The sequence below is a fragment of the Zea mays genome, chromosome 5 (assembly GCF_902167145.1).
Source record: "Zea mays cultivar B73 chromosome 5, Zm-B73-REFERENCE-NAM-5.0, whole genome shotgun sequence".
In the NCBI taxonomy this organism is placed as follows: domain Eukaryota; kingdom Viridiplantae; phylum Streptophyta; class Magnoliopsida; order Poales; family Poaceae; genus Zea; species Zea mays.
Genome location: NC_050100.1, coordinates 212019109 through 212086276, shown reverse-complemented (window position 1 = coordinate 212086276; position 67168 = coordinate 212019109). Strand labels below are relative to the sequence as shown.

The 67168-nt window shown below is 48.0% G+C and overlaps 1 protein-coding gene across 2 annotated transcripts; it reads right to left on the bottom strand.

Annotated features, from left to right (window-relative positions):
• Window positions 1–28614: 28614 nt before the first annotated feature.
• Window positions 28615–34634, bottom strand: LOC100285157 (transmembrane 9 superfamily protein member 4). 2 transcript variants are annotated; one of them, NM_001158051.3, is made up of 2 exons: window positions 34458–34610; window positions 28615–30996 (listed from the first exon to the last, which is right to left on the bottom strand). In NM_001158051.3, exon 2 carries the CDS (start codon window positions 30961–30963, stop codon window positions 29002–29004), a length of 1962 nt encoding a protein of 653 aa, NP_001151523.2. In that variant the 5' UTR covers window positions 30964–30996; window positions 34458–34610; the 3' UTR covers window positions 28615–29001. The 2 variants fall into 2 exon arrangements, with proteins under 2 accessions (NP_001151523.2, XP_020408987.1); XM_020553398.3 differs by having other exon boundaries at window positions 28659–30996; window positions 32045–34634.
• Window positions 34635–67168: the final 32534 nt, after the last annotated feature.

Genomic DNA, 67168 nt, shown 5'->3' with positions numbered 1-67168 from the left:
TGATTGGTGCCCGCCAATCTTCGGTCATGATGAGGTTGACTATGCGGTGGCCTTCGGTGTCATTGGTTATTTATAGGCCCTCTGGACTGCGGACGGCTGGCGGGCTGATGACATGGTAGAACACGTCGAAGGGCAAGACCTCACCCCTGGCGGCTGCTTTGGCCAATGCGTCGGCCTCCTCGTTCTTGGCTCGGTCCACGTGCTGCAGGGTAAAGCCCTTAAATTGTCTCTCAAGACTGCGGACAGCCGTGAGATACTGCATGAGTGCGGGGTCTTTTGCTGCATAATCTTTTTCGACCTGGCCGACAACCACTTTGGAGTCTGTTTTGATTATGCAGGTAGTGACACCAAGTGCCCGTAGCTTGCGAAGGCCGAGGATGACAGCTTCGTACTCTGCTACATTGTTGGTGCATCTGTCGGACTCCAAAGCAAAGCTGAGACGTGCTGCGTATCTGTGTTTGACCCCTGTGGGTGATGTGATGACTGCAGCTGCGCCTGCCCCCGCATGGCACCATGCGCCATCGCAGTGGATGGTCCACACCTTCTCTGCAGGCGCGTCCAGCTGCGTTATTGGCCGTGTCCAGTCAACGATGAAGTCTGCCATGACTTGTGACTTGATGGCTGTCCTGGGCTCGAAGGTGATATGGTAACCAGAGAGCTCGGCTGCCCATTTGGCGATCCGGACAGACGCCTCCGGATTTCTAAATAATTCGCTGAGTCCCCTGTCCGAGGTGACCCGCACCATGAACGCTTCAAAATAGTGGCGCAACTTGTGCGATGCCATAACGACTGCGTAGGCAATTTTTTCCAACTCTGTCATGTTGCATTTGGAGGTCGTGAGGACTTCGGAGACGTAATAAACTGGACACTGCCGAGTTGTGCCCTCTCTGTCCTGCTCTTGGACCAACGCTGCGCTGACTGCGTGTGGCGAAGCTGTGACGTAGAGCAATAGAGGTAGCGAGGGGTTGGGGCTTGTAAGGGTTGCCAACTCTGACAGGTGTTGCTTTAGTGATGCAAAGGCCGACGCTTGCTCTGGTCCCCATGCAAAGTCTTTTGCGTCGCGTAGCGTTTTGAGGAAAGGTAGGCTTCGCTATGCGGACTTGGAAATGAATCTGTTGAGGGCGACCAATCTTCTTGTTATACGTTGGACGTCTCTGGCTGACTGCGGAGGCGTCATGTTGATGATAGCCTGGATCTTGGTCGGGTTGGCTTCGATCCCGCGGTACGACACCAGGTAGCCCAGTATCTTCCCCTGGCAAATGCCGAAGACACACTTCTCGGGGTTTAGGCGAAGTCGTGCGTCCCGCATGTTCGCGAATGTTTCTGTGAGGTCGGCCAGATGGTCCTCTTTGTTTTTGCTGGCGATGACGATGTCGTCCACATACGTGAATATGTTTCGGCCGACTTGGCTCTCGAGCACTGTCTTGGTGAGGCGAGAGAAGGTGGATCCAGCGTTCTTTAGTCCCTCCGGCATTCTGATGAAGCAATATGTGTCGAGGGTGTGATGAAACTGGTACTGGCCTTGTCTTCCTCCTTCATATATATTTGGTGATAGCCAGAGAAGCAGTCAAGGAGTGACATGACTTCGCATCCGGCCGCACTATCGACGATCTTGTCGATCCGAGGTAGCGGGAAATTATCCTTGGGGCAGGCCTTGTTGAGACTGGTGAAATCAATGCACATCCGCCACTTGCCACTCTTCTTTTGCACCATGACTACGTTAGCGAGCCATGTAGGGTAGGCAACTGGTTCGATGAAATTGGCCTCAAGCAGGCGCTGTACCTCGGCTTTGGCGGCTTCTGTTTTTTCATCAGACATTTTGCGTAGTCTCTGCTTCTTCGGCCGCATCGAAGGGTCGATGCCCAGGCTGTGTTCGATGATAGTGCGACTGACTCCGACCAGGTCGAGGGCGGACCAGGCGAAGACGTCCTTATTTCTGGAAAGACAAGAGATGAGTCTCTCCTCGTCATGCGAAGTATGGTCTTCGCTTATGATGACCGTTTGCTTGGGCGTTGCCTGGTCAAGGGAAACTGTCTTCGTTCCATCGTTGCTCTGCAGCTATGCCTTTTCATGCTCGTTGGCGGTTGGGCGGGCAGCCTCGGGGACTTCGCGCTGCGTCGTAAGGCAGTGTATGTTCCTTTGCCCTGGAACGAAGTCTCTTTCAATGTTGCGTGCGGTCTGTTGGTTGCCATAGACTGTGATCACGCCTTGCGGACCCGAGATTTTCATGCACAGGTAAAGTCCATGAATGGCTGCTTCAAACTTGTTGATGGAGCCCCGACCCATTATGGCGTTGTACGGGTATACCATGTCGACGATGTCGAAGGTGACCTGCTCACTTCGTGCATTGGGTGCTACACCGAAGGATAGGGGTAGCTCTATCTTGCCCACAAGAAAGGTGCCCTTGCCGCCGAAGCCATATAGGGGATTGTCCGAAGGCTTAAGTAAGTTGTGGCTGATGCCCATGCGGTCAAAGGCATGGAGGAAGATGATGTCTGCCTGGCTGCCGTTGTCAACTAGGACTTTGTGTAGGTCCCAGCCTGCCACACTGCAGTTGATGACCATGGCGTCAACGTGGGGTGCGCTGCGCAGGTCGACATCTCTGGCGTCGAAGGTTAGCGGCACATGGGACCACTTCGTTTGCACGGTTGGGCCGGTGACGGCGACGTGGTTGATACTTCGGTAGTGGTCCCTCTTCTATCGCTTCGTGTCGAAGTCGACGCTGGACCTCCTAGTGATCATGTGAATGACTCCGCGATACGGCTGATCAACGAAGTCTTCTTGTTTGGGTGCTTGGGGTGATTTGGGTGGTGGATGTTTGGCTGATGCGGGTGCGGAGGCGGAAGTGGGGGTGGTACGACTTGTACCTCCTGGTGGTGCTGGTATGCGTGGTTAGGTGGATGTTGGGCGGGGCCGTGGTTGTATGGTTGTGGGAGGTGGTGTTGATATGTGTGGGCGACAACTCTTGGGTTGTCGGCGGGTTGTGCCTGGGACATCCTATCCCTGGTGGCCTTCATTTCTGGGCAGTCCCTCATCGGGTGCGCGCAGCTTCGCCGTGAAATAGGCAGTAAAACCTGCACGGTTGTTGTGCCCGTCCTCGACCCCAACCACGCGTGCCATTGCCGCGGCCTTGGGGGGATAATCTTGACGGCGAGGGGCCTCACCAGCGGGGTGCTGATTGGCAATGTTATGCACCTGCTGCTGACTGCGGCTGTCCCGACCGGAGTCTGACTACGAAGGTCTTGTCCATGTTCGGCTGGACTGCGGAGGGTCCTTGGTTTCCTCTGGGACTCGACCTTGCGTTGGTGGAGCTCTTCGGATCTGGCATATTTTTCAAACATCTGATAGAGCTCCTGGAGGTTCTTTGGTGGGTCCTTGATGCAGTGGTTGTAAAGGACGCCAGCCCGAAGGCCGCTGATGGCGTAGTGAATGGCAATTTGGTCGTCGACCGAAGGCAGTTGTGACTTGAGAGTCAGGAACTTGCGGTAGTACTCCCGCAGAGTTTCTTTCTCCAGTTGCTTGCAGAGTGACAGTTCGGCCAAGGCATCGGTGTGTGGGCGGTACCCTTGGAAGTTGAGCAGAAATTTGTCCCGGAGACTTCTCCAGGAGTCGATGGACAACGGGGGCAACCTGGTGTACCAGGTTAGGGTCGGACCTTCGAGGGCGATGATGAAGGACTTGGCCATCGTGGCGTCGTCCCCTCCAGACGATGCGACAGCGACTTGATAGCTCATGATGTACTGTGCTAGGTCGGTGCTGCCGTTGTACTTGGGGTAGGTCCCTGCCCTAAAGTTGTCGGGCCATGGTGACACTTGCAGTTGCGGCGCCAGGGGACTCCGCTCATCAAGGTAGTTGATGCCTTGGAATGCTGCGGCGTGTGGTATGACGGGTCCGCGCTGAGGAATGAATAGGTCTCCGATTGGCGCGCATTGTTGGAGGGGCGGACTGTGCTGTAGATCATGTTGGCCTTCGCGCTGCATGAGCGCAATCTCTTGCTCGAGTTCCTGAGCCCTCTGCTCCTCATCTCGTATCATCTGGCGCACCTTGGCCTGCGCAGAGACACGTTGGCGCTTGGCCTCGAGGATCTCTTTCTGCTTCTGGAGGTTACGGTTCTTGATGCGCAAGGCCCGCAACTGTAGTTGTTCCTCTGCTGAAACACCGATGACTTCGCCATCCTCTGTGGCGTCCTCGCCCTCTAGTGGAGCGAAGCCTGGGGGCGCTTGCTGTTGTCCTCTGGAGCTGCAGGTGCAGAGGGTGCCTTCGGGAGTTGGTTGATCATTGCGCTGTCTCTTGTTGAGTGCGTCGTCTTCACAGGCTTCTCGATGGGTGGTGTCTGCAAGGGCCTTGCCCTTTTTCCCGGCCAGGAGCGCTGCCTTCGCTGCTTCGTCAACGAATGGGGCTGCCTTCGAGCTAGCTCTCTTGGGTGCCATCGCGGGTGGTTTTTTCGTAGCACGAACGGTGGGCGCCAAATGTTGGAACTTGCTCTCCTGGGCAAGATGATCCAACGGGGGAGTGAAAGTAATGCGAACAAGGTTTTAACTCGGGATGGTGATTGCTCTATTAATCCAGCCTCTCAGGGGCACTGTACGACGGTATTTATAGGTGCCTGAGTGCCCAATGTCTCGATGTAAGGACACATGTACCCTCAGGCACCTGGACTATCCCCGGAATATTCCCATAAAGGAGGTTACATACTGTCATTACAGAAAAGCCATTACAAATCGGGTCTGTAACACACTTCTCCATGCGGGGCCTGTTACAATGGGCTGAATCCCACGTGGGCCTCCAGGTTGGGTGAGGACGTGGGACGGGGCGACGTCGTCGTAGGCCTTTGTCTTGTAGTGTCGAAGATGAAGGATGGACCTCGCCGGTCGTTTTGCCTCCATTGGTGCAGCGAGATTGACGAAGGCTGGAGCGAAGGGTAGCGTCTTCGCCTTTGCCCCAACAACACTGTGGAGGAGAGTCACTGGACTGTCCAGTGCAAGGCTGATAGCGCCAATGGTCACCTGGCAGATCCAACGGCTAGTGGCACACCAGACAGGGCACCAGACTGTCCGGTGCCTACCACCAAACTGGTCAGTGTGCCGCAGAGAGCAGCAACTTTTCTCCAATGGCTACATTTAAGTTGGAGCCTATATATACTTCACCCAACCGGCCATTTGAAGGTGTGTGAGCCCAAGCAACATACCAACACATGATATAGACATTTCCAAGTGCCCAAACACCCAAGTGCATAATAGAATCACTCAGTGATTAGTGTAGGTGATTTGCGAAGTGCTTAGGTTAGTTAGACCGCTTATGCGCTTGCTCTAGGTGAATCCTTGTTAGTTGAGTGAGTTTAGAAAAAACAACAAAACCCCTCGGCTGTTGTGCGAGCCGTTATAATATTGTATCGAGTGGGGCGAGAGTCTTGCGAGACTGTGGCAACCGAGTTTGTGTCACGGCTGCCACCGTGTACCGGAGGGAACGAGGCCCACGACTTTTTGGATGAAAGCTCGATAGTTGAAACGGCGGGAGCGTCTGAGAGGAGCCGGAAGCGAAGCACCACTTGCGCGTGAAAAAGACCCACGACTCTCTACGAAGTTACTAGACCGTGGTGCTTGACCCACGTGTGGGCTACCCTTTACATAGGGGCACCAACGAGAATTAGTCAGAACCTTGTGTGGTTTTGTATATCTCGTTAAAAATACCGGTGTCACCCACAAAAGTTTACATTTCTACGCTTGCTCTTTACCTTCCGTATTTATATTAATCATTTAAGTTTCAATCTATCCTTTCTAGTTAGATAATTTAGGATTGAAACTTAGACTTTACGGTAGAGATAGCAACACATAGACTAAACCTAGTTTGCATATTTTATATTGATTATTTGCGTATGGTTTTGTTCTAGAAATTTAATCGTGACCTAGTTTAGAAAGAAATTTTAGAAATCATAATTCACCCCTTTTAGTGTCAACGTTTCCTACACAACCGACCATTGTTGTACTCCAAGTTGGCCACCTCTTCACTAGGAAACCAAATTAAGAAATCCTCGGGCGAAGACGGTCTGATTTGTAAGTCCTCCCCAGCAATGTCAAAACCAGCTGCGACCTCCTCACGCACCAACTGCATCGACACCGCAGGCCTAGTGCCAACCACCGTGACAAACAAGGTCATTTTCAATAGGGGTGGAAACGAGCCGAGCGATTTGGCTCGCTGCAGCTCGCTCATGTAACGAGCCGATTTCAGCTCGGCTGGCGGCTTCTGTTTTTTCATCAGACATTTTGCGCAGTCTCTGCTTCTTCGGCCGCACCGAAGGGTCGATGCCTAGGCTGTGTTCGATGATAGTGCGACTGACTCCGACCAGGTCGAGGGCGGACCAGGCGAAGACGTCCTTATTTCTGGAAAGACAGGAGATGAGTCTCTCCTCGTCATGCGAAGTATGGTCTTCGCTTATGATGACCGTTTGCTTGGGCGTTGCGTGGTCAAGGGGAACTGTCTTCGTTCCATCGTTGCTCTGCAGCTGTGCCTTTTCATGCTCGTTGGCGGTTGGGCGGGCAGCCTCGGGGACTTCGCGCTGCGTCGTAAGGCAGTGTACGTTCCTTTGCCCTGGAACGAAGTATCTTTCAATGTTGCGCCCGGTCTGCTGGTTGCCATAGACTGTGATCACGCCTTGCAGACCCGAGATTTTCATGCACAGGTAAAGTCCGTGAATGGCTGCTTCAAACTTGTGGATGGAGCCCCGACCCATTATGGCGTTGTACGGGTATACCATGTCGACGATGTCGAAGGTGACCTGCTCACTTCGTGCATTGGGTGCTACACCGAAGGACAGGGGTAGCTCTATCTTGCCCACAGGAAAGGTGCCCTTGCCGCCGAAGCCATATAGGGAATTGTCCGAAGGCTTAAGTAAGTTGTGGCTGATGCCCATGCGGTCAAAGGCATGGAGGAAGATGATGTCCGCCTGGCTGTCGTTGTCAACTAAGACTTTGTGCAGGTCCCAGCCTGCCACACTGCAGTTGATGACCATGGCGTCAACGTGGGTTGCGCTGCGCAGGTCGACATCTCTGGCGTCGAAGGTCAGCGGCACATGGGACCACTTCGTTTGCACGACTGGGCCGGTGACGGCGACATGGTTGATACTTCGGTAGTGGTCCCTCTTCTGTCGCTTCGTGTCGAAGTCGACGCTGGACCCCCCAGTGATCATGTGAATGACTCCGCGATACGGCTGATCAACGAAGTCTTCTTGTTTTGGTGCTTGGGGGTGATTTGGGTGGTGGATGTTTGGCTGATGCGGGTGCGGAGGCGGAAGTGGGGGTGGTACGACTTGTACCTCCTGGTGGTGCTGGTATGCGTGGTTAGGTGGATGTTGGGCGGGGCCGTGGTTGTATGGTTGTGGGAGGTGGTGTTGATATGTGTGGGCGACAACTCTTGGGTTGTCGGCGGGTTGTGCCCGGGACATCCTGTCCCTGGTGGCCTTCGTTTCCGGGCAGTCACTCGTCGGGTGCGCAGTCTTCGCCGTGAAATAGGTAGTAAAACCTACGTGGTTGTTGTGCCAATCCTCGACCCCGACCACGCGTGCCATTGTCGCGGCCCTAGGGGGGATAATCTTGACGGCGAGGGGCCTCACCAGCGGGGTGCTGATTGGCAATGTTATGCACCTGCTGCTGACTACGGCTGTCCCGACCGGAGTCTGACTGCGAAGGTCTTGTCCACGTTCGGCTGGACTGCGGAGGGTCCTTGGTTTCCTCTGGGACTCGACCTTGCGTTGGTGGAGCTCTTCGGATCTGGCATATTTTTCAAACAGCTGATAGAGCTCCTGGAGGTTCTTTGGTGGGTCCCTGATGCAGTGGTTGTAAAGGACGTTAGCCCGAAGGCCGCTGATGGCGTAGTGAATGGCAATTTGGTCGTCGACCGAAGGCAGTTGTGACTTGAGAGTCAGGAACTTGCGGTAGTACTCCCGCAGAGTTTCTTTCTCCAGTTGCTTGCAGAGTGATAGTTCGGCCAAGGCATCGGTGTCTGGGCGGTACCCTTGGAAGTTGAGCAGAAATTTGTCCCGGAGACTTCTCCAGGAGTCGATGGACAACGGGGGCAACCTGGTGTAGCAGGTTAGGGCCAGACCTTCGAGGGCGATGATGAAGGACTTGGCCATCATGGCGTCGTCCCCTCCGGACGATGCGACAACGACTTGATAGCTCATGATGTATTGTGCTAGGTCGGTGCTGCCATTGTACTTGGGGTAGATCCCTGCCATGAAGTTGGTGGGCCATGGTGACACTTGCAGTTGCGGCGCTAGGGGACTCCGCTCATCAAGGTAGTTGATGCCTTGGAATGCTGTGGCGTGTGGGATGACGGGTCCGCGCTGAGGAATGAATAGGTCTCCGATTTGCGCGCGTTGTTGGAAGGGTGGACCGTGTTGCAGATCATGTTGGCCTTCGCGCTGCATGAGCGTAATCTCTTGCTCGAGTTCTTGAGCCCTCTGCTCCTCGTCTCGTATCATCTAGCGCACCTTGGCCTGCGCAGAGACACGTTGGCGCTTGGCCTCGAGGATCTCTTTCTGCTTCTGGAGGTTACGGTTCTTGATGCGCAAGGCCCGCAGCTGTAGTTGTTCCTCTGCTGAAACACCGATGACTTCGCCATCCTCTGTGGCGTCCTCGCCCTCTAGTGGAGCGAAGCCTGGGGGCGCTTGCTGTTGTCCTCTGGAGCTGCAGGTGCGGAGGGTGCCTTCGGGAGTTGGTTGATCATTGCGCTGTCTCTTGTTGAGTGCGTCGTCTTCACAGGCTTCTCGGTGGGTGGTGTCTGCAAGGGCCTTGCCCTTTTTCTCGGCCAGCAGCGCTGCCTTCGCTGCTTCGTCAACGAATGGGGCTGCCTTCGAGCTAGCTCTCTTGGGTGCCATCGCGGGTGGTTTTTTCGTAGCACGAACGGTGGGCGCCAAATGTTGGAACTTGCTCTCCTGGGCAAGATGATCCAACGGGGGAGTGAAAGTAATGCGAACAAGGTTTTAACTCGGGATGGCGATTGCTCTGTTAATCCAGCCTCTTAAGGGCACTGTACGAGGGTATTTATAGGTGCCTGAGTGCCCAACGTCTCGATGTAAGGACGCATGTACCCTCAGGCACCTGGACTATCCCTGGAATATTCTCATAAAGGAGGGTTATAAACTGTCATTACAGAAAAGCCATTACAAATCAGGCCCGTAACACACTTCTCCGTGCGGGGCCTGTTACAATGGGTCGAATCCCACGTGGGCCTCCAGGTCGGGTGAGGACGTGGGACGGGGCGACGTCGTCGTAGGCCTTCGTCTTGTAGTGTCGAAGACGAAGGGTGGACCTCGCCGGTCGTTTTGCCTCCATTGGTGTAGCGAGATTGACGAAGGCTGGAGCGAAGGGTAGCGTCTTCGCCTTTGCCCCAACAGCACTGTGGAGGAGAGTCACTGGACTGTCCAGTGCAAGGCTGACAGCGCCAATGGTCACCTGCCAGATCCAACGGCTAGTGGCACAGCGGACAGGGCACCAGACTGTCCGGTGCCTTCCACCAAACTGGCCAGTGTGCCGCAGAGAGCAGCAACTTTTCTCCAATGGCTACATTTGGGTTGGAGCCTATATATACTTCACCCAACCGGCCATTTGAAGGTGTGTGAGCCCAAGCAACATACCAACACATGATATAGACATTTCCAAGTGCCCAAACACCCAATTGCATAATAGAATCACTCAGTGATTAGCGTAGGTGATTTGCGAAGTGCTTAGGTTAGTTAGACCGCTTATGCGTTTGCTCTAGGTGAATCCTAGTTAGTTGAGCGAGTTTAGAAAAAACAACAAAACCCCTCGGCTGTTGTGTGAGCCGTTATAATATTGTATCGAGTGGGGCGAGAGTCTTGCGAGACTGTGACAACCGAGTTTGTGTCACGGCTGCCACCGTGTACCGGAGGGAACGAGGCCCACGACATTTTGGACGAAAGCTCGATAGTTGAAACGGCGGGAGCGTCTGAGAGGAGCCGGAAGCGAAGCACCACTTGCGCGTGAAAAAGACCCACGACTCTCTACGAAGTTACTAGACCGTGGTGCTTGACCCACGTGTGGGCTACCCTTTACGTAGGGGCACCAACGAGAATTAGTCAGAACCTTGTGTGGTTTTGTATATCTAGGTAAAAATACCGATGTCACCCACAAAAGTTTACATTTCTACGCTTGCTCTTTACCTTTCGTATTTATATTAATCATCTAAGTTTCAATCTATCCTTTCTAGTTAGATAATTTAGGATTGAAACTTAGACTTTGCGGTAGAGATAGCAACACATAGACTAAACCTAGTTTGCATATTTTAGATTGATTATTTGCGTATGGTTTTGTTCTAGAAATTTAATCGTGACCTAGTTTAGAAAGAAATTTTAGAAATCATAATTCACCCCTTTTAGTGTCAACGTTTCCTACACAACCGACCATTGTTGTACTCCAAGTTGGCCACCTCTTCACTAGGAAACCAAATTAAGAAATCCTCGGGCGAAGACGGTCTGATTTGTAAGTCCTCTCCAACAATGTCAAAACCAGCCGTGACCTCCTCACGCACCAACTGCATCGACACCGCAGGCCTAGTGCCAACCACCGTGACAAACAAGGTCATTTTCATTAAGAGTGGAAACGAGCCGAACGATTCGGCTCGCTGCAGCTCGCTCATGTAACGAGCCGATTTCAGCTCAGCTAGCGAGCTCGGAAAAACGGTTTAGCTCGGTTCGTTCCTGGCTCGCGAGCCGACTCGTCGAACCAACGAGCCTAACTATAAATTTAAATATGTTCTCTAAATTATAATATAAAATCTTAAAAATATTTTAAATAACATATTTTAAATTAGTTAAATAGATATATCACTAATATAATATAAAAATAGATTATTTTTTATAGTAATTTCAAATAACATAAATTATTTGTTTACTCGGTACTAATATTATATGTTAATTAAGATTTTATGTAATAAATGATTGTTGGGTTGAGCCACGAGCCAGCTCGCGAGCTGCACCGAGATGACTCGCTCTTTTCACGAGCCACAAAAATAGGCTCGGCTCGGCCTCGCTTTAAGCGTCAAACCGGTCCGAGCCGAGCTGCTGCTCGTCGAGCTCGAGCTTTTTTTTTCTAGCCCTAATTTTCAATACGAGCGATGGAAATTTTTCACTAGAAAGCCCTTCAGGATCAGCTCCAGTCACAGGCTCAAGCGAAGCATCAGATCCTACTGGATGTGATGGCGCTAGAGAGGTAGGAGCTGAGACCGGAGTTTGCCATCTCTTTCCACGACGACGAGGCCGCCTGCCCTGCACATCCTTGGCTCCTGGAACAACAGCGGGAGACACTTACCAGCATGGTTGGCCACATCAGTCGGCTGTGCCCCCTCTCATGGTGCATCGCAGCAGGCGAAATCCTATCCCAATTCCCACACAGACCGTCGATGAGCCGGGTGCTTCGCGTCAACAGTAGCCCCTGCTGGACGAGGGCCAAGACGATCCCAAACTCCACCACGTCTCAAAGTCAGGGCATTATTACCAACACCCTTGTTGGGACAGCCGACTATCCGATGGCCTAAAACTGTCGGCACTGAAAGCAGCGTGGCGGCCGACGGCAATCAGAAGTGGCAGGATGAAAATTCAGTCTGCTAGGCAACTTTGCCTGGGACACTAGTGAGTATAAAATGCCGTTGCTTGCTTCTAAATTTCAGCATCAACACATTGAAATTCTGCAAAAAGGAGATGCCCACTTTTCACAAATTAATTGCACTTCTCACTGAAAAAGTAGTAGCATAATAAACACATTAAAATATGAATGACCCAGGTGCAACTGTAACCAAGGTTTTTTTACTGTAAACATGGAGGCAACTAGATGATTGAAATAACAGATTCTAACAACGATTTACAATCATCACTAATAGTTTCTAACAAATTGATGGTTAGCTGGATACTTTTTTTCTTCTTTTTCTTCTGGTTGCATTGTCTTTTCAACTGGGTAACCGAACCAATCACTATATGGCAGCCTACCTAACTTGAGACTGCCCAACTATCAATTGACAGAATTTCAAGATGATGTATGATCATATTATTAGAGTATAAACATCAATCCTAAAATGTGATAGAATGAAATGGACGCCAGAAGAGAATCAATTGGATCTAATCAGATTTTTTTTTTTGCAAAATTATAGTAAAATTTCAGTTGGCACACGGGACATTCATTTCTGTGGTCTGTAATCACTAAAAGCACCTAAAGTTTGATATTTTCAAACAAGCATTTTTTTTTGTTCATGCACCTAGATAATATCGACAAAAAACAGCAGAATACTGGGTGTGTTGCTTCTGGCGTTTTGGTCCCTTGATTGGGCTCAGAGCAACTCGTGATACCTTTGTCCTGAGTAAAGTCACTGGGATTCGTCTGTCACTGACTAAGCAGTAAGACATGCCACATTGAGTCAGTCCTCACAACGATTTTTACTGTACCCTTCTCCATCCACCATTGACAAATGGAGGGGGGGGGGGAGCAAAAGTGTCCATGATTCATTTTACTTCATGCCCCTACCATATGCTTGTTCCTTGCGTTCCAAGATGTAAACACCAAGAAATCTTTTGAGAGCGTGAGAGAAGCAAAAACTAATATGAGATGGTTCTTTGCTTCCGCAAGTGCCATTTTGACAGTAGAACAGACTCAGCAAGCTCATGTTTGCCCTCCACATTTAGACCATGGACAACAGTCATAAAGTTTACTGTGCTGGGAATGAAACCACAATCTGACATATCGTGGATAAGATGCAACCCATCCTCTGATCTACCTGCTTTGCATAGGCATGACATGAACATGGAGTAGGTTTCAAAGTCTGGTGCAGGTCCTTTCAGCTTCATTTGTTGGAAAACATCCCAGGCCTCTGAAACCATATCCATGGCCATGTAGCCACGGATCAAAGCAGAGAACGTGACAACTGTAGGCTCACATCCATTCTCTTTCATCTCCCTGAGCACATCCAATGCCTTGACAACATCTCTCTTCTGAAAGTAATAAACAATAAAGGAGGTATAGATATGTGCGCTTTGAAGTATCCCTTCATTCTTCATTTCCATAAGCTTGGCAACAGCCTCTTCAAATTTGTCCCTCCTTAGCAAAACATGGATGAGACTCCCGTACATGTACTGGTCCCTGGAGCAACCATGTTTCTCAATACAATCAAACAAATGGAGAGCTTCCTCCATTCTATCAGCCCTGCACAATGATCTAAGGAATATGGAGTAGACAGCCTGCACAGAAAATCCTAGTTCACATAAGGATACTACTGAGCTTGTTGCATCTTCTATTTTCCTACACTCGCATAGAGCCAAAAGATACATGAAAAGAATCCTCTTATCAGGTATATGTCCTGCATGACACATTTCTTGGAAGATTGTGACTGCCACATCTATTTTCCGCCCTTTAATGTGTGTGAGGTACATTATCAGGTGATTGTAAGTAGTTTTATCAGGCAGAAACCCACACTTCTTCATGTCCCAGAATGTATTCAAGGCCTTTTCAGACAGACCAGCATTGCCATACTGACAGACCATGACATTCCATGTATCCACAGTTGGGGAGCATCCGGTCCTTAACATTTCTCTGTACAGATACCACATGTGCTTAAAATCTTTTGCAGAACCCGCAAGTTTCATAGCAGTATTGTATGTTTTCGTACTAGGCATGTAGTAAGGACGTCTACAAACCCAAGAGAAAAATTGCAAAGCAGCACAACTATTCCTTTTGCAACGTTTCAAAATGGCATCAACAAGACTAGGACTAAAATGGACTGATCTCGTCTCCAGTGCCTGTTGCGTTGAGCCCCAATCATCAGAAGAAGACAGAATCTGACATATTTCTTCGACATCTCCATCACTGTAGTCCTGCTCTTGTTCTTTCTGATGTGTGTCATCAGAAAGTGTGAAACTGGAGGTCTTACCATTTTGATCTGACGGGGAGCTGGTGAACTCCAATGCCAGTTCTTTTTCTTGAGGATTAGACTTGCGCATTTTTCGAAACTTATCAATATTGCCAATGCCATCTAACTGTTCGAATTGCAAACCATCTCTAGGGTTTCGCAAATTAAAAGATGCTCGCATTCTCTCAACATTACTTGCCTCTTCCAAATAGGATTTGTCACGTAAAGCAGAAATTAACCAGCAGAATGTTCTCTCAGAAGGCCTGAAATCGTATTCCAGCATTTCCTTCAAAAGTACTACGGCCTCAAGGGGCCTGGACACCTTGCACAGCTCTCGCATGAAGACTGTATATGCTTTCAATGTGGGTTTCTGAACATTCTTATTGATATTCCTGAAGACATCCCATGCTTTGGATATATGTCCGCTGCGAACATACCCGCCAATCAGTGCTGTGAACGTAACAATATCTGGTTCAACGCGGTTTTTTAGCATCTCTTCAAACAGTCCGCACGCTTCTTCACACTGATCGGTTGCAAATAGGTGTTGCATGACCTGGGTATAAGATGACGCCAGTGGGACACATCCATATTCTCTCATCTCCCGTAGCAAGTCAAGTGCATTGATATGCTCCCCTTTCCTAAGGTAGCCATTGATGAGGAACGAAAACATTGTACTGTTTAGACCTGATGTCCTCTTCATGTATTCCGTGACCTGCAAAGCTTCATCCATTCTCCCTGCTCTGCAGAGCCCTCTCAGGAGATTCTCAAGTGCAGATGAGTTAGCCAACAATTTGTTCTTCATCTTCTGAAAGACTTTCCATGCCTCACCAAACTTTCCTGCTATGCAAAAGCTTTGAAGAGCCTCGGTGTAGCAGTACTCCTCTGGATGTTTCATGCCCTCAATCATATCATCTCTGATAAGATAGACACCTTCGATAGTATTATCTGATGTTGCAAGACAACGCATTAGTAGTCGAAGAATATCAGTCCTGACCTCCATGTTGCTGGGCATATCCTTGTAGAACTCAAGGGCAAGCTCAGGCTTATCAGCATTGCACAAAGCGTGAAGAACTGTCCTATAGACTTTACTGTCTATCCAGATGGATTCCGATTTCCTCATCGCCTCAAAGGTTGACAGCATCTTGCCAATCTGTCTCGTCTTACCATAACTGGATAATAAAATCGTCCATGTCTTGATGTCCTTGGAGCACATCTCCCTATCCATCGCACCCACGAGCTCCTCCATGATACCAAAGCTCCTCGCTTCGCCCACAATGTACAGCATCGTGTTGTATGTCTCCGTCGTGTGGTGGAAATCCGGGAGTCGCTTTGCCCAGTGGAAGAACCAGAATCCCAGTTGCCTGACCTTGAAGCACCTCTTCAGCACCATGTTAACAAGGTTTGGAGTGTAATTAGCACCCAGGCTCTCAAGTTTCTGCTCCACTGGTGGCCCAGGTGCCTCAGACCGGAGGATTCCTGTAATCCTGTGCACCATTGCGCTGATATTATCAACATCAGAATCTACTGTCATGCCAGTGTCTCCAGCCTCCCGGCAGAATGCTGCAGTATTTGCGATAGTGCCACAAGATTGACGTCTCCCATCATCTGCACGGTCACCAAGAACGACCCGGTCCGCTATGCTGCCAGCACTGGAGGTAGAAGCCATCGCCGCTCTCCCTGAAGCAATACCTCGTGCACCTTCGGTGCACCCCATAGCAGCAGCTCCGACGTCATCAGAAGGCGCACTGCCATTCCTTCGGGGTCGTAACGCTTCGCCATTGGTCACTGAGGCGACGAGTTCGGAGATTTCCTGGAAAAGACAGGGGGGCGCCCCTGGCGGCGGCCCTGGGCGACCGCTGCCGGCGGTTGCAGGCGCCACCTTTCTACGATGCTGTGAGCGAGGCGGCTTGCGGGAGGTGGTCTTAGAACGGCAGGTAGGAAGGAGACGGAGGAGGGGAGGGTGGCTAAGGCACAAGTGGCAGTGGCTGGAGCCGAGGAGAGGGGAGAAAGCGAGTAGCCGGGCGGCGGCGCTTCGCGCCATAGACGGAGTGGGCCGACGTCCGGTGGCGCTATTAGAAATTTAGGGGTGTTTGATTTGAGCAGTCATTTTAACCCGTATGAGGTGGTGCGTCTTAAGTTAATTTCTTAGAACATATTCGATTGCAGGAGATTGAAAAGGATTAACGATGATTAAATTTATTTATATTTAATTTTGATTAGAAAGAGATTTAGGGTCTGTTTGTTTACCCCATGGATTATATAATCTGGATTATTTTTGGAGGATTATATAATCTGGATTATATAATCTGAGTAGTCCTTTTTGTTTACCAAGATTATTTAAGTTGTTAATAGGATTATTTTGTATGAGGAAGACAAGAATGCCTTCTATATATTTGTACTAGGTTGAAACTCATATATGAGATGAACAATGTAACAAACGTTTCTAATTATATAATCTGAGTAGTCCCTCTCCCCGAATTCTTCCAGGACCACGCTCGGACCAAGGAGTCGTATCTTCCAGGACCAAGGACCTCTGCACGGCGCGGCGCCTCCGGACCTCTGCACGGCGCGCAGGACGCGGCTGGGGTCTCCGGACCTCTGCACGACGCGCAAGACGCGGCGCCTCCAGACCTCTGCACGACGCGCAGGACGCGGCAACTGCTGCGCGCGGAACGCCGACGCGCGGGATGAGGCGGGGGCTAGGCGGCGGGATTCTGTTGGGCGGCGGCCTTCTCCGATGTGACAGGAAAAAAACGATTCGGTGAATTATAATGGCAATGGTGGGTAATTTCTAGGAAACTTGAAAGGGTAGTGGGGAAGTGCGAAAAAAATAATCTGAAATAAGCACCTCCTCACTTGCTTATGGATTATCATAATCCAAGGGGTTAGATTATATAATCAGGGTAAATAAGCTGGACTGTTTGTTTGCCTCTTAGGATTATTTAATCCAGATTATATAATCTGGGGGTAAACAAACAGGCCCTTAATACTCTCTAATTTTTCTAATCGAACAAGCCTTTAAAGGGTTTTTAAAGGGGTGTTTGGTTTGAGAAATCACTCCATCTAAGATAAGGTGCTGCATCATTGAAAGGGAAATGTGCCCTTGGGCATTTCTAAGTATTTTGGTGATTAAGTGTCAACACAAGTGCTTAAATGAGAATCAATGCCCATGGATGAACAAAGTGCAAATCTAGAGCAAAGGTATGTTTCTAAGTCTTAGTACATTGGTTTTGTGTACTAATATACTTGTCTAAGTATTAGAAACAGGAAGAAGAAGAGAAGAAGAAAGTTGGCTGTGTACAGCCAAGAGGCTGTTTCGGTCTGGGGCACCGGACTGTCCGGTGGTGCACCGGACAGTGTCCGGTGCGCCAGGCTGCCTCGGCCGAAGAGGCCGCTCTCGGGAATTTGCTGACGGCGTACGGCTAAAATTCACCGGACTGTCCGGTGTGCACCGGACTGTCCGGTGAGCCAACGGTCGGCCGGGCCAACGGTCGGTCGCGCGATCTGCGCGGGACACGTGGCCGAGCCAACGGTCGGAAGGGGGCACCGGACTGTCCGGTGTGCACCGGACATGTCCGGTGCGCCAACGGCTCCCTCATCTGCAACGGTCGACCGCGCTGTTTAAGGAAGGAAATCGGGCACCGGACATTGTCCGGTGTGCACCGGACTGTCCGGTGCGCCCGACGACAGAAGGCAAAGATGGCCTTCCAGATTTGTTCTCAACGGCTCCTAGCTGCCTTGGGGCTATAAAAAGGACCCCTAGGCGCATGGAGGGAAAAAACAAGCAACTCTTGAGCATTCTTGATCATCCACACTCAGTCTTTGCGCATCCGTTTGTTATTCTAAGTGATTCGAGCTCCGTTCTTGTGAGAACTTTGATATAGTCTTTGAGCTCGATTCTTGGCCGTGTGTGTGCGCATTTCGCTGTGGATTTGTGTGTGTTGCTCCCCTCCCTTACTCCGTGCTTCTTTGTGAATCTTAAGTGTAAGGGCGAGAGACTCCAATTTGTGGAGATTCCTCGCGAGTGGGATAAAGATAAGCAAGGCAAAACACCGTGGTATTCAAGTGGGTCTTTGGACCGCTTGAGAGGGGTTGATTGCAACCCTCGTCCGTTGGGACGCCACAACGTGGAGTAGGCAAGTGTTGTACTTGGCCGAACCACGGGATAAATCACTGTGTCTTCTCTGTGTTGAATTCTTTGTGATTGTCGTATTGTGCAAGATCTCCTCTTTAGCCACTTGGCAATTATTGTGCTAACCCTTAACAAGTTTTGTGGCTATAAGCTTAAAGTTTTACAGGATCACCTATTCACCCCCCCCCTCTAGGTGCTCTCAATTGGTATCAGAGCCGTTCTCTTCAAGAGAGGGACTAACCGCCCGAAGAGATGGATCCTAAGGGGAAGGGAATCGTGATCAACGACAAGGAAAAGGAGTTCTTCGTCAACGAGCCAAAAGATGACAAATCCAACGACTCTGGCTCAGGCCACAGACGTAAAGATGGGAAGAAGAAGACACGACGTATCAAGGAGATCGTCTACTACGACAGCGACGAGTCTACTTCTTCCCACAAGGACGACGACTACGACAAACAAAAGACGGTTAACTCAAACTTTTCTTTTGATTATTCGCGCATTCCGCACAGCTCAAATGCTCATTTGCTCCCCATTCCACTTGGCAAGCCCCCTCACTTTGATGGAGAGGACTACGGATTTTGGAGTCACAAAATGCGTACACACCTATTTTCTCTCCATCCAAGCATTTGGGAGATTGTGGAAAGTGGAATGAAATTTGATAGCTCGGATAGTCCTTCATTTATTAATGAACAGATCCATAAAAATGCACAAGCTACTACTGTGTTGCTAGCCTCCTTGTGCAGGGACGAGTATCACAAGGTGAGCGGCTTGGACAATGCCAAGCAGATTTGGGACACCCTCAAGATCTCTCATGAGGGGAATGATGTCACCTTACTCACCAAGATGGAGTTGGTGGAGGGCGAGCTCGGACGATTCGCGATGATAAGGGGCGAGGAGCCGACGCAAACATACAACCGGCTCAAGATCCTTATCAACAAAATAAGGAGCTATGGAAGCACGCGATGGACGGATCACGACGTCGTCCGCCTAATGCTAAGGTCATTTACCGTTCTTGATCCTCATCTCGTGAACAATATTCGTGAGAATCCCAGGTACACGAAGATGACGCCCGAGGAGGTACTCGGAAAATTCGTAAGCGGGCGGATGATGATCAAGGAGGCAAGATACGTCGACGATGCCTTGAATGGTCCGATCAACGAGCCTCAACCCATTGCTCTCAAGGCAACAAGGAGCAAGGAGGCGCTACCCAGCAAGGTGGCACAAATTGAGGTTGCCGGTCTTAATGATGAAGAGATGGCCCTCATCATTAAAAGATTCAAGACGACGCTAAAAGGTCGAAAGGGACAGCCAAGCAAGGCTAAGACCAAGGGAAAGCGATCATGCTTCAAATGCGGTAAGCTTGGTCATTTTATTGCTAACTGTCCCGACAATGATAGTGATCAGGATCAAGGGAACAAGAGGGAAAAGAAGAAGAACTATAAGAAGGCAAAGGGCGAGGCACATCTAGGCAAGGAGTGGGATTCGGACTGCTCCTCTTCCGACTCCGACAATGAAGGACTCGCCGCCACCGCCTTCAACAAGTCATCCCTCTTCCCCAACGAGCGTCACACTTGCCTCATGGCAAGAGAGAAGAAGGTAATCACTCGTAATGATGTCACTTATGATTCTTCTAGTGACGATGAGTCTAGTGATGATGAAATAGATTATTCTAGTTTGTTCAAGGGATTGGATAGAAATAAAATTGATAAAATCAATGAATTGATTGATGCCTTGAATGAAAAGGATAGGCTTTTAGAAAAACAAGAGGATTTGTTGTATGATGAACATGATAAGTTTGTAGAGGCACAAAAATCCTATGCTTTAGAAGTTAAAAGAAATAAAGTGCTTTCTAGTGAATTATCTTCTTGTCATGAAAACATTGCTACTTTAAAGAGTGTTAATGATGACTTAAATGCTAAACTAGAAGTAGCTAGTAAATCAACATCTTGTGTAGAAATTGTTGAAACATGCACTAGGTGTAAAGATCTTAATGCTTGTAGTGAACACCTAGCTTGCATTTCTAAATTAAATGAAGAGGTAGCTAGTCTCAATGCCCAACTTGAGACTAGCAAAAGTGATTTTGATAAGCTAAAATTTGCAAGGGATGCCTACACAATTGGTAGACACCCCTCAATTAAGGATGGACTTGGCTACAAAAGGGAAGCCAAGAACTTAACAAGCCATAAGGCTCCCATTTCTGCTAAGGAGAAAGGGAAGGCCCCTATGGCTACTAGTGCTAAAAAGAACCATGCCTTTTTATATCATGATAGAAAAAAATACTAGAAATGCTTTTAGAAGTTATGATGCTTTTTCACATGCTTATGATTCTTATGCTATGACTGCTTCTAGTTCTCATGTTATGCATGATAGAAATGTTGGTAGAAGAAATGTTATTCACAATATGCCTAGGAGAAATGTTGTTAATGCTCATAGGAAAGTTCATGGACCTTCTACAATTTATCATGCACTAAATGCTTCCTTTGCTATTTGTAGAAAAAATAGGAAAATAGTTGCTAGGAAGTTAGGGGCAAAATGCAAGGGAGACAAAACTTGCATTTGGGTTCCTAAGGAAATTTGCACTAACCTTGTAGGACCCAACAAGAGTTGGGTACCTAAGTCCCAAGCCTAAATTTGCCTTGCAGGTTTATGCATCCGGGGGTTCAAGCTGGATTATCGACAGCGGATGCACAAACCATATGACGGGGGAGAAGAAGATGTTCACTTCCTACGTCAAGAATAAGGATTCCCAAGATTCAATTATATTCGGTGATGGGAATCAAGGCAAGACCTTGTGCAGCTTGTCAAGCAGGTAAACAAGTGGGAGGAGCGCATCACAGCAAGAATGTGATGACCACTTCAAGACCCCTGGAGCTGCTGCATATGGACCTCTTCGGGCCCGTCGCCTATCTGAGCATAGGAGGGAGTAAGTATGGTTTAGTTATTGTTGATGACTTTTCCCGCTTCACTTGGGTATTCTTTTTGCAGGATAAGTCTGAAACCCAAGGGACCCTCAAGCGCTTCCTCAGGAGAGCTCAAAATGAGTTTGAGCTCAAAGTGAAGAAGATAAGAAGCGACAACGGGTCCGAGTTCAAGAACCTTCAAGTGGAGGATTTCCTTGAGGAGGAAGGGATCAAGCACGAGTTCTCCGCTCCCTACACACCACAGCAAAATGGTGTGGTAGAGAGGAAGAACAGGACGCTAATCGATATGGCGAGGACAATGCTTGGAGAATTCAAGACCCCCGAGTGTTTTTGGTCGGAAGCCGTGAACACGGCTTGCCACGCCATCAACAGGGTCTATCTTCATCGCCTCCTCAAGAAGACTTCGTATGAGCTACTAACCGGTAACAAACCCAATGTATCTTACTTTCGTGTATTTGGGAGCAAGTGCTACATTCTAGTGAAGAAGGGTAGAAATTCTAAGTTTGCTCCCAAAGCTGTAGAAGGGTTTTTGTTAGGTTATGACTCAAATACAAAGGCGTATAGAGTCTTCAACAAATCATCGGGTTTGGTTGAAGTCTCTAGCGACGTTGTATTTGATGAGACTAATGGCTCTCCAAGAGAGCAAGTTGTTGATTGTGATGATGTAGATGAAGAAGATGTTCCAACGGCCGCTATACGAACCATGGCGATTGGAGAAGTGCGGCCACAGGAACACGATGAACGAGATCAAACATCTTCCTCAACTATGGTGCTACCCCCAACTCAAGACGATGAACAGGTTCATCAACAGGAGGCGTGTGATCAAGGGGGAGCACAAGATGATCGTGTGATGGAGGAAGATGCGCAACCAGCACCTCCAACCCAAGTTCGAGCGATGATTCAAAGGGATCATCCCGTCGACCAAATTCTGGGTGACATTAGCAAGGGAGTAACTACTCGATCTCGATTAGTTAATTTTTGTGAGCATTACTCCTTTGTCTCTTCTATTGAGCCTTTCAGGGTAGAGGAGGCCTTGCTAGATCCGGACTGGGTGTTGGCCATGCAGGAGGAGCTCAACAACTTCAAGAGAAATGATGTTTGGACGCTGGTGCCTCGTCCGAAGCAAAATGTTGTGGGAACCAAGTGGGTGTTCCGCAACAAACAGGACGAACACAGGGTGGTGACGAGAAACAAGGCTCGACTTGTGGCAAAAGGTTATGCCCAAGTCGCAGGTTTGGATTTCGAGGAGACTTTTGCTCCTGTGGCTAGGCTAGAGTCTATTCGTATCCTGCTAGCATATGCCGCTCACCATTCTTTCAGGCTGTTCCAAATGGATGTGAAGAGCGCTTTCCTCAACGGGCCGATCAAGGAGGAGGTGTACGTGGAGCAACCCCCTGGCTTCGAGGATGAACGGTACCCCAACCACGTGTGTAAGCTCTCTAAGGCGCTCTATGGACTTAAGCAAGCCCCAAGAGCATGGTATGAATGCCTTAGAGACTTTTTACTTGCTAATGCTTTCAAGGTTGGAAAAGCCGATCCAACTCTGTTCACTAAGACATGTGATGGTGATTTGTTTGTGTGCCAAATTTATGTCGATGACATAATATTTGGTTCTACTAACCAAAAGTCTTGTGAAGAGTTTAGCAGGGTGATGACGCAGAAATTCGAGATGTCAATGATGGGCGAGTTGAACTACTTCCTTGGGTTCCAAGTGAAGCAACTCAAGGACGGCACCTTCATCTCCCAAACCAAGTACACGCAAGATCTGTTAAAGCGGTTTGGGATGAAGGACGCCAAGCCCGCAAAGACTCCGATGGGAACCGACGGACACACCGACCTCAACAAAGGAGGTAAGTCCGTTGATCAAAAAGCATACCGGTCAATGATAGGTTCTTTGCTTTACTTATGTGCTAGTAGACCGGATATTATGCTTAGCGTATGCATGTGTGCTAGATTTCAATCCGATCCTAAGGAGTGTCACTTAGTGGCGGTGAAGCGAATTCTTAGATATTTGGTTGCTACGCCTTGCTTCGGGCTCTGGTATCCAAAGGGGTCTACCTTTGACTTAGTTGGATACTCAGACTCCGACTATGCTGGATGTAAGGTCGATAGGAAGAGTACATCGGGGACGTGCCAATTCTTAGGAAGGTCCCTGGTGTCATGGAACTCTAAGAAACAAACCTCCGTTGCCCTATCCACCGCTGAGGCCGAGTACGTTGCCGCAGGTCAGTGTTGCGCGCAACTGCTTTGGATGAGGCAAACCCTCCGGGACTTTGGCTACAATCTGAGCAAAGTCCCACTCCTATGTGATAATGAGAGTGCTATCCGCATAGCGGAGAATCCTGTTGAGCACAGCCGCACAAAGCACATAGACATCCGGCATCACTTTTTGAGAGACCACCAGCAAAAGGGGGATATCGAAGTGTTTCATGTTAGCACCGAGAACCAGCTAGCCGATATCTTCACCAAGCCTTTAGATGAGAAGACCTTTTGCAGGTTGCGTAGTGAGCTAAATGTCTTAGATTCGCGGAACCTGGATTGAATTGTAGCATACATGTATTTATGCTTTTGATCATGTTCCTTTTTTGCATTTTGTTGCTTATTATGGTGCTCAAGTTGTAAAAACACTCCCTGGACCTCACAAGTCCGTTGCAAAATGATGCACATGTTTAGAGGGAGATGTGTTACAACTTGACCCTTTGAGACTAACCATGTGCTTGAGTTGATGATTTAGTCTCGAAGGAGGATTGAAAGGGAAAAGGTGGACTTGGACCATGAAAGACTTCCACTGCACTCCGATGAGAGGGTAACTTATTCCAAGTTCATCTTTAAACTCTTATTGCCTATTTGCTCTTAATTGAAGATTTTGGTGAGGCAATGGGGTTAAAAGGGCCAAGATTGATCCCGTTTTGGTGCTTGATGCCAAAGGGGGAGAAAATAAAGGCCAAAGCGATAAATGGATCAGCTACCACTTGAGAGATTTTGAAAATAGTAAGATAGAGTTTTTGTTTTGTTAAACTCCTTTATTGTCTCTCTTGTCAAAAGTTGGCTTCTAGTGGGGAGAAAAATGTTGATTATGGGAAATAGGGGGAGTTTTTGAAATCTTTGATCAATCTCTTTTGGAATGATTCTCTTTATGCCTCAATATGTGTGTTTGACATAGAGATAGAGATTTGAGTTTGATTTGCAAAAACAAACCAAGTGGTGGCAAAGGATGATCCATATATGCCAAAATTGAATCAAAATCAATTTGAGTTTTATTTGAAGTGATTTTGCACTTGTTCTAGTTGCTTTATGTTGTGTTGGCATAAATCACCAAAAAGGGGGAGATTGAAAGGGAAATGTGCCCTTGGGCCATTTCTAAGTATTTTGGTGATTAAGTGTCAACACAAGTGCTTAAATGAGAATCAATGCCCATGGATGAACAAAGTGCAAATCTAGAGCAAAGGTATGTTTCTAAGTCTTAGTACATTGGTTTTGTGTACTAATATACTTGTCTAAGTATTAGAAACAGGAAGAAGAAGAGAAGAAGAAAGTTGGCTGTGTACAGCCAAGAGGCTGTTTCGGTCTGGGGCACCGGACTGTCCGGTGGTGCACCGGACAGTGTCCGGTGCGCCAGGCTGCCTCGGCCGAAGAGGCCGCTCTCGGGAATTTGCTGACGGCGTACGGCTAAAATTCACCGGACTGTCCGGTGTGCACCGGACTGTCCGGTGAGCCAACGGTCGGCCGGACCAACGGTCGGCCGCGCGATCTGCGCGGGACACGTGGTCGAGCCAACGGTCGGAAGGGGGCACCGGACTGTCCGGTGTGCACCGGACATGTCCGGTGCGCCAACGGCTCCCTCATCTGCAACGGTCGACCGCGCTGTTTAAGGAAGGAAATCGGGCACCGGACATTGTCCGGTGTGCACCGGACTGTCCGGTGCGCCCGACGACAGAAGGCAAAGATGGCCTTCCAGATTTGTTCTCAACGGCTCCTAGCTGCCTTGGGGCTATAAAAAGGACCCCTAGGCGCATGGAGGGAAAAAACAAGCAACTCTTGAGCATTCTTGATCATCCACACTCAGTCTTTGCGCATCCGTTTGTTATTCTAAGTGATTCGAGCTCCGTTCTTGTGAGAACTTTGATATAGTCTTTGAGCTCGATTCTTGGCCGTGTGTGTGCGCATTTCGCTGTGGATTTGTGTGTGTTGCTCCCCTCCCTTACTCCGTGCTTCTTTGTGAATCTTAAGTGTAAGGGCGAGAGACTCCAATTTGTGGAGATTCCTCGCGAGTGGGATAAAGATAAGCAAGGCAAAACACCGTGGTATTCAAGTGGGTCTTTGGACCGCTTGAGAGGGGTTGATTGCAACCCTCGTCCGTTGGGACGCCACAACGTGGAGTAGGCAAGTGTTGTACTTGGCCGAACCACGGGATAAATCACTGTGTCTTCTCTGTGTTGAATTCTTTGTGATTGTCGTATTGTGCAAGATCTCCTCTTTAGCCACTTGGCAATTATTGTGCTAACCCTTAACAAGTTTTGTGGCTATAAGCTTAAAGTTTTACAGGATCACCTATTCACCCCCCCTCTAGGTGCTCTCAATCATAAACTTATTTCTCAAATTTGGTAGAACAATCCTATTTAACTAACTATGAGGAATGATGTGGTGATAGATCAACTCATTTAATTCCACAAACCAAACAAAAAATGATGAGTGGAAAAATAATAGACTAGCTTATTCCTCAAACCAAACACCCTATAAATTTGTGGGGTATTTGGTTTGAAGAATCACTTCGTCCAAGATGAAGTAATGCATCATAAGTTTATTTCTCAGATTTGGTGGGATGACCATATTTCTTATATTAGTACTAACTAACTATGAGGAATGAGGTGGTGATCGATCAACTTATTTTATTTTACAAACCAAATAAAAAATGATGAGTGAGAAGATAATGGACTAACTATGAGGAATGAGGCGGTGATGGATCAACATATTTCATTCTAGGACCCAAACAAAAAAATAAGAAGTGAGAAGATGATGGGTTATCTTATTTATCAAATCAAATACCATATAGAAGTTTGTTGCACCTATAAGAACATAGGTAGTCTTAGGGATGGCAATGGGTACCCGATATCTGATAGGTAAAAACCTATTAGGGTATGGGTACGACGAATTTTGATATCTATGGTTATTTTATTGGGTCATTCATTGGGTATGGTGGGCACATGTATGTTCTCTCTTGCCACATACCCGCTACCCTAAAAAATCCGCTAACATATGACATGTGGGTTCGAATTAAGGGACTTATTCTCTCTCATGTATGGGCTTGTATGGTGTTGCCATTTAATGCTGAATGTTGTTGACCTTGTTATAAAATTATGTTGGTTTCGTTAAATTTTTCATGCTAGCATAAAGATAATATGTTATGTTAGCATATTTCAATATTGATGAGGTATGAGATTTCAACATTTTGTATTCGATACTTGCTTTTTTTGATTTAAATGATCATGTCCACCATAATGTTAGTGGGTATAGGTACCCGCTACCCATGGTTGGTATGAATATAGCGTATGTACCCATAATGGATAATGGTATAGATATAGAGTATTTTTTCTCTAACAAGTATGGATATAGCTTTGTGTGACCCTTGATTACCATACCCACTGCCACGTTGGCGACGAATTGGGAGTTGCAACTTCCAAACTTCGACACCGATAAGTTAAAATATTTTCCTATAAATTTTTCAAGAAAAAATTGAATTTGGGAATTTTAAATTTCTTATTTATAAAAACCTTTTGATTATTTTTTAATACTCTCTCCATTTTAATTTATAAATTATTTGACTTTTTGTCACAAGTTTACTCGGTCAGTTTTCTTCAAATAAATTCATAATTACTATTATTTTTTTATTGTGATGCCACGAACTGGATCGCGAAAATTAGGTCAAGCAACTATTCTACCTTACTCTTTATTTTAAACTTTATTCTATAAAAAGTGTAATTTATAGTGTAAGACTGTATCAGTAGAGTGTGTAAAATAGTGAGTGAAATTGTAGATAACACTATTTGATACTGTTTGCAGAAATAAGTTTGAAATAGAGCGATAAGAGATAAGGGTTGGGAATACCTTTCACATGAACACCTAGGTCATTGGTCTGTTTGCACATCGAAAGCAAACATGTTGTTCTTTTCGGATTGAAGTCGGTTATTCAGACTGATGCAGTTGTAATTAGTTATGTTTAAACGGGGCACCGAGCCCCGTTAGAAAACCAGGTCGGGCATGACCGACCCAAGGGCTTGTTTCCCTGAACGGTCGGCACGCTACGGGCTTAAACGGGCCAGGCCAGCCTGTAAGCACGGAAAAAACGGGCCAAAAAACGAGTTTAACGGGCCAAAAGGCACGGTTTAGTAAAAAACAGGCCAAGCGCTAAAGGGTCGTGCCGGGCCATCATGTCATGCTTGATTCTCTATCTAGACCTTGCCTGTTTATTCTTATCTGGTCGGCCTAGGTCCGTTTTAAGCGAGTCAGGTTAGGCTAAAAAATGTGCTTCAGATCGGACTTTCGGGCTTGCTGGAAGATGTGGTTTTGAACGAAACACCATAGAAGCAGTACAATACTTTATAAATTAAAGCCAATCTAAAAGTCAAAAAGACGCAGGCACATGCTGACCGTAACCGCAGGAACCAGGCAGCATGCATTAGAAAATACCCCCAAAAGATCATAGAATGGCAGGTCACGGGGTAAAGAAGTAAACTCATCTGATGCATTCTAAAGCCTGTATTTCCATTCGAGTAGAAAAGGTAGACACTGTAGATTGCAGAAGATGGTGCAGAATCGTAGCGGCCACCATCAGCATTAGGTTTCTGGCGCATTATGTCTGTTTGGTCGTTACGAGTTGAGGCTGAGAAGAACATCGCAACGCCAAGGTTTGTATCATTTGAGCAATAAATCAAAATCAACAGCCAAGAACGGGACTTCCTTCCAGAAACAGATAAAAAAAAGGCATAGGGTTGGCATACACATCTCATCAGGCTAGCAACATAACCAATCACTGAATGAAGCTAACTCCCAAATGACATTTAGCCGACATTCAAGAAACTGGCCGCAAGTGCACGATAAGAGAAAGGGCTTAGTAAGTTGCCTAACATAAGATGAAATTGACAGGCAATCCATGAACATGGTGGCACCTAAACGTTTGAGCGCCTCAAACTGTAACATAAAACACAGGTCCTCCGAACAACATGGTGAGAGTTGAATTCCTCCAGTCTCATAACTAAAGCGGAAACAATAGCACTAATAAACGGCAATCTTGCTTTGAGTCTTTTAGAGTCACTTTCGAACAGCGAACAAAGATATATAAGAATATAGGACCCTAAAAGACTCCTTACGGTATTTGAAAACATACATTTAACTGAATGAGGTGCATTCCCAAAAATGTATTTGACTACGTTTTCCACAGATTTCAGAATCAACTTAACTAAGAAAAGGTACCCTGATAGAACAAAACCTAACGAAACCTGATATTGGGTGACTTGATACAAGTGTTACCCTGAAATATATTTCTAAAGATCACAAATCACTGTCATTGACAGTGGTATGAATAAAAAGACAAAAATGAACTATCAAGCTTAACTATCAAACATAAAACTAGCTGTAGTGTTCTATGGAATCCTGCATAAATACATAGCAACAAAATAAAAACACGAGAAGTTGCGCATGGGAAACATTTTGCACATGTATATTATACCATAAGAACGTATAGTTCTCCAGCTGCAAGCCAATCTTGCAGAAAGAAACAGACAACAAAATGGCACCATGGGATAATAAACGCAAGACTTTTCCTACAGTATTGGCAGGTCAACAAAATGCTGTAGCAAAGTGTGACAAACTTCAAAACACATCTGCTGAAATATACTATTCATTACAAGGTACAGTAGTCTCAGACTCTCGGTAATAAGCTACATTACAAACAGCACTGCTCTGTGAAAGGCCTTCAAGATGCAATGGTCATATCATTTGAGCTCACAGGTGATTTTGTGTAAAGACAACCCTGGATCTTCAATCAATCTTGACTGATGAGAAAAGGTAGTGGACAAAAGAGAACGACGTCAGGAAGCCAACGGTACCAGTCGCTAGCATAATGGCAAGGGAGACAACGAAAGAGTATCCAATGTAGAGAATAGCAGAAACTGGCCCACTCAAGCTTCTGAGATCAAACACCAAGTAGTTGATAGAGTAAAGGAACACATAAAGGGCCACTGTTCCAGAAGCAAAGAAAGCTTTCCACCACCACCTCCAGTCCTCCGCGCAGAGATGCATGTAGGTAAGAACAACTGATACCTCAGCACACACCACAATCAGCAAAAGAAGCACGACAAGGAGGAAGCCAAACACGTAATAGAACCTTCCAAGCCAAATACTAGAAAGAATGAAGAAGAGCTCGATGAAGAGTGTTCCAAAAGGTAGAGTTCCAGCACCAAGTATGAAGAGCAATGAGTACTTCTTCGTAGGGATTTCTCTTGGTATCTGATTGGTTCGAACAGGGAATTCTATTGGCTCAGCCCTTGTGCCAAAGAAACCACCTAAAAGGGTAAGTGGCACGGAGACACAGAACCACAAGGACAAAAGGCCAAAGAAAAGTGAGATGGGAAGGGCTCCAGTACTATTTCTTGTCCACAGCATGAAGTTTAACACAGTGAGGACAATGAAGACAATGCCAGGGAAGAAACAAGCAGTTGACCAGGAGACAGACCTCCATCCCTCGGACGTTCCTTTTAAAGTCCTCCAGAGCCTGACAGCAGCATACCCAGACACAATTCCAAGTAACATATAAAAGACTATCATCCCTGTCAACAACATTCCTCTCGATGCAGGAGACATGAAGCCAAATGCGGCAAAGAAAATGGTAACAATTGCCATACCCAAAATCTGAACCCCATCGCCAATCATGACACAGAGCAGCTTCGGTGAGGTTGGTTCTCTGAAGACATCTCCAACAACAAGCTTCCAACCAGAGAGCTCCTCATTCATCTGAGCTTGGGCCTCCTTATCCAACTCTTCATACCGAGTCAAGTCCCTCCTCACTGTACGCAAGAATATGACAAATACAATGCCAGCCAAAAATAGAATTACCATCAATGAGTTCATAATTGAAAACCAGTGAATCTTCGAACCCTCCATCTTCAGGTATGCATCCCACCGTGATGGCCACCTGATATCACTGTTTACAAATTCAACCTCATAAGTAAAAGTAATCTTCTCTTTCTCCCTAACCAATTGAGATTTTTCCAACTCCACAGGGCAGTTCACAGGATCGACTTTATCATACATATTAAGCTTCAATATGGATTCAGGATCACGCTTCACGCTGCATGGGACAACTTCAAATCCCACAATCTCATATCCAGAATTGGCATCTTTGTCAGTCTCTGAGATCACTTCCATTCCTTCCCCAGTCCCAACTACCTTTACTTCGCCTCCTTCATACTTATGGACCAAGACCTTAAATTTCAGGTGATTGATGATGTAGACATCAGAAGTGCCTTCTGGAATATAACCAACTGGATAGCCTGTCCACTGGATGGTTATTCCATTCTGCTCTGTGAACCTCCTCACAGGAAGATTGTCAAGAATCATGTTCACCTGGTATAGATCATGGCTACGCTGCTTGAGGAGCTTCACATTAGCCTCGTCAAGTGGGGTTGTAGTACACAGATACAGAGATTCGTTGACATTTACACGGAAACGGTACGGAGAATTATCTATTTGATCACCCATCAGAAGCTCGCCTAAGTTTTCAGCACTCTTCTTAACCCCATCTCTGGGACGACAGTATGGAAGGCTGTAGTAACTGAAGGGTAGTTCTGTCTCAATGGAAGTGAGAGAGTTCACCTTCGCCCTTATTACTTCACCTTGCTGATATGTGTGCATATAACTACCTGGCAAGTAGAATGACTCACAAGGTGTTGTGAACGCTAGAAACACCACTAACAAAGCAGAGAATACCCAGCCTTCCACCATGATGAACAGTTCAGGACAAACTTTGCCTATAACCTGAAAGAAAATGACAGTACCATCCACATTCAGTATCTCCAAATAGACACGTGTGCATAGAAACTGTATAACACTTAACACCAAGGTCATTTGTAGCCTTGTAGGAAACATAACACCAGGGTTAACAGAAGAACATAGAAAGTGTGGCATAAACATAACACCAGGGTTAACAGAAGAACATAGAAAGTGTGGCATCATGTATTTACAAACAGAGATAGATTTTATACTGTAAAACTGCAGTAAACTACAGCCTTATGGGCCGAATACAGTCCTCAGCCGAGTTTACAAGATTCATATTCACGGCTTAGTGGGCATGATATCAGAAACATATTCAATACTCCCTCCATTCCAAATTATAAGATGTTTTGGCTTTTCTAAATACTATGCACTTAGATATACACTATGTCTAGATGTATGGTAAAAATAATGTATCTAAAAAGGTCAAAACGTCTTATAATTTGGAATAGATGGAGTACATAGAATTTATAAAAATGTTAGCTAGCAGACAAAAAAACGTAATTGCATAAGATGTTTGCTCACCAAAACAATCCAGAGTCAAGATGATAAGTAGGTTGCAGGGTAAGACCTAGCATGGCGGTCAGTTCAACAGCAAAGGCTCATTGGCAACAATTAAAAAAAAACAATGTGTATTAAACCACTGGGGTTGTGCGAATCCACTCCCAGTCTCGCACCACCCAACCCACACTCATGTTGGGGGCTTGATTGCTTAATTAGTTTATCTTGTTTGGCAATTGTTTGGAGCAGGCTTGGCAATTGGTGCAACCGACTGATTCAGTTCAGTTTCATCGGTGGAGGAAAACTTTAGTGTTGGCGAAACTGAAAACCGTTCAGGGCAAGCGAACTAGAGAAACCAATGATTCAGTGTCGGCTTTTTGGTGTGGTGTTCGGTTTTTCACCAAAGTTCGGATTGCTTTCCCCAAATCAAATAAACTAAAGAATAAATGAAGCAAGTAGAAGAAATCCCAAATCAAGCAGAGTAAAGATTAAACAAGGAAGCAAATTGATGCAGTTGCCGCACGCAGCACACCTCGCATGGCTGCTGCCTCCCTGGCTCTCTGCATGCCCGCACCGCTGCTACTTGTACCTCGCCTCTCGCCCACGCTGCTCGTCCACATGGCCGGCACCTCTGCCCCTTGCTGCTCACCTGACACCCGCCATGCGCGGCCGCCGCTTACAGACCAAGTATGTCGTCGCTTGGAGAAACGAAACAGATGGAGAAGTCACAGGCTGAGGGAATAAGTGGCTCCTGGGCCCTAGGATAATGGGCTGAATCATTGATGGATTGACGCGGTGCAGGTCAAGTTCGGGGCGGGGGGAGGGGGGCTCGGTTTGTCGGTGTTCGTGGTATGAAAACCGAAGCCACACCCAAATACCGAAGTTCACAGGATCACCAATCGAACTGATCACCGGACACCAAGAAAATCGAGATTTTCAGTGATTCAATGTCGGTTCGGTTCAGTTCTTCACTGTTGATGTAAATCTGCCCAGCCCTAGCTTGGAGGGCCAGATTGACACAATTAGCCCAATACAACAACAAATGTATTCATGCACACCCTAGGTCATTGCTACAACCACAATATATGTGTATTATGTGTAGCAGAGTACAAAAAACATGGTTAATGACAAACTGTGACTAACAAACAGATTTAGTACATCATCCATGGAGCCTGCACATGACGTTCAGAGAGAGGGGGATGGGGAGGGAGGGAGATTAATAGCCAATAATTCTTCAGCTATTAGTCTGAGTCCAGCAATGGACTATAAAACGATCGTACTCTAAATATAGGGGATAGTCCCTCCCCTATGCCCTCCAGCAGCGTCCTCTAAATATAGAGGATGTTCTTCCGTCCTTAATATATAGAGATTATCTCTCATCTCCTCTATCCATTTTAATACTTTAAACAACAGATTTAGCAAAACTAAAATATGTACAAAAAAAATGAGAGTATGAAAAATACGTATGTACAAAAAATAAAAGAGAGGACGAGATATAGAGGACGCTGCTGGAGAGGAGGAAATCTTCCGGATGATAAAGTAAAGGACAAGTATAGAGGATGGATATAGAGGACGCTGCTGGAGACAACCTTAATCTGAAACAGGAAGGATGAGATTTTATGGCTGTAAACACAGAATTGGCAAACCCAAACACAAACTTTGAGAACCCTTATCCAAAAAATAAATGAGAACCATGCACTATGGATTCATGGAAAACAAGACATCTTTTACACATGATGCCTACTGTCATCATATAAAACTAATCATCGCTTTACTGAACTCCCTGAAACAATACAATCTGATTGTTCAGGTCCTATCAACCAAACATACAAGTGAAATTTAAAAAATCCTTAACTTGGCTTCAAAATTGTGCCTACATTCTGCTGCGTTTTCGAGAAAAAAAATTGTGCCTACACAATTGAACTGAGTTGTTTCCTCGGTTTCTTTTGTAGAACAAAAAATGTACGTGAAAAATCCTTTAACATTGGTAGAGACATATGTTTGTATTAAATTATTGATCATAAAAGTAATTAAAGTGCATGGCAAATGCTCAGTTGTCGCTCTTTCATCGACATTGTTCTGTGATTCTGTTACATATTACAAACTAAGTGCATTCATCAAAATAGCATTATCGACCAGATGTGTCCTGATCACTGCTCGTTGTTTGTAATCAATGGATTTTTACTGCTAGTGATACTACTCAAACACTCAGAGCAGGTGGATGCTACCAGGGGAGAGTCAGATGGGAGGGTAATCATATCGTGCTAACAAAATATTTTGGAAGGAAATAACCAAGATATATACTAGGATTGTCAACTTCAAGTGTTTACTTATTATTGTGGTCTGAATTAAAAAACTGAAAATAGAGAAGGAAAAGGTAGTGCTTAGTAAGTGGGAAATGGTCTCATTTCGAACTTGGGTATTCACTTCTTAGTTGCTGATTGGCCATGTTAGAAGTTGTACAGACAGAAACTCTATCATGCATCATAAAGATCTAACTTCAAGTAAGGTAAGAGTCATCTACCAATGCATACCATTCTTTCCTCGAGGAAATACTACCATGGCAAAATTAGCTAGGAGTCATCTGGCAATGTATATCATTCTTTCCTCAACGAAACACTACCATGGCAAAATTATACTTAGTAGACATACATCAGTTATTTATATCATGGCGGATTCAGATTCAGTTATTTGCTTCAGTGCTATAAAGGATTCAGAATTTCATATTTAGATTTGTATCAGGAACATTTTCTTAAGCTAATCTTTCAATGAACTAATGAACGAAATTATGAATCGAGATGCAGTTATGGGCGGATCCAGTAAAGGACACCAGGTTAGTAGGCATAATTAGATCAGATCAGATCAGATCCGAATACAAATAGTAAATTAGGGCTTGGATGCTCGGTTCCGCACAGCATGAAGAGAAGAGTAGAGGATGGGCGTACCAGGTCGTGGCCGTCGCCGGCGAAGGGACGAACAGGACTGGGCACGTAGGCAGCGACGGCCGCTCGGTCGTCGCCACGAGAGGAAGGAGACCACGCACGCTGGGGCCTGGGGGTAATGGAAGAACCGAAGAAAGAAAGGCAAGGTTTCAGGCTGCATGCCCAATTAGAGGCAAGGCAGTCATTAGATGCAAGCGTGCAATCAACTCTTTTATTCCGTTGGATCTAGATCCAATCATATATGTAATCATGGTTTGTTAGAAACTTCTTTATAAAATATACGAGGTGGTGGAAGAATTTAAAAGCTAAATATAGAATATGGTTATATCTAGATCTAACGGACCAAAAGAACTACTTACACACTTGCACATAATGGTTGTTTGTATATTAGTCGTTGCCATAATTAGATGGCGATATTGTACACATCAGCTAGCGGTGCACATGATGCACATATAAAATCCTGGCCTTCAATTGGTGATCCAACGGATGATTGCTCCACCAGAACGTTTTAGCAAACATATCCTCTTGCCTTCCCTTTTCATTCCCTGCGTGTTTTGCGATAACCCACGGCGTCCTTCGTGTTCATTGGGGCTACCACCGCCGCCAAAGCGTTGTCGCATACCTTTCGTGCTAGTTTGGAAGCCACAAAACAGGAAGAGATTGGAGGGGCTAGAATCTTTTTTTTATTTATTTTGGATGAGAAGATGATTCTAGCCCCTCCAATTCCCTCCGATTTTGTCGCTCCCAAACTCGCTCTTGTGTTTCTCGCTCTTCCCGATCGACGCCCAATCAACGAAGAAGAGCACATCCACCCCTTCGGTTTTCCCCGCCCCCACTGTGCCCTGGTCGCCCAAGCAGTCTCTAGCGTAGATGAACAGCACCAGAGCCATGATGGCGATTCTTAGGATCTTCGTGGAGGGCTGCTGGTCGCATGCTGTTGGACGCCATTGCAGCCGAAATTTTGTGTGGGTTGTTGCAAGAAAGGTTTGAGCATGCGACCAGGGTTCAGCAGTAAGGAGGGTTTGTTCTGAATTTTGTGAGAGAGTTGTTGCAGGCGGGTCTGTTTGCTAAATCATTATGGTGGAACAATCATCATATTGGATCAGCAATTAAAGGCCAAAATTATATATGTGCATCACGTGCACCGGTAGCTAATATACACAGGATACTTGGCCCAATTAGATTAGGGAGGCGTTTGGTTCCCTCTAAGGCTTTATTCGGTTGCGTCTAGATTGAAGGGAATTAGAGAGGATTAAATTCCCTTCTATTCATTTTTGACTAGGGAGGGATTTAATCCCCTCCAGTTCAGATGCAACCGAACAAGGCCTAATTGGTTCCCTCTAAAGTTTAGTCTATATTATAGCGAATGTTTGAATAATAATCACATATATTAAATGTAGTTTACCTGTATGAATAAGTCTATATAATCCTCTTTCGTTTGATTAGGTGTCTACATCATACATCATAGAATGTCCTTTAATAATGGAGGTTTAACCCTCTAACCATGATAATACCATCTACATGAATCCTTGCAGTGGTTTCCACTTTCCAAGACCAATTTTGTTGACATGGCAGTCTTAGTCTACGTGGTGCGGTATTTCTGTCCAAATTGGCGCCTAGGCCCACACGTTTAACTCCACGAGTGCACATGTGCGATATGGAAGGGGCATCTTCTCCTTTCCTCCTCCCACTTCCCTTTGTTTCTTTCGTTCTTCATCTCTGCCCTGTCCAGCGAAGCGAATGGCGAGCAGATGATCGGTGACAAACTTGGCTGAGCGCACTACGACATGGAGCGGAGGTACGTGCCCGCTGGATGTCTGCGCCTTTTCTCGTCCCATTCTTCCTTTTGATTCGTGTTATTTTGCCTGACGGGTTTTGGTTTGGTGCGGTGCTGTCGGAGAGGGAATTCTCCAGCCGGGTGACGGAATGCAACCGCCCTAAATCCTAAGATGAGGAAGGGGTTTAAGCATTTGCCTGTCTTGCTAAGCGATCACCGAGCACATGAACACGCGAGGATTTAGAGTGGATCGGACCGCTGGAGCGTAATACCCTACTCCACTGTGCGTTGGATTGCTGTGGATGCTTGAGAGCTGGGAGTCTTTGTCTAAGTTTGGTCCTTTTTTCTCCCTCCCCCTTTGTAGCGTTGCATGTCTCTCCTTTTATAGCTAAGGGGGCATGTACAAGGGTACTGAGCCCCGACATGTGGGCCCAGGAACATAACGGATGTAGTACTTGGAGCTACTAATGTTCGCCGCTCGAGCAATATTCTTGCGCCCTGACATCCGAGATCTGCGTAGTATCGGCATGCAGAAGAAGCTTCTCGTATAAGGGATGATGGACACAGTGCGCCGCGCAGCACGGGCGCACTGTTTGATAATGGACTGAACAGGCGCGCTGTCTGTAGGATGGCTCTGGTGCCACCTGCCAGCGGAGTGGACAGGACGCATTAAATGCTGAGGGGGCACATCGCCTGTCAACAGGGTGGACAGGCGACGCGTCCTCTCCGCAATAAATGTAGAGACCGCGTGGCCTAGAGGCCTTACGTCATGCCCCGCCCGCTGGCTTACGTCACGAGCAACAAGCCACGCGGCAGCAGCGAGTCTCCGCTTGAGCGGGGAGCGCAAGCGCATAGGATAAGGCCTGACACGTGTCAGTACCGGACCCTTGCTTATGCCAGGGTATCCCCTGTTCCGGGACCTCGTTGTGGCCCGGACCTTACTCGGAGGGATCTGGACCCCATCCAAGGGACCCGACAAGCTTACTTGGGAGTTCCGGACCGTAATCGGGGGTCCGGGTTACGCGTACAGGGGTCCGGTGCTTCCTCGCGGAGGTCCAGTCCAACTAACACATCCTGGGATGTATCATCTTTTCTCACCACGTGGTGCCCCTTGAGCCGTCCATGTGGTGGGGTCGGGTGCTGTTTACCGTGCGGCTAGAGATCGTTGTACGGGCACCATGTCTTCATACTGTAGTAAGGGGTACCCTGATTCAGGGTACCGACAGTGGCCCCCGGGCCCGCCTCAGGGGAGGATACGGGCCTGTAGGTGGGGCCAAAGTTTGATTGGCGATTGACTTGCTGTTTCTGCGCGCCCGTTGGTGTAATTACTACTGGTCCGCCCTTGGTCACACCGACTGCCACGCCAGTCCCTGCAACTGACCGACCCGTGACCTCCGCACTTAATGGCTTTGTTGGGCCATGCGCGGGGTGCCTCGAGTCGCTGCATTGGACTGAAAATTTAACTTCTCCGTCTTCTGCGGCGGCCCCGAGGAGGCGTGGTACTGGCGCGAGCGGCGGTGCGACTTCCCTGTACGCAGGTACTGGCACCCAAGGAGGATGATTCGTGGGCCTAGGCCCCCGTGTTAGAGACTGGGCTGTCGGTTTCGGCGGGGGCGAAGAGGCGCACTATCGCAGGCGGTGGCGTGCTTCTTCACGCCTCAGTTCGCCTGCTCCGCACATAGAAACTGGTGCACCAGGTGCATGGCATGTGGGCCTGGGCCCCCATGCCAGAGGTCGGACGACTGGTTGCGGCGAAGCCGAGGGGGCATGCTACCGCGGGGTGGTAGCATGCTCTCTGTGCGGTGGTTCGCCTTCTTAACCGTTAGTTGTGGCGAAGATGAAGGGGGCGCACTACCGCGGGGCGGTAGCACGCTCCTTGTGCGACGGTTTGCCTTCTTCGCACTCGAAGACCAGCGCGCCAGCTGTATGACTTGTGGGACCGGGCCCCGTGTCATGGGATGGATACCCCGGTGTGCATCGGGGGAGGCTTCTCGCGGCGCTTCGAGGTGGGAGCAGGGGAGTCTGCCTTTAAAGAAGGGTTCATCCCTCGAGTAGCAACCATGCCTTGCTTCTCTCCCACTCGCGGCATCTTTTCGCCTCCGAGCTCTCCGCGCCCCTTTGACTTCAAGGTCTCTGCTTCGCGTTGCCGTAGTCACCATGGCCTTGCTAGACCCTTGCTTCGTGTTCTTTGTTTCCAAACTCCCCAGCGGGTTGGCTCTGCTGATCCCATCTTTCTTCGTGCAGCTGCTGGAGGGGCTTGGCCCCTAGCCTCTACCCGTGGTGTCCTGCTTCATCCTTCAGGCGGCCATCGTCGCCTACCTTCGCGGGATGTCCGTGGAGGCGACACTCCTTCCCGCTTCTTCCTCTAGCATTCAGGGGGAAGGATGATCACCAGCCTCGTGAAGGTGGACAGCGGGCTGAGCCACGGCTCCAACCCACGTGTCCCAACTCTTTGGGTGGGAAGCGAGCTGTAACGCCCCGAATTTTGCAGTTGAATTTTTTCTTTTCTTTACTCGCCAAAATTCGGGCGTTACCTTTCCCTTTTCTTTTTCCCCTCGCTAAACCTTGACCTTTTCCAAAGTTCTAGCGGGATTCGGTTTGGATTTCCCGTGTAAGAAAAACCCTAAATACTTTATGTTGTTTGATGCACCATGCCGGACCTTGCATTTCTTTTGATTGCTTTGAAAGTGCAAATGCATGCATGTAGAAAGATCGGATTTCGAAATTGAGGAGAAGATCTTTTCTTTCTTTCTATCTCTCTTTCTCTCTCCTTTTTTTTCTCTCTCTCCCGCGCCGTGGGCCGACCCCGGCCGGCCCAGCCGCCCCTGGCGCCCCCCCCTTGGGCCCAATAGGCCCAACCGCCCCCCCCACCTCCCCTTTTTCCCCAATTCTTTCTCCCTCCCTCTCATTTTCTCTCATTTTCTCTCCCTCTCCCTAAGCCGCCGCCCCTACCCCTGCCCTAAGCCGCCGCCGCCCCCTGCCCAACCGCTGCCCTCGGCCGCCCCTGCCGCCGGCCGCCCCTCGTCGTCGCTCCCCCGCCGGTGAGCCCCCCCTCCCCCTCTCCTCCCTCCCCTCCCTCCCCCTCTCCTCCCTCCCCTTCCCCTCGCCGCTCGGCCCCATGGCCGGTTCGGCCGCCCGCCCCACCCCGCCGGCTCGGCCGCTCGGCCGCCCCGCGCCCTGCCCCGCGCCCCTGCGCGCCCAGCGGTTCGGCCGCCCCCCTGCGCCGCCCGCCCGGCCAGCCCCGGCCGCGCCCGCGCCCGCGCCCCGCCTAGGGCCGGTTCAACCGCCCTAGGGCCGGTTCAACCGCCCCCCCCTCTGTTTTTTTTATTTTTTTTTATTTTATTTTATTTACTTTCTGTGATCATAATTACCGTATTTTAAGTAGGCTAATCACTGTTCATGCTATGGGAAAATAGGAAGTTTAATTTAAAATTCCGTTATGTTATTGATTCACGTAGTTAATTGTTTACCCTGTGCAATGTTGATCAACTAAAAGTGATTAGGTTTCCATCAGTATATATAAATATATAACAGAATTATTTTGTTAAAAACCAATTGTGTCATTAGTGCATAAGATTTAACCCCCTGCGAGACCTTTCCCGTTTCTTTCTAACCATAACAAATGCGTTATCGAATGTCATACTTGATGCATATTCGCTTTATTTGTTATCTTGTATGGTGTACTGTTCTTTTGTATTAAATATGTGGATGTAGGTATGTATGTTTGCGCTCGCATAGAGAACGATCCGGTCGAAGAGCCCGAGGAATTCGCAGGAGAAGCCCCTGAGCAGCAGTCGATTGGTGGAGGCAAGTGTCCTTTGACCTATCTATGTCCTATTCATTCTTTAATTCACCTCCCGCATTACACCTTTATACCTAAGGATTGACTAGCTTTTGTTATCCATGTCCTTGTTTACCTATTTGGGTCGGATTATTACTACTTAGTCTGATGCTATTGCTCAACTCTAATCAATGAACATGATGTGATTATCTATGATACGCTGTTTTCCCGTTCTTCTTTATGATTATACTTGTGGTATTCAAGGGGGCTCGAGCGGTTTCTCGAGTGCCTCTCCGTAAGGACCTGTTCTATGGATGACCGCCCGGGAAAACAGTGCAACCATGAGGGTGGAATGGGGTGCCCTTAGCTGAATAATTAGAGGATCCGGGGTGTAGTTCACTTAGCCGTCGTGCCGTCAATGGGGCTCGGTGTATGCGGCTCGCTCTGCCAAGTTTGGGTTCGCCCCTTGGGGAGGAGTGCGGTGCATTTAGGAAACCTAACGGGTGGCTACAGCCCCGGGGAATCTTTGTAAAGGCTTCGTAGTGAATCCCTGGCCATTCACCTCGGGAGTGAATAAGGGTCTTGCAAGCCCGGGCTAGAGAGGGAATCACGGCTTGTGGGTAAAGTGCACAACCTCTGCAGAGTGTTATGAAACTGATATATCAGCCGTGCTCGCGGTTATGAGCGGCCAAGGGAGCTCCAGTGATTAGTGGTACTTGATCAGAGACATTGTGGTACAGGTGGTTATGAGATTGATGGTTCTGGTTATGATTATGGTGCTGGTAAGTGGTATTCTTTCCGTTTGGAAAGGGTACATCGGGTTAATAACTTGGGTTAATGCTAAAACTTGGCTTTCTACTAGTAAGTAATAACCTGACCAACTAAAAGCAACTGCTTGACTTATCCCCACATAAAGCTAGTCCACTACAGCCAAACAGGATACTTGCTGAGTATGTTGATGTGTACTCACCCTTGCTCTACACACCAAACCCCCCCCCCAGGTTGTCAGTGTTGCAACCACTGCTCAGGCGAAGATGAAGCTGTGGAAGGAGACTTCCAGGAGTTCCAAGACTACGACGAGTTCTAGGTGTGGGTTAGCGGCAACCCCCAGTCGGCTGCCTGTGAAGGCCGCGTTATCTACGTTTCTTTTCCGCACTTTGATTTATTGTAAGAACTATATGGACGTCTCAGACGTATGATGTAATCGACTATTTCCCTTATTAATACTATTTTGAGCACTGTGTGATGATGTCCATATTATGTAACTGCTGTGTACGTGAATAACTGATCCTGGCACGTACATGGTTCGCATTCGGTTTGCCTTCTAAAACCGGGTGTGACATAAGTGGTATCAAAGCCGTGCTGACTGTAGGACCGCTAACCTAGAGTAGAATGGTCGTTCTAAGGATTATAGACCTCTGTCTCTTCCTTGACTTTGATATCTCTTCAAAAGTTGGTCCTACCGACCAAACCTATGTTCTACTATATATTATACCTTGCTGAAAACCGTGTTTTATTCTAATCCTTCATCTATTTATGATTCATTACTTGCTGGTCATATTAATTCTGTTCTCACCCTTTTGCTTGCGATGTCTTTTGTAGATGGCTCGACTTAGACACACTGCACGAAAGTCAGTCATCCCCTTCTTACCCTCCCGCCTTGCTGAGCGTCCGCTTCGCCGTCCCGTGGCCGGACAGTCCAGCCACTTGGAGAGACTACACCACCGCCTGCGTGAGGAGCAGGAACGTCGACGACAGGAGCAGCGGAGCTCTTCCCTCTCGCTCCACCAGGAGATAGAGTCTGTGAGGAGCTGCTCCCCTGTGCTTCCTCTGGAGCCGCCCCCTGCACCACCACTGGGCGCCCCAGCTTCTGGAGTAGCTGCTGGAGGAGACCCAGACGACGGAGATGGCGACGACAGCTCGAGCCACGACACCGACTTCTCTGCTAACCCTGAGCCGGAAGGATGGGTTGCTCGACCCATCACTCGCGACGCTGCTCGCGGGTGTCACTTCCACGATGCGCTCGACACCCTGCTACGTCGGGCATTTGACCGGCATACTTGGTCCGTCGAGTATCGCTGTGTGGTCTACCAGCATAGTCGCGGGGTCTACCCGGACCGCTGGGAGGCAACTTGCTTGGTGCGCTGCCCGGAGGACAGTCTCCAGGGTGCAGAGGCCTGTTCAGAGCACTATTCTATCTCTGAGCGGGACTCAGCTGAGGCAGCCATGCAAGATGCTGCACGGCGTGCGCTTTCGCACTACTGCTCGGTTTTCGGTGGGGCAGCTGACGGTCTTGACCTGAAGTATTACCCCCGCCGTTCATCTGGCAGCACAGGAGGCGTGATTGTCTCACCTGTCGGTGAGGGCAATCCTAGGTTGAGCAGCACAGTCAACCTAGCCGCCGTGCTAAACACGGAGCTGGACCATGCATTAGACGAGCTGAGTAGGGCTCGTGCTGAGATCGCCCTGCTGCGGGCTGAGCGCGCGGAACGTCGTTATCTGGACGGTGGTTCCCCCGCTCCCGTTGGGACTCAGCACCCGTACCGCTCACCTCAGCGTGGACACCAGTCTTATGGCAATCCCGCCTGCAAGACCAAGATAAACCTAGAACCATAGATCGTTAGAGTTGGATCTTGTAATTAATACGAAATAAATATATACATGGAAGCTTCAGTCTTAGCGTTAGTCTCGGTCTTAGTTAGTTTTAGTTAGACAGGGTAGTTTGCTATATCCTGTGCATTTATGTTTGTCATGATGAACTATGTTTGGTTTGGATCTTTGTAATGATTGTCACCAGAGTGTGGGTACCCCCTGCATTTTGGTTTACATACTATGTCAATAAAGTTAGTTATATAGTTGGGAAACCCATTATTCTCCTTTCCTCTTTATCTGAGAAGCTGTGTGGTCTGTGTTGGAGATCAGTGAAGATGCTCATCTGTTCAGTGCTGTTGGAGAATTCTATACTCTTTTCTTATGCTGCAAGCTTTGCCAGATCAGTTCTGATGTGTGGTTGCGTTCTGTAGATGTCAGAGAACAGGCGCAGAGGAGGAAGGCGTGCTCAGCAGGAGCGAGCCGCTCCGCAGGATGAGGTGCCCCAGCAGCAGCACCTGCCGCCCCCGGCCCCGATGTCGATTGAGCAGATGTTTCTGATGCAGACTCAGGCAGTTCAAGCCATCGGTCAGACTCTGGCCGCCATTCAGCAGCAGCAGCAGCAGCAACAGCAGCAAGCACCACCTCAGCCTCAGATGCCTCAGATGCCTAGAGACAAGCGTGCTGAATTCATGAGAGGCCATCCCCCAACGTTCGCTCACTCTTCTGACCCCATGGATGCTGAAGATTGGCTGCGCACTGTGGAGCGGGAGTTGCATACCGCTCAGTGCGATGACAGGGAGAAAGTCTTGTATGGTCCCCGTCTGTTGAGAGGAGCAGCCCAGTCATGGTGGGAGTCTTACCTCGCCACCCATGCCAACCCCGACACCATCACCTGGGAAGAATTCAGAGGTAGCTTTCGTCAGTACCATGTGCCTGCAGGTCTGATGACAGTGAAGAAGGAGGAGTTCCTGGCCCTTAAGCAAGGGTCATCGTCTGTCAGTGAGTATCGAGACAGGTTTCTGCAATTGTCTCGCTACGCTCCTGAAGATGTCAACACCGATGCCAAGCGACAGTACCGTTTCCTGAGAGGCTTGGTTGACCCTCTGCAGTATCAGCTGATGAACCACACCTTCCCGACATTCCAGCACCTGATTGACAGAGCAATCATGACAGAGAGAAAGCGCAAGGAGATGGAAGATCGTAAGCGCAAGATCAGTGGACCCCAGCCTGGAAGCAGCAGCCGTCCCCGTTTCTCAGGCAATCAACCTCAGCAGTTCAGGCAGAACCAGCGTCCACCTCAGCAGCATCAGCAGCGTCAGCAGTATCAGCAGTTCCAAAGGCAGTACCCTCAGCATCAGTACCAGAACCGTCAGAGCAATCAGTCAGGAGGTCAGTTTCAGAAGCAGAATCAGCAAGCACCTCGTCTTCCTGCCCCAGCAAATCAGCAGAACAGTCAGGCAGCACCAGCTCAGGTTGGAAACAGGGCATGTTTCCACTGTGGAGAGCAAGGCCACTGGGTGATGCAATGTCCGAAGAAGGCAGCCCAGCAGCAGTCAGGCCCCAATGCCCCAGCAAAGCAGAATGTGCCTCAGCCTGGAGCAGGCAATCGCTCTCAGCAGCGCTATAATCATGGAAGATTGAATCACTTGGAGGCTGAAGCAGTTCAGGAGACCCCCGACATGACAGTAGGTATGTTCCCAGTCGATTCCCATATTGCAGAAGTGTTATTTGATACTGGAGCAACACATTCTTTCATTACTGCATCATGGGTAGAAGCACATAATCTTCCAACTACTACCATGTTAACCCCCATTCAAATTGACTCAGCCGGTGGTAGAATTCGAGCTGATAGCATTTGTTTAAATGTAAGTGTGGAAATAAGGGGGATAGCGTTTCCCGCCAACCTTATAGTAATGGGTACTCAGGGAATAGATGTCATCCTAGGGATGAATTGGTTAGATAAGTATCAGGCAGTTATCAGTTGTGATAAAAGGACAATCAAGTTAGTGTCCCCACTAGGAGAGGAAGTGGTGACCGGGTTAGTCCCGCCTGAGCCGAAGAAAGGAAGTTGTTATCAGACAGCTGTCGATAGCAGTGAAGCAGATCCAATTGAGAGTATCAAGGTTGTGTCTGAATTCCCAGATGTGTTTCCAAAGGATTTACCGGGTATGCCACCAGAGCGGAAAGTTGAATTTGCTATAGAGCTTCTTCCTGGAACCGCCCCTATCTTCAAGAGAGCTTACAGAATATCTGGACCAGAGTTGGATGAACTTAAGAAGCAGATTGATGAGCTGTCAGAGAAAGGTTACATCCGGCCAAGCACCTCGCCTTGGGCCGCCCCTGTCTTGTTCGTAGAAAAGAAAGATGGTTCTAAGAGGATGTGTATCGATTATCGAGCTTTGAATGAGGTCACGATCAAGAACAAGTATCCCTTGCCCAGAATAGAAGATCTGTTCGACCAGTTGAGAGGAGCCAGTGTGTTCTCCAAGATCGATCTGAGGTCAGGTTATCATCAGCTCAGGATCCGACCTTCGGACATTCCGAAGACGGCATTCATTACCAAGTATGGTTTATATGAGTTCACAGTGATGTCTTTTGGTTTGACCAATGCACCAGCGTTCTTTATGAACTTGATGAACAGTGTATTCATGGATTACCTTGATAAGTTTGTGGTGGTATTCATTGATGATATTCTGGTCTATTCTCAAAGCGAAGAAGAGCATGCAGATCATTTGAGGATGGTATTGCAGAGATTGCGAGAGCACCAGTTGTATGCAAAGTTGAGCAAGTGTGAGTTCTGGATCAGTGAAGTCCTGTTCTTGGGTCACATAATCAACAAAGAAGGATTGGCTGTGGATCCGAAGAAAGTGGCAGACATTCTAAACTGGAAAGCGCCAACGGATGCGCGAGGAATCAAGAGCTTCATTGGAATGGCCGGATATTATCGGCGATTCATTGAAGGGTTTTCGAAGATTGCGAAGCCAATGACAGCGTTGCTAGGCAACAAGGTTGAGTTCAAGTGGACCCAGAAATGCCAAGAGGCCTTTGAAGCGCTGAAAGAGAAGTTGACTACAGCGCCCGTCCTAGTCTTGCCTGATGTGCACAAGCCCTTCTCGGTGTATTGCGATGCTTGTTACACAGGTTTGGGATGTGTGTTGATGCAAGAGGGAAGAGTTGTGGCTTACTCGTCCCGACAGCTGAAGGTTCATGAGAAGAACTACCCAATCCATGATCTAGAGTTGGCAGCAGTGGTTCACGCACTGAAGACATGGAGGCACTATCTGTATGGACAGAAATGCGATGTTTACACAGATCACAAGAGTCTGAAGTACATATTCACTCAGTCAGAATTGAACATGAGGCAACGAAGATGGTTAGAATTGATCAAAGACTATGAGTTGGAGATTCATTACCATCCAGGCAAAGCAAACGTAGTAGCAGATGCTTTGAGCAGAAAGAGTCAAGTCAATCTGATGGTCGCTCGTCCGATGCCTTATGAGTTGGCCAAAGAGTTTGACAGGTTGAGTCTCGGATTTCTGAACAATTCGCGAGGAGTCACAGTTGAATTGGAGCCTACCTTGGAGCGCGAAATCAAAGAAGCGCAGAAGAATGATGAGAAGATCAGTGAGATTCGGCGATTGATTCTAGATGGCAGAGGCAAAGATTTTCGAGAAGATGCAGAAGGTGTGGTATGGTTCAAAGACCGCTTGTGTGTTCCCAATGTCCAGTCTATTCGGGAGTTGATTCTTAAGGAAGCTCATGAGACAGCTTATTCGATTCACCCTGGCAGTGAGAAGATGTATCAGGATCTGAAGAAGAAATTCTGGTGGTACGGAATGAAAAGAGAAATCGCAGAGCATGTGGCTATGTGCGATAGTTGTCGAAGAATTAAGGCAGAACACCAGAGACCTGCTGGATTGTTGCAACCGTTGCAGATCCCTCAGTGGAAATGGGATGAAATTGGTATGGATTTCATAGTCGGATTGCCTCGCACTCGAGCCGGCTACGATTCCATTTGGGTAGTAGTGGACCGCTTGACCAAGTCAGCCCACTTCATACCTGTCAAGACCAACTACAACAGTGCAGTATTGGCAGAATTGTATATGTCTCGGATCGTTTGTCTTCATGGTGTGCCAAAGAAGATAGTGTCAGACAGGGGAACGCAGTTCACCTCTCATTTCTGGCAGTAGGTGCATGAAGCCTTGGGCACGCATCTGAATTTCAGTTCAGCTTATCACCCGCAGACAGATGGCCAGACCGAAAGAACCAATCAAATTCTTGAAGATATGTTGAGAGCCTGTGCGTTGCAAGATCAGTCCGGATGGGACAAGAGATTGCCTTATGCGGAGTTTTCCTATAACAACAGTTACCAGGCCAGTTTGAAGATGTCACCATTTCAAGCGCTGTATGGAAGAAGTTGCAGAACTCCGTTGCAATGGGATCAGCCTGGAGAGAAGCAGGTGTTTGGGCCAGATATTTTACTTGAAGCCGAAGAGAACATCAAGATGGTCCGAGAAAATCTGAAGATAGCGCAATCAAGGCAGCGAAGCTATGCAGACACAAGAAGAAGAGAGCTGAGTTTCGAAGTCGGAGACTTTGTCTATCTGAAAGTGTCACCGATCAGAGGAGTCAGAAGATTCGGAGTCAAAGGCAAGCTGGCACCCCGCTACATTGGTCCGTATCAGATTCTTGCAAGACGTGGAGAAGTGGCCTATCAGCTCAGCCTGCCAGAGAATTTGTCTGCTGTGCATGATGTCTTTCATGTGTCTCAATTGAAGAAGTGTTTGCGTGTGCCAGAAGAGCAGTTGCCAGTGGAAGGTCTTGAGGTCCAGGAGGACTTGACCTATGTTGAGAAGCCAGTGCAAATCCTTGAGGTTGCAGACAGAGTCACCCGAAGGAAGACCGTCAGAATGTGCAAAGTCAGATGGAGTCACCACTCTGAGGAAGAAGCAACCTGGGAGCGTGAAGATGATCTGATGGCTAAGTACCCGGAGCTCTTTGCTAGCCAGCCCTGAATCTCGAGGGCGAGATTCTTTTAAGGGGGATAGGTTTGTAACGCCCCGAATTTTGCAGTTGAATTTTTTCTTTTCTTTACTCGCCAAAATTCGGGCGTTACCTTTCCCTTTTCTTTTTCCCCTCGCTAAACCTTGACCTTTTCCAAAGTTCTAGCGGGATTCGGTTTGGATTTCCCGTGTAAGAAAAACCCTAAATACTTTATGTTGTTTGATGCACCATGCCGGACCTTGCATTTCTTTTGATTGCTTTGAAAGTGCAAATGCATGCATGTAGAAAGATCGGATTTCGAAATTGAGGAGAAGATCTTTTCTTTCTTTCTATCTCTCTTTCTCTCTCCTTTTTTTTCTCTCTCTCCCGCGCCGTGGGCCGACCCCGGCCGGCCCAGCCGCCCCTGGCGCCCCCCCCTTGGGCCCAATAGGCCCAACCGCCCCCCCCCCCACCTCCCCTTTTTCCCCCAATTCTTTCTCCCTCCCTCTCATTTTCTCTCATTTTCTCTCCCTCTCCCTAAGCCGCCGCCCCTACCCCTGCCCTAAGCCGCCGCCGCCCCCTGCCCAACCGCCGCCCTCGGCCGCCCCTGCCGCCGGCCGCCCCTCGCCGTCGCTCCCCCGCCGGTGAGCCCCCCCTCCCCCTCTCCTCCCTCCCCTCCCTCCCCCTCTCCTCCCTCCCCTTCCCCTCGCCGCTCGGCCCCATGGCCGGTTCGGCCGCCCGCCCCACCCCGCCGGCTCGGCCGCTCGGCCGCCCCGCGCCCTGCCCCGCGCCCCTGCGCGCCCAGCGGTTCGGCCGCCCCCCTGCGCCGCCCGCCCGGCCAGCCCCGGCCGCGCCCGCGCCCGCGCCCCGCCTAGGGCCGGTTCAACCGCCCTAGGGCCGGTTCAACCGCCCCCCCTCTGTTTTTTTTATTTTTTTTTATTTTATTTTATTTACTTTCTGTGATCATAATTACCGTATTTTAAGTAGGCTAATCACTGTTCATGCTATGGGAAAATAGGAAGTTTAATTTAAAATTCCGTTATGTTATTGATTCACGTAGTTAATTGTTTACCCTGTGCAATGTTGATCAACTAAAAGTGATTAGGTTTCCATCAGTATATATAAATATATAACAGAATTATTTTGTTAAAAACCAATTGTGTCATTAGTGCATAAGATTTAACCCCCTGCGAGACCTTTCCCGTTTCTTTCTAACCATAACAAATGCGTTATCGAATGTCATACTTGATGCATATTCGCTTTATTTGTTATCTTGTATGGTGTACTGTTCTTTTGTATTAAATATGTGGATGTAGGTATGTATGTTTGCGCTCGCATAGAGAACGATCCGGTCGAAGAGCCCGAGGAATTCGCAGGAGAAGCCCCTGAGCAGCAGTCGATTGGTGGAGGCAAGTGTCCTTTGACCTATCTATGTCCTATTCATTCTTTAATTCACCTCCCGCATTACACCTTTATACCTAAGGATTGACTAGCTTTTGTTATCCATGTCCTTGTTTACCTATTTGGGTCGGATTATTACTACTTAGTCTGATGCTATTGCTCAACTCTAATCAATGAACATGATGTGATTATCTATGATACGCTGTTTTCCCGTTCTTCTTTATGATTATACTTGTGGTATTCAAGGGGGCTCGAGCGGTTTCTCGAGTGCCTCTCCGTAAGGACCTGTTCTATGGATGACCGCCCGGGAAAACAGTGCAACCATGAGGGTGGAATGGGGTGCCCTTAGCTGAATAATTAGAGGATCCGGGGTGTAGTTCACTTAGCCGTCGTGCCGTCAATGGGGCTCGGTGTATGCGGCTCGCTCTGCCAAGTTTGGGTTCGCCCCTTGGGGAGGAGTGCGGTGCATTTAGGAAACCTAACGGGTGGCTACAGCCCCGGGGAATCTTTGTAAAGGCTTCGTAGTGAATCCCTGGCCATTCACCTCGGGAGTGAATAAGGGTCTTGCAAGCCCGGGCTAGAGAGGGAATCACGGCTTGTGGGTAAAGTGCACAACCTCTGCAGAGTGTTATGAAACTGATATATCAGCCGTGCTCGCGGTTATGAGCGGCCAAGGGAGCTCCAGTGATTAGTGGTACTTGATCAGAGACATTGTGGTACAGGTGGTTATGAGATTGATGGTTCTGGTTATGATTATGGTGCTGGTAAGTGGTATTCTTTCCGTTTGGAAAGGGTACATCGGGTTAATAACTTGGGTTAATGCTAAAACTTGGCTTTCTACTAGTAAGTAATAACCTGACCAACTAAAAGCAACTGCTTGACTTATCCCCACATAAAGCTAGTCCACTACAGCCAAACAGGATACTTGCTGAGTATGTTGATGTGTACTCACCCTTGCTCTACACACCAAACCCCCCCCCCCAGGTTGTCAGTGTTGCAACCACTGCTCAGGCGAAGATGAAGCTGTGGAAGGAGACTTCCAGGAGTTCCAAGACTACGACGAGTTCTAGGTGTGGGTTAGCGGCAACCCCCAGTCGGCTGCCTGTGAAGGCCGCGTTATCTACGTTTCTTTTCCGCACTTTGATTTATTGTAAGAACTATATGGACGTCTCAGACGTATGATGTAATCGACTATTTCCCTTATTAATACTATTTTGAGCACTGTGTGATGATGTCCATATTATGTAACTGCTGTGTACGTGAATAACTGATCCTGGCACGTACATGGTTCGCATTCGGTTTGCCTTCTAAAACCGGGTGTGACACGAGCTATGTTGCGGATCCATCTCTTTGGCTTTGATGGTTTTGGTGCCGCCTCCAACGCTGCCTCCCGCCGCCAAGCGGGGCGTGGCTGTCCGTCCATCGCACGGGCGACGGTCGCGTCGTGCGCAGGTCCACCGCATCCATGGCATCCCTTGCGTCGCCGGCCACACTGCTCCGATGCTGCTGGGGGGTCGTACAAGACGGCGTATGCCATGGAGGTGGCAACCGCGTTCTTGGATGGTCTTGTCCTCACCCCCATAGGAGGACGGAGGCGAGGACCTCTTCGCACGCGTTGAGGTGGCCACCGTCGCCGGCAAGCCACCGGTGCAAAGGTGGTCACCGTCGTTGGCGAGCCGTTGGTGCAGAGGTGGCCGCCTCCGCTGGCGAGCCGCTTGGAGTAGAGGTGGTCGCCGCCGCTGGTGAGGCTACCCGGAGCTAGCTTCCAACGCGACCCTGCTGGTGCAGAGTAGTCCATTCCTGTAGAGTAGAGATGGAGCTAGGACTCCGCTTGAAAGCGGATGTAATACTTTTGCTTTTTGTAAGGTACTTTTGAGTACTATTTATCAAGCAGTATTAGCACTTATCTATGTACCACTTGCCCCTGTTGTGTGTGGTGTAACCGATTCCTCCTTGGTACCTGGCCCCCCTGGGATGTAGGCTCGATTTTTCGAGGCTGCAGACCAGCATACCTAAGAAAGATTTGGCAATGGCCCCTAGGAGGTAGCCTCAACTAGGACCTGGGCCTGCACACAGCTTCGGCTAGGGAGCATTAGTAGTACACCCACAGGACCCGCCATCTGACACTAGCCATCCTTTGATACATGCTCGGGACCTGCAGGGTCTAGTCTGGGAGGCCAAGTTGTGCGTCCGGACCCCCTGGATGGTGGTTCTAGGTACTAGGACACCCATCGCAGAGTGGTGGAGCGTGCAGGCCCACGGTACGGAACCAGGCTGAGCGGCTACATGGGCTCCGGACCACCCCATGAGACAAGTGTCCATTCTCTAGTTCCGGACCCCAGGTTGTCGGACCCATAGGACTTATAGCTCCAAATACTAGGGTACCCATCACGGAGTGGTGGAGTGTGCAGGCTTTTGGGTACGGGACCAGGCTAAGCGGCCACACAGGCTCCGGACCACCCCATGGAACGGGCTCCCGTTCTTTAGAACTGGCCCCCAGGCTATCGGGCCCTCCTGCTTTCGCAGAGAGGTCCTAAACTGCAAGCCTGACTGTTCAATTCGGATGTCATTATGTCTGATGGAATGGGAACTGTCTGGGTGGGTTAGATAAAACAACATCCGGAAAACTGCAAGGTAAGACCATGGAGCAGTAGGATAAAACTATCATAGAGGCACATCTGAGGGGGTAAATCTTTTATTTATAACTTGTCATGCATGGGTGCAGACCAACAGGTCGGGCTTATGAGGGCGGACCTCATCGGGTTGGCGTACACGTATGTGTTACCTAGTTACAAAAGGGAGAAAAATTCGACCCCTCAAATTTGCTCCTATGGATAGAACTTACAGAGATGCTCCAGTGGTCAGGAAGAGGTACTCCTTCAGTCATAACAAGATAGTCACCCCCGGGTCGGTGTATTCCCATCACCTTGAAGGGTCCTTCCCAGCTGGGGGAGAGTTGCGGAGCCCTTCTTAGCTTGGTACTTGCCATAGGACTAGGTCCCGATCCTGGGTTCCCATCTGCATTTGATGAGGGAGCCCTCGTCCTCGTGTTGTAGCCATTTCTGCATGGACTTGTCAGAGGCCTGGACCTGTGGAGAGTCCAGAAGGGTTTCCGGGGGAAGGCAGGCTTCGGCCCCGTAGACTAGGGAGTTCAGGGTCCCTCCGGGGGTCCATCTAGTTGTGGCCACCGGAGTGGGAGTCTCCGGCGAAGACATCCTTCAGGTCCCCCTCGGGTGACTGATACCCGAGGTCCCGTTCAGCCGCGGCCACCTCGCCATCATCGACCCTTTCCTTGCCAGGTCGACGACGAGGTGGGGAGCCGTCTTTAGAAGACTGCTCGCGCCGCTCGCTGACACGTTTTGCGAGGTCGATGATATCGCGACACTCTGTGGCGTTGTGGCGACCGTTGGGGTGCATAGGACACGAGCTGTTGTTACCTCTCTGCGGCTGTGGGCGTTTGTTGCGATCGCCCCGGCCCCCGGTCACAGCTGCAACGACCAGAGCGGTGGACCACGGCTTCTGGTGGTTGCGGTCCTTCTTCTTTTTCTTCTTACTGTCCCGAGGGACGGCACCCGAGCCACCCAACTAGGCAGCCCCAGTCTGTGGGACCGAGTGCCATGCACGACCCTCGGCGGCTCTGGCGCATTTGTCGGCCAGAGCGAAGAGTGTGGGGACAGTCCCCACATCATGCGTGGCCAACTTCTCCAACATTTTCTCATCACGTACTCCCTGGCAGAAGGCCGTGATGATGGAAGCATCGGAAATGCGAGGTATAGTACCTCGCACCTTGGTGAAGCGGGAGATGAACGTCCGGAGAGTCTCCCCGGGCTCCTGCCTCACTGCGTGGAGGTGGGCCTCCACACCGTGTTGCTGGTAAGCGCTGGCGAAGTTCGCAACGAACCACGCGCAGAGCTCTTCCCAGGAGTAGATTGACCCTGGGGCGAGGTTCATGAGCCAAGTCCGGGCATGTCTAGACAAGGCGACATGAAAATATGTCACCATCACAGTGGTGTTTCCACCTGTTGTTGTGATAGCGGTGACGTACACCTGCAGGAATTCCGACGGGTTTGACGTACCATCGTACTTTTCTGGAAGGTGTGACCGAAACTTGGATGGCCATGACGCCGCGCGGAGATGATCCGCGAGAGCGGCGCAGCCTACGCTGACCAAGGGGACACCCGCTTGGGACAGGGTGCCCATTGGGGCCTGTGGTGCTACCGCAGTGAAGTCTTGATCGAGGTTGCGACCCTCGACGTTTTGTCGGCACTCGAGCGCCCTCTCTAAAGAGATACGGGCGTCCTCTCCCGCATGCCTGCCGTTGAGTTCTGCCCGAAGGTCGTTGGTATGTGCGCCCCTCACTGAGGGTGAGCGCACAGACGCTGACGCTTCATGTTGGCACCGGGATGACCGTGGCCTCGACCTGGTCGAGGTAGAGTGTGTCATGCTGAGCAGTCGGTCGATGTCGTCCCACCACTGCTTCATGGCCCCCGGTGAGGCCATGGAGCTGGGAGGGTGATGCAGCAACTCCCTGGCTGCTGACAATGCTCTCGGAGCCGTCCTCGACGGAGTCCGGGATGTCTGCGTTGTTGTATGCTGTCGTGCAGCGTGTACAGCAGCAGTGCCCGGCACTGGGTGGTTAGGAACCTGTGGCGTGGAAGAAACAGCTTCTTCCTCCACCAGGAAATCCGTTGAAGTCTCGGCGCGGTGCTCCACGATTTGCACCATCATGCTGAGCGAGGAAACAAGCAAAAACCTAATGCCTAGGCCCCTACCTGGCGCGCCAAATGTCGGAGAGGGAATTCTCCGGCCGGGTGGCGGAATGCACCCGCCCTAAATCCTAAGATGAGGAAGGGGCTTAAGCATTTTGCCTGTCTTGCTAAGCGATCACCGAGCACATGAACACGCCAGGATTTAGAGTGGTTCGGGCCGCCGGAGCGTAATACCCTACTCCACTGTGCGTTGGATTGTTGTGGAAGCTTGAGAGCTGAGAGTCTCTGTCTAAGTTTGGTCCTTTTTTCTCCCCCCCCCTTTGTAACGTTGCATGCCTCCCCTTTTATAGCTAAGGGGGGCATGTACAAGGGTACTGAGCCCCGACATGTGGGCCCAGGAACATAACGGATGTAGTACTTGGAGCTACTAATGTTCGCCGCTCGAGCAATCTTCTTGCGCCCTGACATCCGAGATCTGCGTAGTATCGGCGTGCAGGGGAAGCTTCTCGTATAAGGGATGATGGACACAGTGTGCCGAGTAGCATGGGCGCACTGTTTGACAATGGACTGAACAGGCGCGCCGTCTGTAGGATGGCCCTAAGCCACCTGCCAGCGGAGTGGATAGGACGCATTAAATACTGAGGGGCACATCACCTGTCAGCAGGGTGGACAGGTGACGCGTCCTCTCTGCAATAAATGCAGAGATCGCGCAGCCTAGAGGCCTTACGTCAGGCCCCGCCCACTGGCTTACGTCACGGGCAACAAGCCATGCGGCAGCAGCGGGTCTCCGCCTGAGCGAGGAGCGCAAGCGCATAGGATAACGCCTGACACGTGTCAGTACCGGACCCTTGCTTATGCTAGGGTATCCCCTGTCCCGAGACCTCGTTGTGGTCCAGACCTTACTCGGAGGGATCTGGACCCCATCCAAGGGACCCGGCAAGCTTACTTGGGAGTCTCGACCCGTAATCGGGGGTCCGGGTTACGCGTATAGGGGTCCGGTCCAACTGACACATCCTGGGATGTATCATCTTTTCTCGCCACGTGGTGCCCCTTGAGCCGTCCACGTGGTGGGGTCGGGTGCTGTTTACCGTGCGGCTAGAGATCGCCGTACGGGCACCACGTCTTTATATTGTAGTAAGGGGTACCCCTGATTCAGGGTACCGACAGGTGTGGTGGTTTTGGTACAAATGTGTGCGATTTGAATCACTCCAATAGTGCTAGAGTTTGTTTTTTCTTGTGGGGAATGTTGTGATTTTCATCGTTAATATATTGAATGAAGTTAGTTGTTGGCGTGCTAAGTTGGATCATCTTGCAGTAAGGTTCCATTTTGGTGGCTCGTTTCGCACAAATAGTGGAAAGTTGAAGTATGTAGGGGATGGAATGTCGTATATAGAACTGGACAAGATTTCTTTGCATAAAATCAAGGGTTGCTTAAGGGATCACATGATCGTTTCTGATCTGCTATGGTTGCATTGGTTGAAGCTTGGGACGCAGTTAGGTGATGGATTGGTTCTATTATCTGATGATGTGTCTTGTCAAAAATTGTTTGATAACACAACTGATGGTGGAGTAGCAGATGTGTATGTGGAGGGAGTGAATTTGCAAGGAAATGATTCATCTCAGCATATAACTCCTTCTAAGAACAAAGATTGTCTTTCATTCATGGAGTTCTACAGGTCTCCATCTAAGGATCCAAATGTAGACAACATGTTTGCAAATAAACAAGCAGAAGTGAAAGAAGATTATGGTAACTAAGGAAAAAAAGATGAAGATGAAGAGTGGTTTAGGGATGAAAGTGGGGATGAGGAAGAGGATGATGATTGCAGTGATCATGAGTTACACGGTAAAGAGCATGGAGATAGTAGTTCAGATGAAGAATACATGCCTCTAAAGGATGATAGTTCAATATAGGATGAAGAAACATTGGAGTTGAGAAAAATTGCTCATGATATCAAACGAAACATTAAGTCCAAAAAATCAGGTGTTCATTCAAGTGAAATCAAAGATTTGATTATAGGTTTAACTAAACCTGAACAACCCAACTTTGATGGTGGAGGTAGTCCACATTATGATTTCAATGAAGACTATTCCTATGACGAGAACAATGATGGAGAATCAGAGAGGTGGAGGACAATGTAGATCAGATATGACTAACAGTCTAAAGTTCCAAAATTTTCTCTTGACATGGCTTTCAGATGTAGTAGGCGATTCAAGAAGGCACTTGTGAAATATGGACTTAAGACCCACAAACATCCAATTTTTGTGAAAGATGAGAACAAAAGAGTTAACACTACTTGTTCATGGCCAACTTGCAAGTGGGGTGATTTATGGATTGATGACCAGTAGGTCTGAATGGTTCAAGGTAGTTACCTTTGTTGATGAACATTGTTGTCCACCAAGGAGAGATAACAAATTAGTTACCTCTCCAAGAATCGACAAGTCTTATTACAATGAAATTATAGACAATCCCATTTGGAAGGTGTCATTGATGAAGAAGGTAGTGCTGAAAAAATTTCTAGCTGATATGTCACTATCGAAATGCAAAAGAGTTAAGTCTTTGGTGCTGTAGGCAGCACTTGACTCCATAAAAGGAGAGTACACCAGGGTCTATGCCTACCAACTAGAGCTTCTGAGAAGTAACTGAGAGCACCTAGAGGGGGGGTGAATAGGTGATCCTGTAAAATCAAACACTAAATTCCCACAAACTTGGTTATGAAGATATTAGTGCGAGATAATCAAGTCTATGAGGCGAGCTCTTGCGAACACAGACAATCAAGGAGAGAGCAATCACAAGAGACACGCGATTTTATCCCGTGGTTCGGCCAAGTAACACTTGCCTACTTCCACATTGTGGCGTACCAATGGACGAGGGTTGCACTCAACCCCTCTCAAGTGATCCAATGATCAACTTGAATACCACAGTTTTCTTCCCGTTTGCGAGGAATCTCCACAAGTTGGAGCCTCTCGCCCTTACAAGATTGATCACAAAGAACGCACAAGAGTAAGGTTGGCTAACACCTACAGATTTTTGACCAAGAAATGGTCTCCACCAGAAATCCAAGAATGTGATCTATGGCAAGGAAACATACGTGGGGTGAGGTGAACGAGCCTCTGGTCAATGATCAATTGCCACACGACCCCCATTTTTGTCGAAAATAGCCATGAACAACCATTTTCAATAATTCCAAAGGCTATAGATTTTTGACCAAGAAATGGTCTCCACCAGAAATCCAAGAAGGTGACATATGGAAAGGAAACATATGTGGGGTGAGGTGTACGAGTAACTGGTCGATGATCAATGGCCACACAACCCCCATTTTTGTCGAAAATAGCATGAACGATCATTTTCAATAATAATGTAGGCTAACACCTATGGATTTTTGACCAAGAAATGGTTTCCATCAAAAATCCAAGAATGTGATCTATGGCAAGAAAACATACGTGGGGTGAAGTGTACGTGCCTCTGGTCGATGATCAATGGCCGCACTATCGAACAGAGGCACACCCATGCACACAAGTGAAGACTTGAGCTCAAATGACAACACAGGGAGTTCTCGACTCGAATGGAGCTCAAATCTCTAACACAACAAAGCGAATGCGCGGGAGCAGAGTCTGGATGCCTTAGAATAATAGTGAATGCTTGGGGTACTCCTCCATGCGCCTAGGGGTCCCTTTTATAGCCCCAAGGCAGCTAGGAGCCGTTGAAGACAATCTTGGAAGGCTAATCTTGCCTTCTGTCGTGTGGTGCACCGGACAGTCCGGTGCACCACCAGACAGTCACTGTAGCTGTTTGGTGCGCGATTGCCTTCCAAATAAGGCGCAGTCGACCGTTGCAGCTTCAGGCCCGATGGCACACCGGACAGTCTGGTGCCCCTGCCGACCGTTGGTGCGGCCCACGCGTCACCCGCGGATTGCGCGGCCGACCGTTGCGCTGGCGACCGTTGGCTCACCGGACAGTCCGGTGCACCACCGGACAGTCCGATGAATTATAGTCGTACGCCGCTGATCTTTTCCCAAGAGCGGCCTTTTCACCGGAGACTAGCCTGCACCACCGGACAGTCCGGTGTGCCAGACTGAGCTGAGTTTTGGCTGCACCGAGCCAAGTCTTTTTTGTTTCTTTTCTTCTTCTTTTCTCATTGTTTCTAGCACTTAGACAACTTCATTAGTATTCAAAAACAAATGTACTAAGTCTAGAAACATACCTTGTTACATGATTTACACTTCTTGCTTGTTTGGCACATAGCTACTCACTTACTATGTGTTGGACACTTAATCACCAAAACATTATAGAAATGGCCCAAGGGCACATTTCCCTTCCAATCTCCCCCTTTTTGGTGATTTATGCCAACACATCAAAAAGCAACACAAAACATGCAACATCGATTCAAATTGAAGACCAAATTGTTTTAGCTATAATTTGGCATATTTGGATCGCTCTTTACCACCACTTGGTTTGTTTTTGCAAATCAAATTCATTTTCCTATCTTTAAGTCAAATACGCTTGTTTGGGCACAAGGAGAGATATTCCAAGAGAAAAATTGATCAAGTGCCAAAACTCCCCCTTTTTCCCATAATCAAAATTCTCCCCCACAAGAGACCATATTTTGCAATAATAAGAGTATTTTGGACAAATCAAAAGTTCTAACTCTATTGTTTTCAAAGTTCACAAGTGGTAGCTGATCCATTTGCTTTGGCCTTAATTTCTCCCCCTTTGGCATTAAGCACCAAAACGGGATCATTCTTGGCCCCTTAACCCATTGCATCACCAAAATGTCAATTAAGAGCAAAAGGCAATGAGAGCATAAGTATGAACTTGAAGGTGAGTACACTAATACCAGAGTGCAGTGGAAGTATTTGCATGGTCCAAGTTCACCTTTCCCTTTCAATTCACCTTTGAGACTAAATCAAGTATACTCAAACACAAAGGTTAGTCTCAAAGGGTCAAGTTGTAGCACATCTCCCCCTAAATATGTGCATCATTCACACATGGACTTGTGAGGTCCGGGGATCCCTTGCACAACTTGAGCACCATAAATAAGCAACAAATCACATAAATACATGAAGTAACATGATCAAAGACATAGAACACATGTATGCTATAGATCAATCCAAGTTATGCGAATCTAAGACATTTAGCTCACTACGCAACCTGCAAAAGGTTTTCTCATCTAACGGCTTGGTAAAGACATCGTCTAGCTGGTTCTCGGTGCTAATGTGGTACACCTCGATATCTCCCATTTGCTGGTGGTCTCTCAGAAAGTGATGTCGGATGTCTATGTGCTTAGTGCGGCTGTGTTCAACAGGATTATCCGCCATGCGGATTGCACTCTCATTGTCACATAGGAGTGGGACTTTGCTCAGATTGTAGCCAAAGTCCCAGAGGGTTTGCCTCATCCAAAGTAGTTGCACGCAACACTGTCCTGCGGCAACATACTCGGTCTCAACGGTGAATAGGGTAACAGAGGTTTGTTTCTTTGAACTCCAAGACACCAGTGACCTTCCTAGGAATTGGCACGTCCCTGATGTACTCTTCATATCAACCTTGCATCCAGCATAATCGGAGTCTGAATATCCAATCAAGTCAAAGGTAGACCCCTTTGGATACCAGATCCCGAAGCAAGGCGTAGAAACTAAATATCTAAGAATTCGCTTAATGGCCACAAGGTGACATTCCCTGGGGTCGGATTGATATCTAGCACACATGCGTACGCTTAGCATAATGTCTGGTCTACTAGCACATAAATAAAGCAATGACCCTATCATAGACCGGTATGCCTTTTGATCAACGGACATACCTCCTTTGTTGAGGTCAACATGCTCGTCGGTTCCCATTGGTGTCTTCGCGGGCTTGGCGTCCTTCATCCCAAACCGCTTGAGAAGATCTTGAGTGTACTTCATTTGGGAGATGAAGGTGCCATCCTTGAGTTGCTTCACTTGGAACCCAAGGAAGTAGTTCAACTTGCCCATCATCGACATCTCAAATTTTTGAGTCATCACCCTGCTAAACTTTGTACAATACTTTTGGTTAGTAGAACCAAATATTATGTCATTGACATAAATTTGGCACACAAAAAGATCACCACCACAAGTCTTAGTGAAAAGATTGGGATCGGCTTTCCCAACCTTGAAAGCATTAGCAATTAAGAAATCTCTAAGGCATTCATACCATGCTCTTGGGGCTTGCTTAAGTCCATAGAGCGCCTTAGAGAGCTTAAACACATGGTCGGGATACATGTCATCCTCAAAGCTAGGGGGTTGTTCCACGTACACCTCCTCCTTTATTGGCCCGTTGAGGAAAGCGCTTTTTACATCCATTTGGAACAACCTAAAAGAGTGGTGAGCGGCATAGACTAATAATATTCGAATAGAGTTTAGCCTAGCCACAGGAGCAAAAGTCTCCTCGAAATCCAAACCTACGACTTGGGCATAACCTTTTGCCACAAGTCGAGCCTTGTTTCTTGTCACCACCCCGTGCTCGTCTTGCTTGTTGCGGAACACCCACTTGGTTCCCACAACATTTTGCTTTGGACATGGCACCAGGCTCCAAACTTCATTCCTCTTGAAGTTGTTGAGCTCTTCCTGCATGGCCAACACCCAGTCCGGATCCTGCAAGGCCTCTTCTACCCTAAAAGGCTCAATAGAAGAGACAAACGAGTAATGCTCACAAAAATTTGCTAAACGTGAGCGAGTCGTTACTGCCTTGCTAATATCACCCAGAATTTGATCGAAGGGGTGATTTCTTTGGATTGTTGCTCGGACTTGAGTTGGAGGGACTTGTGGTGCTTCTTCCTCCATAACTTGTTCTTCTTGTGCTCCCCTTGATCACGCGCCTCTTCTTGAGGAACCTATCCATTATCTTGAGTTGGGGGATGCACCATTGTGGAGGAAGATGGCTGATCTTGCTCTTGTTATTCTTGTGGTCGCACATCACCTATCGCCATCGTGCGCATTGCAGCCGTCGGAACATCATCTTCATCTATGTCATCAAGATCAACTTGCTCTCTTGGAGAGCCATTAGTCTCATCAAATACAACGTCGCTAGAGACTTCAACCAAACCCGATGATTTGTTGAAGACTCTATACACCTTTGTATTTGAGTCATACCCTAGTAAAAACCCTTCTATAGCCTTGGGAGCAAATTTAGAATGTCTACCTTTCTTCACCAGAATGTAACATTTGCTCCCAAATACACGAAAGTAAGAAACGTTGGGTTTGTAACCGGTAAGAAGTTCATACGAAGTCTTCTTGAGAAGGCGATGTAGGTAGAGACGGTTTATGGCATGGCAAGCTGTGTTCACAGCTTCCGACCAAAACCGCTCGGGCGTATTGAATTCTCCAAGCAGCGTTCTCGCCATGTCGATAAGCGTGATGTTCTTCCTCTCTACCACACCATTTTGCTGTGGTGTGTAGGGAGCAGAGAACTCATGCTTGACGCCTTCTTCCTCAAGATACTCCTCCACTTGCATATTCTTGAACTCGGACCCATTGTCGCTTCTTATCTTTTTCACTTTGAGCTCAAATTCGTTTTGAGCCCTCTTTAGAAAGCATTTTAGGGTCCCTTGGGTTTCTGATTTATCCTGCAAAAAGAACACCCAAGTGAAGCGGGAAAAATCATCAACAATTACAAGACCATACTTACTTCCCCCGATGCTAAGGTAGGCAACGGGTCTGAAGAGGTCCATGTAAAGAAGCTCCAGTGGTCTTGATGTTGTCATCACATTCTTGTTGTGATGAGTGCTTCCCACCTGTTTCCCTGCCTGACATGCTGCACAAAGTCTATCTTTTTCGAAACAAACATTGGTTAGTCCTAACACATGTTCTCCCTTTAGAAGTTTATGAAGGTTCTTCATCCCAACATGTGCTAGACGACGATGCCACAGCCAGCCCATACTAGTCTTAGCTATTAAGCATGCATCTAGATCGGCCTCCTCTTTTGAAAAATCAACTAAGTAGAGTTTGATGTCTAATACACCCTTAAACGCTAATGAACCATCACTCCTTCTAAAGATAGATACATCAACATTTGTAAACAAACAATTGTAGCCCATCTGGCACAATTGACTTACAGACAGGAGGCTGTATCCTAATGACTCTACTAAAAATACATTTGAAATAGAGTGCTCGCTTGTGATGGCTATCTTTCCCAAACCTTTGACCTTGTCTTGATTCCCATCTCCAAATATGATTGTATCCTAGGAGTCCTTGTTCTTGACATAGGAGGTGAACATCTTCTTCTCCCTTGTCATGTGGTTTGTGCATCTGCTGTCGATTATCCAGCTAGAGCCCCCGGATGCATAAACATGCAAGGAATTTAAGCTTGGGTTTTAGGTACCCAACTCTTGGTGGGTCCTACAAGGTTAGTCATAATAGCCTTTGGAACCCAAATACAAGTCTTGTCTCCCTTGCATTTGGATCCCAACTTTCTAGCAACTACTTTTTCATTCTTACATAAAAGCACAAATGAAGTATTGCAAGCATGGTAAATGGTAGAAGGTTCATTGCACATTCTCCTAGGCACATGAGGCACAACATTACTTCTCATAGGCCTACTTCTACCATGCATAAAAGTAGAGCTAGAAGCAAACATAGCATGTGAATTAAAAGCATCATGATCATAACTACTATTATAATGAGCATTCCTAGAAAATTTTCTATCATAAATGTAGGCATGACACTTTTGAGAACTACTAGCCTTAGGAGCCTTCCCTTTCTCCTTGTTGAGAACGGGAGCCTTTTGGCTTGTTAAGTTATTGGTTTCCTTTCGAAAACCAAGTCCATCCTTAATAGAGGGGTGTCTACCAATAGTGTAGACATCCCTAGCAAATTTTAATTTATCAAAATCAATTTTGCAAGTCTTAAGTTGAGCATTAAGACTTGCCACCTCATCATTTAGTTTAGCAATAGAAATAAGGTGTTCATCACAAGAATTAACATCAAAGTCCTTGCATCTATTGCAAATGACTACATGTTCTACACAAGATCTAGTTGCATTTGTCTCCTCTAGCTTAGCATTTAATTCATCATTTAAATTCTTTAAACTAGAGACGGATTCATGGCATACAGACAATTCAGAGGATAACATTTCATTTCTCTTAATTTCTAGAGCAAGAGATTTTTGAACACTAACAAATTTATCATGTTCTTCATACAAAATATCCTCTTGCTTTTCTAAAAGTCTATCGTTTTCATTTAGAGCATCAATCAATTCATTAATTTTTTCTATTTTAGCTCTATCTAATCCTTTAAATAGACTAGAGTAATCTACTTCATCATCGGAGGAATCCTCATCGCTAGAAATAGAGTACTTAGGGGAATCTGGAACACTTACCTTCTTCTCCTTGGCCATGAGGCAAGTGTGGCGTTCGTTGGGGAAGAGCGAAGACTTGTTGAAGGCCGAGGCTGCCAGTCCTTCATCGGCAGAGTCGGATGAAGAGCATTCTGAATCCCATTCTTTTCCAAGGTGCGCCTCACCCTTCGCCTTCTTGTAAACCTTCTTCTTCTCCGTCTTCCCATACTTTTCTTGTTCCTGGTCATTATCATTATCGGGGCATTGAGCTATAAAATGACCAGTCTTATTGCATTTAAAGCAGGAGCATTTTCCCTTTGTTTTATTCTTGGAGGGGTATTCTTTGCGTCCTTTGAGCGCGGTCTTGAAGCGCTTGATGATAAGCGCCATTTCATCTTCATTGAGTCTGGCAGCCTCCACTTGAGCTACCTTGCTTGGTAGCGCCTCCTTGCTGCTTGTTGCTTTGAGAGCAACGGGCTGCGACTCGTAGATGGGTAGTGGACCGTTCAAGGCATCATCCACGTATCGTGCCTCCTTTACCATTATGCGCCCGCTCACAAATTTTCCGAGTATCTCCTCGGGCGTCATCTTGGTGTACCTAGGGGTTTCACGAATAAGATTGACAAGATGGGGTCAATTACCATGAATGACCTTAGCATGAGTCGGATGACGTCGTGGTCCATCCATCTTGTGCTTCCATAGCTTCTAATCTTGTTGATGAGGGTCTTGAGCCTGTTGTAGGTCTGAGTTGGCTCCTCTCCCCTGATCATCGCAGATCTTCCTAGCTCGCCTTCCACCAACCCCATTTTGGTGATCATGGTGGCGTCGTTTCCCTCATGAGATATCTTGAGGGTGTCCCATATTTGCTTGGCGTTGTCCAAGCCACTCACCTTATTATATTCATCCCTGCAAAATGAAGCTAGCAGGATAGTAGTAGCTTGTGCATTTTTATGAATTTGCTCATTTATGAAAACGGGATTGTCAGTACTATCAAAATGCATTCCGTTTTCAACAATCTCCCAAATACTAGGATGGAGAGAAAATAAGTGACTACGCATTTTGTGACTCCAAAAAGAGTAGTCTTCTCCATCAAAGTGTGGAGGTTTCCCAAGTGGAATTGATAGCAAATGAACATTAGAATTGAATGGAATACGAGAATAATCAAATGAATAGTTTTGATTAACCGGTTTCTTCTTTGATGAGGAGTCATCGTCGTCGTCGTGTGGTGAAGAAGACGAGGCATCACTGTCGTAGTAGATGATCTTCTTGATGCGCCTCTTCTTCTTCCCGTCTCTTTTCTTGTGACTCGAGCCTGAGTCGGTTGGCTTGTCGTCTCTAGGCTCGTTGAGGCAGGACTCCTTTTCCTTGTCGTTGACCACCATCCCCTTTCCCTTAGGATCCATCTCTTCGGGCGATTAGTCCCTTAGATGAAGAGTACGACTCTGATACCAATTGAGAGCACCTAGAGGGGGGTGAATAGGTGATCCTGTAAAATCAAACACTAAATTCCCACAAACTTGGTTATGAAGATATTAGTGCGAGATAATCAAGTCTATGAGGCGAGCTCTTGCGAACACAGACAATCAAGGAAAGAGCAATCACAAGAGACACGCAATTTTATCCCGTGGTTTGGCCAAGTAACACTTGCCTACTTTCACGTTGTGGCATCCCAATGGACGAGGGTTGCACTCAACCCCTCTCAAGTGATCCAATGATCAACTTGAATACCACAGTTTTCTTCCTTATAGTTTTCTTCCCGTTTGCGAGGAATCTCCACAAGTTGGAGCCTCTCGCCCTTACAAGATTGATCACAAAGAACGCACAAGAGTAAGGTTGGGAAGAGCAACACACACAAGACTCAAAAACACAGCACACCCACGCACACAAGTGAAGACTTGAGCTCAAATGACAACATAGGGAGTTCTCGACTCGAATGGAGCTTAAATCTCTAACACAACAAAGCGAATGCGTGGGAGCAGAGTCTGGATGCCTTAGAATACTTAGTGAATGCTTGGGGTACTCCTCCATGCGCATAGGGGTCCCTTTTATAGCCCCAAGGCAGCTAGGAGTCGTTGAAGACAATCTTGGAAGGCTAATCTTGCCTTCTGTCGTGTGGTGCACCGGACAGTCCGGTGTACCACCGGACAGTCACTATAGTTGTCCGGTGCACGATTGCCTTCCAAATAAGGTGTAGTCAATCGTTGCAGCTTCGGGCCTGATGGCACACCGGACACTGTCCGGTGCCCCCTGCCGACCGTTGGTGCGGCCCATGCGTCGCCCGTGGATTGCGCAGCCGACCGTTGCACTCGCGACCGTTGGCTCACCGGACAGTCCGGTGAATTATAGTGAGCACTTGGTTCTTGCGAGGAGCGGCAAAGGATCATCTTGTAGTGAGCACTTGGTTCTTGCGAGGACCAAGGGGGAGCGATACCCTTGCGCGGGTGCTCCAACGAGGACTAATGGAGAGTGCCGACTCTTCGATACCTCGGGAAAAATTGGAGGAGTCTTCTAAACCTTGCTTTACATTCCGCACTTAATTCAAGCATTTTACATTGTGTATTTGTTTAGCAAGTATTTGAAGTATTGTCTTAGCATTATTGTATTTATAGTATTATTCTCTTAGTGCTAGTTGTTGGGGTGAAGTTGGGCTCTTGCTTAGGTTTTAATTGAAAGGGAAATGTGCCCTTGGGCCATTTCTAGTATATTTTGGTGATTAAGTGCTCAACACATATTGAGTGAGTAATTATGTGCCAAATGATGAATGAAGTGCAAATCAACAAGAAGGTATGTTTCTAGACTTAGTACATTGGTTTTTGTGTACTAATCTATTTGTCTAAGTGCTAGAATCAGAGAAAAGAGAAAAAGGAAAAGAGTTGGCTGGAGCAGCCAAGACTCAGCGCAGTCTGGCACACCGGACTGTCCGGTGGTGCACCGGACAGTGTCCGGTGCGCCAGGCTGGCTTCTGGCAAACTAGCCACTCTCGGGAATTCGTCGGCGGCGTACAACTATAATTCATCGGACTGTCCGGTGGTGCACCGGACTTTCAGGTGAGCCAACGGCCGCCAGCGCAATGGTCGGCCGCCAAATCCACGGGCGACGCATGGCTCGCTCCAACGGTCGGCAGGAGGCACCGGACTGTCCGGTGCGCTAACGGCTACAACTCTGCAACGGTCAGCTATGCCATTTTAGGAAGGCGATCTGCACCGGACACTGAATAGTGCATGTCCGGTGGTGCACCGAACTATCCGGTGCGCCACCCGACAGAAGGCAAGAATTGCCTTCCCAGATTGCCTCCAACGGCTCCCAGCTGCCTTGGGGCTATAAAAGAGGCCCCTAGGCGCATGGAGGAAATACCCAAGTATTCCTTGATCATTCCTAAGCACCAAGACTCCATTCTCACGCATTCGATTCTTTGAGATAGTGACTTGAGCCCCATTTGAGTAGAGAACTCCTCGAGTTGTGTTGTGAGCTCAAGTTGTGGCTTTGTGTGCGTGATTGTGCTCTCGTGTTGAGTCTTGTGTGTGTTGCTCTCCCCTCCCTTACTTCTGTGCTTCTTTGCGATCATCAATTGTAAGGGCGAGAGGTTCCAAGTTGTGGAGATTCCTCGCAAACGGGAGAAAGTATAAAAAAGGAAAACACCGTGGTATTCAAGCTGATCATTGGATCACTTGAAAGGGGTTGAGTGCAACCCTCGTCCATTGGGACGCCACAACGTGGAGTAGGCAAGTGTTATACTTGGCCGAACCACGGGATAAATCACCGTGTCTTTTGTGTTGTTCTTCTCTGTGATCATCGTGTTTCACAAAAGCTCGGTCCTTAGCCACTTGGTCCTATTGCACTAACTCTTAACCAAGTTTTGTGGCTACAAGTATTTGATTTTTTACAGGATCACCTATTCACCCCCCTCTAGGTGCTCTCAATTGGTATCGGAGCCATTCTCTTCACGCAAGGGACTAATCGCCCAAAGAGATGGATCCTAAGGGAAAGGGGATGGTGGTCAACGACAAGAGAAAGGAGTCCATCGTCAATGAGCCAAGAGATGATAAGCCCTCGGACTCTGGCTCGAGTCATAAGAAAAGAGACGGGAAGAAGAAGAGGTGCATCAAGAAGATCGTCTACTACGACAGCGGCGAGTCTTCTTCTTCCCCAAGAGACGACGACGATGAGAAAAAGAAATCGGTTAAC

Bases quoted from the DNA above. Each gene is read 5' to 3' on its own strand.
- LOC100285157 (XM_020553398.3), bottom strand. From the start codon at position 30,963: ATGGTGGAAGGCTGGGTATTCTCTGCTTTGTTAGTGGTGTTTCTAGCG.